This window comes from Physcomitrium patens, chromosome 5, assembly GCF_059467195.1.
Source record: "Physcomitrium patens ecotype Gransden chromosome 5, ASM5946719v1, whole genome shotgun sequence".
NCBI lineage: Eukaryota > Viridiplantae > Streptophyta > Bryopsida > Funariales > Funariaceae > Physcomitrium > Physcomitrium patens.
In genome coordinates, this window is record NC_143414.1 from 6,783,084 (window position 1) to 6,854,685 (window position 71,602).

General features: G+C 35.3%; 4 protein-coding genes and 2 long non-coding RNA genes across 12 annotated transcripts; 3 read left to right on the top strand and 3 right to left on the bottom strand.

The window, feature by feature from the left end:
* Positions 1-735: 735 nt before the first annotated feature.
* Positions 736-11,456, top strand: LOC112282553 (uncharacterized). Of its 4 annotated transcripts, none has more exons than XM_024520278.3 (25): positions 736-1,121; positions 1,532-2,127; positions 3,351-3,472; positions 3,709-3,803; positions 4,002-4,226; positions 4,416-4,485; positions 4,635-4,692; positions 5,092-5,264; positions 5,405-5,484; positions 5,605-5,802; positions 6,047-6,076; positions 6,197-6,295; positions 6,453-6,542; positions 6,721-6,796; positions 7,245-7,344; positions 7,559-7,628; positions 7,749-7,925; positions 8,145-8,184; positions 8,620-8,702; positions 9,027-9,110; positions 9,422-9,606; positions 9,784-9,922; positions 10,044-10,106; positions 10,468-10,569; positions 10,885-11,456. In XM_024520278.3, exons 2-25 carry the CDS (start codon positions 1,616-1,618, stop codon positions 10,993-10,995), a joined length of 2,982 nt encoding a protein of 993 aa, XP_024376046.1. In that variant the 5' UTR covers positions 736-1,121; positions 1,532-1,615; the 3' UTR covers positions 10,996-11,456. The 4 variants fall into 4 exon arrangements, 3 of the variants coding, with proteins under 3 accessions (XP_024376046.1, XP_024376045.1, XP_024376047.1); XM_024520277.3 differs by having other exon boundaries at positions 778-1,121; positions 6,044-6,076; XR_002969918.3 differs by having other exon boundaries at positions 783-1,121; positions 6,044-6,076; positions 10,440-10,569.
* A 1,707-nt stretch (positions 11,457-13,163) lies between these two features.
* On the top strand, positions 13,164-15,504 carry LOC112283013 (uncharacterized). The gene is made up of 2 exons (XM_024521309.3): positions 13,164-13,650; positions 14,326-15,504. The coding sequence occupies exons 1-2, from the start codon at positions 13,304-13,306 to the stop codon at positions 14,846-14,848; spliced, it is 870 nt and encodes a 289-aa protein (XP_024377077.1). The 5' UTR covers positions 13,164-13,303; the 3' UTR covers positions 14,849-15,504.
* A 6,914-nt stretch (positions 15,505-22,418) lies between these two features.
* LOC112282066 (insulin-degrading enzyme-like 1, peroxisomal) lies at positions 22,419-30,521 on the bottom strand. Of its 3 annotated transcripts, none has more exons than XM_024519239.3 (26): positions 30,085-30,521; positions 29,752-29,885; positions 29,348-29,423; positions 29,065-29,132; positions 28,738-28,829; positions 28,516-28,589; positions 28,170-28,213; positions 27,918-27,969; positions 27,652-27,774; positions 27,262-27,537; positions 27,024-27,113; positions 26,830-26,915; positions 26,611-26,697; positions 26,365-26,468; positions 26,134-26,236; positions 25,927-26,022; positions 25,513-25,702; positions 25,284-25,345; positions 25,040-25,144; positions 24,689-24,890; positions 24,296-24,504; positions 24,070-24,194; positions 23,839-23,890; positions 23,637-23,723; positions 23,323-23,445; positions 22,419-23,111 (listed from the first exon to the last, which is right to left on the bottom strand). In XM_024519239.3, the coding sequence occupies exons 2-26, from the start codon at positions 29,872-29,874 to the stop codon at positions 22,662-22,664; spliced, it is 3,099 nt and encodes a 1,032-aa protein (XP_024375007.1). In that variant the 5' UTR covers positions 29,875-29,885; positions 30,085-30,521; the 3' UTR covers positions 22,419-22,661. The 3 variants fall into 3 exon arrangements, with proteins under 3 accessions (XP_024375007.1, XP_024375008.1, XP_073390474.1); XM_024519240.3 differs by having other exon boundaries at positions 30,300-30,430; XM_073534373.2 differs by having other exon boundaries at positions 25,513-25,699; positions 30,085-30,415.
* Positions 30,522-35,245: 4,724 nt separating this feature from the next.
* LOC149989249 (uncharacterized) lies at positions 35,246-38,446 on the bottom strand. The gene is made up of 2 exons (XR_016502903.1): positions 36,535-38,446; positions 35,246-36,343 (listed from the first exon to the last, which is right to left on the bottom strand). It is a non-coding gene; the product is annotated as an uncharacterized LOC149989249 (long non-coding RNA).
* Positions 38,447-43,843: 5,397 nt separating this feature from the next.
* Positions 43,844-44,694, bottom strand: LOC149989250 (uncharacterized). Its single transcript, XR_016502904.1, has 2 exons — positions 44,558-44,694; positions 43,844-44,240 (listed from the first exon to the last, which is right to left on the bottom strand). It is a non-coding gene; the product is annotated as an uncharacterized LOC149989250 (long non-coding RNA).
* A 2,785-nt stretch (positions 44,695-47,479) lies between these two features.
* Positions 47,480-49,113, top strand: LOC112282218 (uncharacterized). Of its 2 annotated transcripts, none has more exons than XM_024519588.3 (4): positions 47,480-47,678; positions 47,856-48,014; positions 48,229-48,450; positions 48,612-49,113. In XM_024519588.3, the coding sequence occupies exons 1-4, from the start codon at positions 47,480-47,482 to the stop codon at positions 48,917-48,919; spliced, it is 888 nt and encodes a 295-aa protein (XP_024375356.1). In that variant the 3' UTR covers positions 48,920-49,113. The 2 variants fall into 2 exon arrangements, with proteins under 2 accessions (XP_024375356.1, XP_024375357.1); XM_024519589.3 differs by having other exon boundaries at positions 48,241-48,450.
* Positions 49,114-71,602: the final 22,489 nt, after the last annotated feature.

The window sequence follows — 71,602 nt, forward strand, 5'->3', positions numbered from 1 at the left end:
ATTTTTTTGCTATATGTTTTATAATAATAATATTTTAAGAAGACATCATGGGCATTTTTTTTCACCTTTAATTTCAACCATACTGTATAAATAACTTTTAGTATATACTCTCTTGTTGTATCAAATCTTTATAGAAAAAGATTTTTTTTCACAACTTAATAAATTTAAGTAGATTAAAAAATAGTTGGTGATTGTAATATTAATGAGTGTTAATTAAAATAAAAATAAACAAAATATAAAAATAAAGTATGTATTTTATTTAAGTTTTAGCAACTTGTTGATAATGTTGATAATAAACATTGGAATAATTTGTTTAACTAAGTTTAATTGTATTAAAATGAGAGAAGTAAAAATAAAAATGACAAAATTCAATTGAACAAAGAATAAAATAATTTATAATAAAGACAAAGTAAATTAATATTAATTTGCAAACTTGATATCATAATACAAAACATGAAACCAATATTATGTCACTATCTTAAAAACATATATTCATTAACTATGTTAACACTTAAATGTGAACATGAATTTTTACTTCATAAATTATATCAAATGTTCAAATCATGTGCGCCCAGAATTAGAACATGAAATATGGAAGTTCTAAATCAGTTCACCAAGTGGGTTATTCCCAAAGATTTGTTACAAGTTGTCGAGCAAACTTTGCAGGCGCCTGGAGAGTTCACTAGAGGGGGACTATAGGCGGCGCTAGGGTTTGAAGGAATGAGAGGATGTATGGAAACAAGTAGGAGGACTCCTTTGCTTCGATGGCTCTGTTACACCGCCCCGTTCCGCCCGGTCGGTGCCACCCTCCGATGCTTGCCTTCTTCCCAGGCGTCTACCGTCGCTTTGTTGCGGGATGAATCGTGAGTTCATCAGCTCTAGCAGCAGCAGCAGAAGGAGCACTCTCGTTGCGGGAAAATTCCATGAGCGCATAACGACAAATTATAGCGGAGAGGAAACGGACTCTGGGAATTAGGGGGGAAGACGTGACAACGAACATCGTAGGTTCTCAACAGGGGGACAGGGTTTCAGCAGTGTGTTCCCTCCTTCACCGCTCACACTTTCTCATTGCTGTGCCTTCGATTTCGGTGTTGCTGTTCTTGCTCAATCGGCAGCTCAAAGTAACGCCCTACATTTCTATGCCCGCTGTGCCGGATTTCGCTTCGCTTCTGTCGTTGCTTTGGATTTTGATCGGACTGACTTCTTTGCTGTAAAATATCGTAGTCTCTACTCATATATATATATATATATATATATATATATCGTAGTCTCTACTCATATATATATATATATATATAATTTTTTTTTATGTTTTATGTGTGTGTGTTTTTTATTTTTATTTTTATTTTAATTCGGTGTTTTTATCACTCCTGATGATTCGTTAAATGTGCGACTAAACGAGGAAATGTTACTGTATTAGAATGCTGAATTAATGTCTGTGTAGTGTTCGAATCGTTTATTAGAGCTGTTTTGAAGCTCTGGGATGAAGTATTGCTTGCTGTTTACTTACAAGACAGAGCTGGAGTTTTAGGGCTGAGATTGGAAATTCGGGCTTTGAGAAGATCAATTTCAAGTCGGTGGTATCGACTTAACGAGGTGTTAGAGTCATTGAGCCATGGGAGTTTTCACGTGCTCCTTGAAGCACCAGCGTCTCTCCCCTCGTCTGCTCTTCTACGTCCACCGCTGCCTATCCCTCTCCTCGCGCTTCTCCCGGAATTCCCTTTCTCCTCTACATTCGCTTCCTCCTCCTCCTCCTCCTCCTCCTCATTCTCGCTTCCCGCACTTGCCCTCCCATCCCTCCAATTTTCTTCTGCGCTATCATTCCCGGTTCCCTCATGTTCGCCTTGTCTCTACCCATTTTAATCCTGGCGACGCTGGTGCTGCTGATAACAACCACAACCATTTGGCATGCTCCGTTGTTGCTCCGTTGGCTGATTGCACTGCCGAGGATAACACCACCGACGAGCCTTCCACCTCATCGCCCTCTTCTCACAGGTGCCAAGTCGACAAGAATGTGGATTCCGCTTTCCAGTCACTCAGAACCAAGTTTACGGAGGCATTTCAGAAACGAGTTGTCGATTGGCAAGATATTCCTGGCTTTTTAGAGTCATTTCCTTATTATTTAAGGTACTGTTTTTTGTATTGTCACAGCTGAGTGTTCTCAATACTGAAGCTTATTATTGCATTTTGATTTGTTTTCTGCTGAAAACTTGGTTTTCTTGAACTTCAAGAGCTTAATCAGACTGTGCGCATGCTTTAAAAGAATTCGTACTACTAAAGTTGCTTATAATTTATTAGCACTTTCTTGAGGGACGTCAAGGGTTTGTGACAGAGTCCGCGCAAGTGGCCTTATAGCTAATAGTGCAGTTTGCGATTAGGTTTGGACCAGCGCAAGAGTCTGGTGTTTAATATTTTAAGGGTGTGTAATCCCAAGTTTAAAGAGAGGTTTTCTGTTATTATTGAAGATTGTATCTATTTGTTAAATCTAACGTATTAAGATTTACCTTAATTATTCAGCTGAATTGTAGTTCAAGTATGAGAATCATAGTGGACTAGGCTTAAATCATCCCTGGACTGTTCGTCAATCTACCTCGATCCTCGGCTGCATTACCATTAATGTTATCATTTAAGGGCAGACAATTTGCATGAGAGACGACTCCTGGAAAGTGCTGTTATAGCTTTACATGAGCACACGTATTGCACTTGTTTTTGGTTGTCTTTTAGAGGACATCATCATCAGGTGCGTAGTTACTGCTTTTCTAAGAACTCAGAATTTCGATGAGGAGGACCTAAATTGTGGAGGCAGCTAAACAATAGGGTTCAAACGTGGCTAAGGTGTTTCACGGGTGTGAGAGACTTCTGTATTTGTTTTTGCTGTGCTTAAAATTCTCAGGGTCGGGCTTGTAGAGGCAGAAGATTAGTTATTGCTTTTGAAATCGTGCTAGTTGGCTGAGTTTGTGATTGTGATTCATATAGAGCGCACATTTTGAAGCTGTTGACGATCATGTGAATGGAATTCGGAAAGATTGTTAGAGTCGCTCGAATTTTGGTTTCAGATTTTTTCGACGTCATTATTATTATTATTATTTATTATTATTATTTATTATTATTATTATTATTATTATTTAAGGGAATAAAAAGTAGCTATGTGCTGACCGATCTTGCACTATTGCAACAGTGAGTATTGTAAGACTAGACGTAGCTGCGAATTGCATTATTTTGCAATAATCTTTGATTTCCTCCGTTGCAAACTGTTACTCTTGTTGGAAGTCTTAATGTCCGTCAATCATCAGTTGTCTTGGCTGAGGGTGCGTATTTTGTGTGAATTCACTGGGAAACTTTACTGGCAGTGACGATACAAAAGATACCTTGGTGGATTGCGTGGCCTCTCATTTGTGGCAGCCCAAGTATGCTTCTTATGGATTGGGCCTGCCTGCCTCAAGCCGACGAATATGCCTTCGTGGACCAGCAGGTAGATGCTGCCGCCGTCTCATTGGAGTCTTCATTTTATTTTTTTACGAGCATAATTGTTACTTATTGTGGTTACATTAGGTTGTAACAAATGCACAAAATGCTGCTCTGATGTCTCTGATACTTTGCTGGAACAAATGTCCCGTAACTGCGTATAATTAATATGGAGTGTGTAGTATGACACTACCACTTGGGATGAGCTGCCTGATGGTCTATGACGTTGTTCAATTTCACTAGGGAGCGAATTGTACCAGGAGAAATTGGTGGAGGCAGTCGCCAAGCATCTGAAGGCTTCATTGCTTGTTCTGGACAGCACAGTCCTTTCTCCACATGTGAGCGATTGTCTTTCTCGTCTATCTTCAAATTGCAGTTCATGGTTGTTGCTCATGGTTTACTACACTAATGGATTCCCCATTATACGCGCTCTACTTTTTGTGAGTCAGACGACATTAGGAAGACTTTTTCTTTTTATGAGCCAAGCCCTCTTTAAGCTCTGGAGCGGGTTTGACTTTTGGTGATGCATGATGCAGGACTATGGGGATCAGGAGTTTTCTTCAGAATCAGACGAGGAATTTTCGGATTCGGAGGCTGAGCATGTTGAGGGATGGTCTGCCACTGATGGCAACACGCAAGATGTTTCTGAAGAACAAGATAATGAAAATGAGGGTTCCAGAAATAGGGAATTTAAGGTCGATGCTTTGTTGGAGTTTGCTGCTGATAGTGTAGAAGAGTATAAGCAAAAGCTTCTGTTGCAGGTAATATCATAGTACGGAGTTTTTTCTGAATGGTTGTGAAGCCCCAGGAAGAATCAAGATTTGATGCTGGCATGTACGACACCGGATTAGGGTGTAGTGTCTGTCGTTAATATAGAAATTGGATATTGGAGAATAGTAGATTTATGTTCTTGTATTTTAACTTAACTATATATATATTTTTTTTTATAGGAAAGAAAGGAACGGAGGGATGCTGGGCATGAAGATGATGGTCACGACTTCAGTTTTAGACTTAGGAAAGGTAAAACAACAAACGCCATCGATGAACTGCTTGTGTTGGATGGATACTTGTTATGTGTACTTTTACGTTTCTTGTTGTTCAGGCTTAGGATCAAATCTTGCCCCATTTATTTTCGTAGGCCATTTGACACTTTTTTGTGTTGTCGCAAGGTGATCGGGTTAAGTATGTTGGCAGCAGTGACAGGCTTGGCAAGATTGAGCAAGCAAGGTGAGGCCATTCAACTAACTCGAATACTTAGTTATCCTGCTATCACCCGCAAAATTTTGATTTTTACGTCGAACTAGTGTTTTAAGTATCATCCTTGTTGGTCAGTGCTATTCATGTTCTTTTTATCACTTTGTCATTTACGCATTAACTTGTCTTGTAAACCATGTCGAAGTCTCAATCTTTCATATACTTGCGGTAGTATTGGAGAATGTAGCCGAGCAAGGCGTAGGTAGGTATTGAGAGGAGCACTATGGTTTTTCGTTAAGTCCTGATGTAGTTGAAATCATATACTAATTCCCTCTGCATCGTATCCGTCAACATTTAGCAGTTTCTATCAGTTCACAAATCGTGCCCTTGCAAACTGAACTCCAGTTCTAATGGGTAATGTCCGCTGGGCAGGCAGGTGTTAAAGGTGGGTCAAAAAGGGCGCATAGTGTCGGTACCAAAGGGTCATACAGGTAAAGTAGGCGTGCAATTTGAATCTTCTGATCGAAGGAGCGAAGAGTCTTTGAAAACAAATAAGAAGCTTGAGGAGGTTCTCAGGGCCACTCCACTAGTCGACTGGTGTGATCGTAAGTACAACGTCAACGTTTAGTTTTTCTTCTTGCATCTCTAAAAATTATTTTATTGAGGGAATAATATCAGCTTCTAGTAGGTTCCTGCTGGTGATTAACTTGCTGGTGATGGTGTTATTGTGCCTACCGTTTTCTAGTGTCAGAACTTGAACCTGACGAGAGTCCTCAATCCGAGGAGATAGAGGATTGCCTTGCCTCAGTGGAGGCTCTTTGTGAGGTAATGCGTTCTTCTGCCTAGGTGGCTATCTTTTTAGATGCGGGTCACACAATTATTGGAGTTGGTGGAGTTTCCAGGATGCCAGTTGTGTTAATTCTATGTTTTTCGTGGGACCTGCAGTTGTCTCCATCCGCAAGACCACTTATTGTTTATTTCCCTGACCCTAAACAATGGTTTGAAAGGGCTGTACCTTCAAGCCAAAGAAAGGAGTTTCTTGAACGGGTCGAAGCAAAACTTGACCAACTTGAGGGTCCTATTGTACTCATTGCTAGTCGTATAAATGAAGAAGAGGTAGATTACGATGACAAAAACAGGCTGGTAAGTTTCTTCTTATGTTACTATAATTTTTGTAGACGTGCATGGAATTCTCGCAAGGACCATGCTAGAGACGAGAGTGTCCTGTGTGTGGCTTCTTTTTCTTTTTAAATTGACAATCTATTCGATTCTATTTTATAGAATCTATTGTAATTTTTTGAATAACCATGCTCTTTGTATTCCCAAGATTACGTACTAACCATATGAAATGCTATAAACATGATGTGGTTTATTATCATGTCAGAAGGCACATTTGGAAGGAATACGCGCCAGATTGGTATGACATCGATCCACTATCGTGTTCTCTCTGGTAGAATATTATATTATATAAGTCTTTTTGGATGCTGTAGTTTTGAGGTTACTCATACACAATATGATTGTGTGGTTGTTCTCATAGAATGTGAAGTCTCCAGCAACGAAATGGACCGTGGAGGAAGTAATTGCTATGGATATTTACGAGTTGTTTTTGAATACCATCAAGATATCTGCGCCTCAGGTAGCCATTTGACTTGGTAATCAAGGCGAGTAGGTTAGGTTGCCTTGAAGTTCATAATTTTGGACGTTCGAATTGTTGCTTTATGTTCTGATGTATATTAATTTGATTGATATATTATGAAATGGCATGAACTTATTTGTTGTTGACTAATGAACAGAACGAGCAACAGCTGCGAGACTGGAAAAAGCGATTGAACCACGACAAGGAACTTTGCAATGCTAAACGAAATATCCAGAAGTTGCACAAGGTACTTATTTATGTTGTGGTAGGTACTGCTTTAAGGTATTGGGTTATCCTATAATGAAAGTCCCTCGGTACATAAGCAAGCCTATACACCCGTGAAAGATTTCGTTCAAGCGTGCATACTTTTGCAGTGCTCTTACTGATTATCGCAATGCGTATTAACAACCTGATAATATTGTCAGGTTTTGGAGCTTCATAATATGGAGTGCCCTGAGCTCTCTAGCATCGACTCATTCGGCTTGAATCTTACCGATTCTAGTATGGGTCCTTCGTTACTTTTCTCTTCAATTCTCAGTCAGTCTCAATTGTCACTTTTCACGTTTCATCTGATGGTCGTGCATTTGTGGTCGTCCTATCGTGTTGAACTTGACTTTGAATAATTGCATTGATTGTTTGCCGCGTTATCTTGAATGGAGAAATTAATCTCTTAGTCCTTGTCCTAGTGCTCTGCATCTTTTTTTGGCGTTGCTTGTGTGGGCTTTAGTTCCTTAGATGTGTTTTTAATAAACATGAAGTGATCATCTTTATCAATATGCTTTCATATTGTCTATGTCCGCGATTTTGTTCTCACTCTCGGGTCGGGATGTCCAGTTTCGAGGATTTTTAAAAACTTCTCTAGGGCGGCATCTGCATATCCGTTTATTTGCAATATGGTTTCCATAGTTGAACCTAACAACACTGAGGGTTTTTTGATCTGTGTGTACAGAAGCGGAAAGGGTTGTTGGATGGGCAAGAAATCATCACCTAGGGCTTTGTCTCTTTGAACCATTGCTTGTTGATGGGAAGCTGATGATCCAAGCTACTAGGTTGTCTATTTTTCATGAGTCGATAAGAATGTTATTTGAATTATGTTTTTTTTTTTTTTTTTTTTTTTTTTTTTAATTTTTTTTAAAATTTTTTAGTTTGAGTCCTCTGCTGCTTCTCTGCTTGTTGTCAAGTTCAAAAACAATCGCTGCCTTGCAAGTTTTTTGTGCATCTACTTTTCTCATATCTAATTTGTGTAAGATTTTCATTCTACAGTGTGGAGCGGGCAATCACAAGATTACGTGAGCAAGAGAATAGAAATTCTGCTAATTTTGTGGACTACAAGGTTTGCCTTATTTAGTGGAAGCTTAGCAACTTGGTGTGGCTTGAGGCTTGTGTTTCTGTGGACTTAGTTAGTGACCAAGAAATTGCATTTGGATGCTGAAAAGGACTTGATGTAGTGCAGGCACTGGCAGAGGATGAATATGAAAAGGCTCTTCTGTCAGCCGTCATCCCTCCAGAGGAAGTGGGGGTAAAATTTGATGACGTTGGAGCGTTAGAGAATGTAAAGGATGCTTTGAGGGAGCTTGTGATGCTTCCCTTGCAGCGCCCTGAGCTCTTCTTGAAAGGCAACTTGACAAAGGTAATGGCGTCCGATCCCTTTGCATTTAAAGCTTTCTCATCTGTTCTGTTAGTTCTACGTGTAGCATGAAGTTGTGCATGACCTCCTGAAATATTATCAGTATTCTGACTTAGCTCGTGCTTTTTTTTTTACGATTTGATTTTAATTAATGTATCCTAGTGCGAAATTCATGTGCATAGTGAAATAGTGGCTTACAATTTATTTTATATCTTTGAACAGCCTTGCAAAGGAGTGTTGCTGTTTGGACCTCCTGGCACAGGTATCTTGACTCTGTCGACACTGTTCTGTTTTTCCACACATAAAGTGTTTGTAGTAGTTGTCAAGCATACAATGGTATGCAAGTATTTGCATCTGTACAATTTTCCTCCTAATGGAAATTTAAGAGGTCACTAGCAGAAGATTGTAATATTTTAGGAAGAGAAGATTGAGAGATTCGCTCATTTTTAAAATTTAAATATAGACACAACCCCAAATTGTGGCCTTGCGTTTCTGATCTAACAGTTATTGCTTATGTAGTATTATGACCATGAGCATTGTAGAATGAACTCGTGTAGTTTTTTGCTCATTATATTCTAATTTGCAACCAAGTTCTAGCTTAAGGAAGATAACTTAAGGCAACAAAAATTGTATCTGGGAAAGTTCCAAACCTGATCACGTAGTAATTACCTTGCACGTGTATATTTGTTTCTTTTAGGCAAAACTCTTCTTGCAAAAGCAGTGGCCACTGAGGCAGGCGCAAATTTCATTAACATTACTGGATCGACAATCACATCAAAGGTATGCTCGTGTTTTACAATTTTTTTTCTTGACGGCTTGTTCCCTCTGCATCATCACCTGTGTGCTTGGCCAAGCTGACGGCTCTACTTTCTTTTTAACAGTTATGCAATGATTCATTGAGATACCATTTCTTTGTTAATTACTCAGTATTTGTGCACAATTCTCAACCTTTGTGAAGGTCCCACTTCATGGCTACATAATAGTAATTTATATTGGCTGAACAACTTGGTGAGTACGCTGCAGCCACTTGTCTAGGAAACATCTTTTGATCTGTATGTATGCTAAAATCTCGTAATCTGAGTTTTTTTACTTTCTGTTACACAGTGGTTTGGAGACGCGGAGAAGTTGACTAAAGCATTGTTTTCACTAGCAAGGAAACTCTCTCCAGCGGTGATATTTGTGGACGAGGTCGATCTGTCTTTCTTGATGTTGTGTGTCGTACAACTGTTTGGGATGTGGAATTTATGACTTGTGAATAAATTATGTTGCTAAAGTATGATTCTTTCTAAAATTCGAGCTGGTTTCTTTGTTCAATTTAAGTTGTCTAATCTTGAATATCATTTATTGATTGTTTATTTTTATATATTTTTATCTTAGGTCGTAGATCTTATGTTTATTATATTTGACTCGCTCACCTTTTTCAAGGTTTTTCATAGTTGAAAGTGGTTGATAGTTATTCTGTTAATGAAATCTAGACATCTGACAAAAATCTCATCCAGGTGGATAGCTTGTTGGGTGCTCGTGGTGGGAGCTCTGAGCATGAAGCCACCCGGAAAACTCGCAATGAGTTTATGGCTGCCTGGGACGGATTGAAGTCCAAAGAGAGTGAGCGAGTACTTGTTCTTGCTGCCACAAACAGACCCTATGACCTTGATGATGCAGTCATTCGGAGGTTGCCGAGGAGGTATATTGAATATTTGGATGTATATGTGCAGGAACTTTGCGGGTAGCCAGATTCCAAATCTAGCGTTGTTTTCATGATACGATGGTTTTGGGTGTCATAGAAGAGTGTATTCTTTCTTACATTCTATATATAAAACGTTCTATAATATATAATGCTGGTGATTTTTGTTTTCGACAGGATACTCGTGGATTTACCCAACTATGAGAATCGAATAAAGATTCTGCATGTTATTCTCGCTCAGGAGGAATTAGCAGAGGGATTTAGCTTTGAGGAACTTGCTCGAATAACACATGGTTACTCTGGCAGTGATTTGAAAGTGAGTTTGTTATGAAAATAGCGGTTTACCTTGTATAGGTGCTAGATCTTTACTTTCATATATATATATATATATGATTTTCTTTAAATTTGGGAAGCTCATGTTTTCGTTATGGTTGCAGAACCTGGCGGTTGCTGCTGCTTACAGACCCATTCGTGAGTATTTGGAGAGTAATAAACAACAGGTTCGTCCTCTAAGTCACTAATTTGAGGTTTGGACGTCTTTTTAGATCTCTAACCCTTGGCAGGTCTTTTGTTTATTCCATTTGGCCGTATAATAAGTTGGGACGGTCTCTCCCTGATTTTTGGATCCTTCCAATGTATGCGTGAGCAGAAATTTCAACTCTATTTATAAACAACATTGTGTTGTTTGGAGTTTGGGCATCACACGTCCGAGGATTCTCTTGCATTTTTATGTTCTACATGTTAAGCAGCTGCTATTAGTAGTATTGTGCATCAAAATAGTTCATTGGATTTTTTCTGCTTAGTTAATCGCATATGTTTGATATCTTCTTCAGCTCTTCAACTGGAATGACTGCTTGGCAGATACTGGGATCCAGTGAAAGTGGAGGCACACTGTATCCAGAGGCGGTTAATACATCCTTACGTGCACTGCGGTTAGACGACTTCCAGGAGTCATTAAAACAGGTACATACTGAAAAGTGTTTGTCTATGAGACCTTGATCTATGATTAAAAACGATAGAATACATGAGGTTAGTGATGCTTTTCTTGATATGGACGTGTTTTTTTTTCCTCTGGTGTGTGTTGTCATACTTCACTCGATACAGAAGCATACTGAAATTTTGTTTGGTTTTGTACAAGGAATCTGGTTACGCATAAGAATGTCATGGATGTTGTTTAGGGGAATGCATTGATGTTAGATTTCGTCAATCATTATGCAGCTGTTGCTATCTATTACCTTTCATCATTCTCTGATGTTTTATGCTTGGGATCTCTTACAGATTGGGGCATCAATTTCATTCGATGCATCAAGTATGAATGAGCTGCGTCAATGGAATGACAAGTATGGAGAGGGTGGAAGCCGCAAAAAATCTAATTTTGGATTCTCTTAGTACATGAACTTAAGATGTCTAAATTTGATCGGTTCATCCCATCCAAGTTTCAGACTTGCATGGAGAGTTTAGGTAGCTAACGGATGTTGATTCCAGCCACGGCCGAATTTTTTTTAACTTGGCTGTGCATCAATTGTCCAAGTTCCATGGGAGCTTTCTGTGGTCACGACTGGGTAAAAACTTAAGGGGCTCTACGTGTGAACCGTGCATTCTTGTCGTGTAGGGGTGGACCATACTTCAAACTAAGAATGCACCGTCCAGAGGTCGACCCATCTTATGGTAGTACGTCGGATGCAGGATGAGACGGAACTTGGAAGCTCTAGTTCATAAGGAGATAGTGTACGCCATTCATTAATGTTGACAAAAGAGCTTTAGTACGATAGTGGATTAGAAATGTAAATGGATTCTTCCTTAAATGAATAGAGTGGGTGGTCTTTGAGACCATTCATAGATTCTTCATAGATCTACACCCCAATTTGGACTTAAGCAGAGTCTTTAACGGACAGGATATGAGCATCCAGAACGGTGCTGCTCATTGTTATTTTCATTATGATTTTTGCATACAAATCGATTTAGTTATGCCAATGGTTTATCGTCGAAGTTGGATATTGTGCAGGGGTGGTTTAAGTGTATTTACATGCAGTTGCTTACCATACAACCAATTTAATATGTCACTGCAGGTAAAAGTGTGATCTCCGGTAAAATATTTACAATCCTTCAACTTGGGAAAATGATTTTAATGGTTGTGATTTTAATATTTTAATTTATTTCTTTTTTCAATCTTCAAAACATTGGAAAGAAGTGAAGATTATGTTTGTAGAGGATGATGGTCTTGGTTCTCACCACAAATTATATTGATTTTTTATGTATTTATCTATTTTATTTTAATATAATAATTCAATAGGATAGGTTTCTACTACTTAGATTTGAAAAAAGTGACTTAAGTTTGTTGATATGTTGATTTATTTATATTTTATATATACTTTATTATGTATACTTTATTATATTTTTTCATCTTCTAATTTAGAACAATTAGAAGAGATATGGGTGATGTGATAACTGTAAAGTTGGTACAATTAATAGCTATATAAATAAAGTCTTATATTTTTAGAAAAATAAGAGATAGGAGGTGCTCCTATGATTAAAAGTATTTAGAAACCACTTCATGGAATGGGAAGTTTACAATGATACATAAAGAATTCTGTATGCAAAAGTTTTATATGGAGAAATAATTGAGTAGTTTATTACACAAGCAATAAAAAGCCATGGTTGTACTTTCCATGCAATATAACATTCTAGTAGTTAAAGAATATAATTAAAAATATTATTTAAAAATCTATGTTATGTTGTAGTTTTTTACATAAGTTAATTTTTAATAGATTTGACAAGAAATCATTAGTTTTTGGTAAATATGCAATGAATTTTTAAAGATTTTGGTACTTTTATATTTGGATTATAAATATATAAGAAAATTTGTCTAAAACAATATGATAAAGACTTGTACTTATAAAGACATGTTGTAGAGCCCACTTCATTGGATAAATATTAAAAGCAATGATTATCTCATCTTGCTCAAAAAACACTAGTAACTTTGAATATGATGAGAATAATTTATAGATTAAAGAAATACGGAAGAAAATTTTGATTAAAGTTTGGATAACTACAATTGAATTTAATGCAGATTTTTGTATGGGAAATATAAAAAAAAACTTAAACAAAAGTTTTGAAGCAAAAATCTTAGAGGTGAAGTTGTGTAACAATATAATCATGGAATATTATTGATAGTACTTAATAACACAAATAAAATATGATAATCATGAAAAATGTGGTTGGTTTTATTGGTTATAGATTTAATAATGGAGAAATGAATCTAGAAATCATTATTTTTATTATTATTTTTATGATGGTTAGGATGATGGTTCAATTTAATAAAAACTTGGGTCCATTTAATATTCCCCCATATACATATAATTTTATTTTTATTGTTATGTATATGTATATATATATATATATATATATATTAGAGGATTTTTATAATAGACACATTATTCTATTTGAAACGAAGCCGGAAAAGGAAAGAAAGGAGAGATGAAAGCGCGTTTTTGGATGGAAATATTCATTCATCTACACCTCCCCCTTCCGCCCTGCATTCCTTCCTTCGTCCCATCTACTCTTCTTCCCTTGACAGATTCTCCTCCTTCTACTCTGTCTTCTGCGCCATATTTTCCTTCCGCTGGATCCCGACTTTGCAAATGCAAATATTAGCAAACTTCTTCTTGCGAATCAGCGTACTTGTATTACGATCGAGATGGGGTCATTCAAGGGCCATGTGCTGCCCGGTTCCATGTTTTTGTTGGTAGGGTTGTGGCACACGTTGAACTCCATCACCAACTATGTCGAGAATCCCAAGGCATTTCGCGCCCGCGTGTGGCATCCGGTTCGTTGCTTCAGTGGCAAAACTCGCTGCCTAGAGCTGTACATTCTCCTGGTGGGTACCTTCACCGATATGTGCATCGAGTTTTTTTATTCTACTCATTTGAAGTTTACAGTCAATGGCGCCATCAACACCAATCATCTGAATGATTTCGAGCATGCCGCCATGCTTCTTATGTTTTTCCTCTTCGTCATCGTTGTCTTGATTAGTGAAAACACTAGGTATGTCACTCCGCCCTTCTCATTCCCGTCTTCACCATCGTTTTTGCGACGCCGGTTAGAAACTAACAGCTGTGGACACATCCCTAACAGGAGATTTAATTTTATCCCGATTGTGGTCTTGGTTAGCTACCTTTTGCATTTGAAGGTGATGCTTGAGGGTTGAGTATGTACAGGTTCCTCGGCTTTCTTGTTAGCTTACGTTCTCCGAAAATAGATCTACAGTTTGACACGAAACTAATTGTAGTGCACTGAGTACCTTGCAGGGTTTTATAGAATCTAAAAGTTTCCCTTTTGTCTGGATTTTCGTTTTATTGACACTATCTCATAGCGCAGTCGCTCTGATTAGTTGGTTCTCTCAGGAATAGTATCGCATGTCTCACAAGGTCTGTTTAGTGTATTGTTTTTAAATGAACGCGCGGATTTAAGATTATTTTAGGCTGTATTTCTTGACTTATGCGGTTGGCATATGAATAATTTGACCAACGCATTTCACAGAAATCATTGAACTAACTTAGGTTGTGAAGTAATTTAATCGTTTTGGGGTGGTTGAAATTCACAGCACGACGTACGATACTCTTAGCTGATATATTTTCAATTTTCTGAGTGTGTGTCTTGTTCTGTACTTCTATGTTGAAGAAAATGCATCAGTAATTAATTTAGGCTTGTTCCAAACAGGTGGTTGCCTCTTCCAGAAGGGTCGCTCTTTGTTGTTGCAGCTATGGCTTTTACAGCGGAGTTCCTTCTTTTCTATTTTCATTCCACAAACCACCATGGCTTGGAAGGCAGATACCATGAAATCCTGGTTCTGCTTATAGGTTTATGCATCGTATGTGCACTCCTATCAGCAGCGTACCCGGAGAATTTCGCCGCTGACATGCTCAGTGGAATTGCGCTTACTTTGCAAGGCGCCTGGTTCTACATGATTGCGTTCACTCTCTATGGTCCACTCATGCCAGATGGGTGTTCAGATGTAAGGGATGAGATTGTGTGTATTGGAGACTCGTTTGAAGTTAGAGGGGAAGCCGTAGCCCACATTCAGCTCGCGGCCCTAGTTCCTTGCCTTTGGGTTCTGATTCTAGTTGCTTATGGCTTGGCTGCCCATTTCTGGGGTCATCCTGATGTATTTCATCCCCCCAGCTCTGAGATAACTGATTTCAGATCTGGTCCCTTAGATTCTCCCATGTCCGCTGAGCATTGACTAACCTCAGGCATTCTCAGTTGCTTTATGTGGCTGAATAGCACTAAGTTACGAAGGGGGCCTTTCGAGTCAAATCTTCATCGACTTTTTCCTACCTTTGGACTGATACATTCACACCTATTTGCACAAACGGAATTCCCAATCCCAGAACAAAACTTGTTGAGTGTTGATGATGCAGGATGCAATCATCATTTATGTAAAGTTTCCATTTTATAGCTTATCAGATAGTGATTGGGATGAGTCGTCAATGAAGCCCCAGGTGAACCTCCTACGCTAGTAAAGCATTTCGGCTGTTTATTCCAATGAATCTTCAGTGGCATTCTTGTATACCAGAAGCATGAGTTCTCAACACCGTTGACAGGAAGAGCTTCCTGCGCCGAAGGCAGCATTGTTGAGGTTTCCCAGTTTCCCCAAGCTTCTGCGACCATGCAGGCAAAGTGGGCAACTTTGTGGCTACCGAACAGTTAAGTGATCAGTCAACTGTTTTATAGGCGCTGAGATATGCTGAGATTTATATAACTAGTAAACCAGTTTAGTAGCAATTCATAGTTTGATCTTTGAGCATTTTTCAAATTTTAGGTTTGCTAGATACACTGTCTGCCATGGTGTTTGCCATCGTCGAAATTCAACAGTTCTGAGCATTCATTCTGCCGGCATATCCTGGCGTCATTTGTAGGCAATTCCTTGGAATATTGTTTTTGTACATGGTTTTTGACACAAGTTGGGCCACAAACTTGAATTTGTGCTACATTTTATGGAACATCGAAAAAAGATTTTTATATAAATGAATTGTCAGCTGACGTGATAATTTATTGTAAATACAGAATATAATGTGGCTTCCCAAATGACATTTTTACATTGTAAATGGTCAAGAAAAGAAATCATTTTACAAAAAATGGGACTACAAACATAAAAGTGTTATTGGATTTTACATGCTTAACTATTTTAATATTCATTTTGCATATGTTACATTGTAATACGTGTGCAACACTTTATTTGTGACTTTTTATGTTTTGATACTTGAATTGCTTGAATGTTTTTTTGCATCATGGTTAGTTCAATTAAATTCAATGATTCTCAATGCAGCATAATATATTCAATCATTACCAACATTAAACAAAGATACATGATCACAAGGCATACAAAATACATTCAGAGCTTTGAAGAACTATTCTAATTTAAATGCCATAAGTAATTCCAATACCTATACAAAAAAACTTTTATATAGAGCTTTAAAAAATATAGGATCATCTCAATTAATTAAAGTAGGTCAAATTATACACCTATTGATTACAAAGTCAAATAAAAATATCTATGACATATTCTAGTCACATTGCTACTTGCACCAACAAGAATAGTATCATAACATGTAAGTATGCATAGAAACAAAGAGACAAGGAGCTTTCAACAAGCACAAGACAAGAAATTGTAGATGAAGCCAAGCCAAGCAAGCTTATGTGTGCTTGGCTCTAGTTATGCCAAGGATGAGAAGGTACATAATCATACTTGCTTGCTCTATTAAGAATCTCCTATATTTAATCTTTAATGTTTTTGTTATGATTTTTTTTTATATTAGTTGAATATAATTGTATTTGTAATTTTTTGTTTGAATAAAATGAAGATAACTTCACATGTTCTTAAGACTCATAATTTCCATTGAATATTGCATTATGATTTAGAACTACAAAGTTAGGAGATATTGATCAAGATTATGACAAAAATAAATTTGATATTATTTTTATTGGCCAACATAAGTGCTAGGTCTGTTGTTTTTAATTCCTATATTATTATTAAATAAGAACAAATTCATGTTTTAATGACAATGGACAAATACAAGATAATTGATAAAATTGAGGCTTTAACAAAAATAGAAATGAGATTTTTATAAGTCACATTAATCAATTGGTTGATAAACTATTAAAATTAATAAGATACATTACTACAAGAAGAAACAAAGACATAGTTCAATTGGTTTGAAGTCCAAATTTTGATACTTTAGACGTAAATAGGTCTAAAATCTAGTAGGTCAAAAATTTATTTTTTAACTTTACTTTTATTTGGAAAAAGCTTGTTGATTACTTTAAGTCATTTTTAGATTTTTAGATCTTTTGTTAAATATTGATCTATAAGTACTAATTCCAAATAATTTCTTTTATATTAAAGTTGACAAATTGTAAGAATTTACTTTGAAACAAATTCAATACTAACTACAAGCTTTAGCCAAAATATATATAGTTTAACTTTAGAAGAAGATTTCGAAGACTTAATATGGATTAAAAAATAAAAAATTATATTAATTTAGAAAGTAGTTTATATTTATAATTAGTTCAAAGATACATTATTTTATTGTATAAAAATTAGCTTAGGAATGCATGAAATATTTGGCTATAGAAAGGTATGATCTTACCTTCAAGTTGGATTTACAAGCCAAAAAAATTATGCATAAGATATTTAGAATCACCTTGGCAATCTTTAAAAACCTCAAAAAATCTTATTATACTATATTCAACCTCAAATAAATCTTAAATAATCCTAAAAGAAAATCCTACTTGAACCTTAAAGAAATCAAAAGAAATCTTAAAGATTTAAAAATAAATAAAAAAAAACTTAAAAAATAACAAAAAATCCTAAAAAACCCTAAAATAATATTCAAGAAATTCTAAATAAATATTAATAGAATGGTAATTAAACCTTAATTAAAATCTAATAGAATCCTAAAAAATCTTTAAAATCCTAATCAAACTTCAACTAAATTGTAACATATCCTAGTCAAATCCTAAATAAATACTACAATACATTTTAAACTTTAGTAAATATTATCTTAACTATTGATCTTTATTTAAAAAATTCAATTTACTAGTTGAAATTAATCACATAAAGTTTGAAAATGATCTAAAATACAAATTAGGAGAAAATGTTCTTAATTTGCTTAAATATCAGTCATCTTTCTTCTCCAACTTCAAAGTTAAACTTCAAGTCTCAACATCTTTTTGTTAAATTTTTAACTTTATTTAAAAATTTGGAATAATATAAAAAATTAATCAATTATTGAAACAAATAGAAATGATTTCTATTCAAGTTTCAAATTCTTCAAAAACTAAAAAACCTTTAGTGATCTTCAAAACCTAGTTTTTTGAGATCTCAACTCACTTGGACCTCACTTACATTTGATTTGACCTTTTAGTTGAGCTCAAATTCACAATACACATTGAGAAAAAATATGTTCTTAAATCTACTAAATTTCACCCATAGATTTGGTAAAAAATCCATAAAATTTACCAAAGCAAAATATATATTTTTATTTAATACAAAATAAAGTTATTCAAATCAACCTTGATTTTGCAAAGCTCCTACAAACTCAATATGCACTAAAATCCTTCAAAATCAATTCTCATAGAAACTCTATTAAGTTTTTTCTTAAAAGCCATATTTCAATCAACAAAAGAAATTCCCATTTGTTGTAAGTATGTGGTTTTGTATCTCAAGATCTGATTTTGACTATAGTTCATAATTGGTCCTCCATGGATATTAATCTAAGATTAATCTAATTAATTTTTTCTAATTTCTATTCTTTATTTCTATCTAAAGATGCTTGTAATACTATATATGCTAATTTACATTATTTTGCCTTATTTATGGCTCTACAAAGTAAGTAAAAATCTTTTTTGTAAAAAGATAATTAGTACTAATTAATTTTACTACCTCCTTAACTATTATCTATGCTTTTAAGATAATTTGCTATTATGTTTTGAAATAAGCTTTATATAATATAATATTTTTTTCTCTCTCTTTCACCTAATAGCCATAGTAAAACAAAGCAATGTTTGTGGCCTTTTAAATTCGAGTGCAAAGATATTTCCAATGACAATCAAGCATATATTTAATTTTGTAATGTATACAAAGTCACAACCAAATCTATCCATGTTTATTACAAACATATGATATCATTTGTAATGAAATCTAAAATTACACCAATTGAGACATATTTACTAAGTAATGTAAAAACAATTAATTATAAAAATTTGAAGATGTACATTTTGGATGCTATACTTTTTCTTTTTAATATTCACAATACAAGAAATACCAGGTTGATACTTATAGTTTATTCTTTGCATGGTATCAGCAACCTGCACTTCATAAAACTGCCAGTCATAAAGCTTCTACAATGTAAAATAACTATGGTGGTGACTAATAGAGCCCTTTGTAAATAATTACACTTGTGTGGTTATTATTTTATTTTTTGCCAATACAAAATTATAATTATCACCAAAAAAATCCTCATCTTGCTACTAATTTTAAACAATTACATTCACTAGTTCATCACAGAAAGAGCATAACAATAATAATAAGAATTCATTTAATTGAATTTTGGAATAGTCTGAATGCTCTGTCACACATCCCCCGAAACCTGCGATGAACACCATTGTTACACATTTTACAATATTTGATGTTCTCGGGTGTCCGCAGATTGGTGCATCACTAGAGAGGATTGAATATTTCAAAGCAGATTTTGTGATGCTTTTGTAGAGGACTGTTCCGAATACATTTTCAAGGCATTCTGTGCGGCTAATCAGTGATTTGAAACTTTGTAATCACTCAAACGAAATATACGAGCAGGAACATGCTCACTCAGAGTAATATCGAAGCGGTTGTTGATTCCTCCGGATGAGATAGTGAAAGCTTCTAATTGCATCAAAGCACAGCTTGACATTGGAGCACAAGAATAGACCTTTCTGAATTGATATCGATGTTGACCATTGTCAATCAATGGTGTATACCATCTCTGCATTGAGAGTGAGATCAATCACGTGACAAATAACCCCAACTTGAACTAGTTGAAACTTCAGTAAGGTGAACAACTTGATGACCGCACCACACATTTATTTTCCAAAAATTCCACTATGGAACTGCATTTAAGTTGTGAAATAAAGTAAGGGTTACATCGGCATTATACCTCGAACGCAGAACCACGTTTCGTTCAAGTGTAGTCTCAGATTAGCATTTTTTCTTCACCACTGCTGATAGTCTCAACTGCTCTAATGACTGAAGATCAGTGAGATGGGCATAAACACTTCCGGTCTCTTGATCATCTCGAAACCTGATGGATACATGCGAGGCAATGAAAGATACCATAATACGAACTCCATGCTTTTACAGAAATAGAAATTTGGAATTAGTAAATAATTATCGAAAAACTTGGTGGCGAAAAACTATATTCAATGATTAAAGCTACAGCTAAAAATCATGCTGAACAAATATCAAGGTGCCATCCCTATGGCATAGTAACCTCAAACTGCTTTAGCAACATGGTGATCAGCAACTGAGAAGAAAAAGTTTTCCTTCCTCCACCTCATACTCCCCTTGGCCGTCAATTGCAACCTGTACCTGCAATATCAAAACGAACCTCAAGACAACAAATAAAAGGCGGATCTTTTTAGTCAAAGAATTTGGAATTTCATTAGTTTCAAAAAGCTATGGCACAGCAGTACAAGCTATGGCACAGTAGTTTCTGTATTGCTCGAGTGTTAGCATCTTGAAGTTTGAAAAGGTAGGCCCAGTACCCACGGTGCGGTTGAAAAAGTTGAGTGGCCTTCTTGTTTTTTCGTGGGTGCAGACTGACTGTCGTATAGAGCAGAGCGTCACCTGAATGATGTCTGTCATTGATCTACTTCGGAACATTTGGGAACGCCACAATAAGCCCCTCAAAACTCTGCTCCTTTCAGTTGAATTTATATGGGCGTTGCCACGTGACATGTGACTTGTAATGTTATTCCTCAAAGAAATATAAATCTGAATGAATCAACATTATTTGAGCAGGGAGATGGTCGTTGTTCATTCAGACACCGATTTCCACGATGATATCACGGGTTCCCTTGGAATGGTACTTTCACCCTCGTAGTGCTCGTTAAGAAAGTTCGTTTGTTCCATGAATCCTTTGCTTACCTAACAAATAGTGAATGCTATGTGTCTACCGATCTAATCATCTTCACCAGAATGATTAGTAAATTTTGTAAATCTAATGTTTGATGTATTGCCGACAGTATGTACGAGAGGAACTCAATGTAGGGGATGCAGTGTCTTGTAACGATCTCCTGAAGTACGCATCCTTGCGAGCAGAGCCTGATTACAGGAATGATCGAGTTAGCTTTGGTTGGTGACGGTGAATAAGTGGATGTTGTTTAACTTTTTTATAAGCCGACTGCAGTACGTTTGACTGACGAGAAAGGTATCTGGATCGACACATTAATGCGGATGGTGCTTACGTTCAGTGAGTTGGAAAAAAAAGCCAGGGAAGGCTATGGAACTTGTTGCTAAGGAAGTTAAGTCAATGACACAAGCTCAAATCTTGGATTTTCAAAAAGCTGGGGAAGGCTCTTTTGCTGGTCACAGATGGATTGCAAGACATGAAGGTGAAAATTTACGGGCGTTTTTTAAACAATTCATCAAGTTGCATGATAGAGGCATTGACCCACCTCAAGGTTTGAATATGTTTTGATCTATTGTTTCAGCAATGCGTTATGCGTTACAGTTTAAGCCAACAGTAATTTTGTCTTTGGGCGTCAACTATCAAGAACTATTCTCAGGCTGTATCTGGATTGGTTGTTCGTTCAGGTCATCAATGACTTCAAATCACCTGACGGTGCTACTCAAGCAGATATTAATGCAGCTGGGGATGGTATGTCTCTAATGAACAATTGCTGCTGATATTTGAAGTTGACCTTTAAGTTCACAAATTGAGATTCATCATATTCCAATATAACAAGGTTGGCATTAATCTTTGCTCTAATTTTACATTTATATGTAAATTTTCAGGCGAAGTGTTGGTGGTGCTTGATTTGAGATCAGATGAGACTCTTCTCGAAGCATGTTTTTCTTGGGAAGTAAGTTCCCATCACGTGTGATCCCCTACAAAAATTGTGCATACATATATAGTTGTCTTTCGTTTGTTGTAGTGTCAAGCAGGTTGACTTCTTATTACGTTAATACTTGCAGATTGTGAACAGAACCCAAAACTCTAAAAAGTTTGATAGTACCAAGAATTCTCTCTCGATCCTTTTGGCATTGTTCCCTGCTCACGAAAATCTTACACCACAGGTAGGCAAGACGTTGTACATGTCAACAATGTAGATCTCTCTAAAACTTGCCATAACATTTCATGTAACTGAATCGTTCTGGAAAGAGCGCCTCGGATATGAATTACTAACATGCTGCAGGCCCAGAGCAGAACTGACAGTTGTAATGCGGCAGGATCAAGGGAGGTCAAACTGGGAAAGTGCAGGTATAAGTGAGCAGGACGAGAAGTTGTTTGCAGACGATGACTATGAATTGGGCCTGGACGACTTGAGTTACAGCGCTACATTAATTATCGTGTCAGACAGCACCCATTTACAATTATGTTTGAGTACAAAAAATGTTATGTTTGCATTTAAATATTGGGAGAGGATCTCACCAACTCTGTAGGGTCAAATTTGTGAGTTCATCGATTTACATTTTCCATGAGGTGACCAGAGAATGATCAACTAGACAGCAAGAAAGTGCAAGAATCAAACGAATGGGTTGAACACGAGAATCAGTGTGAATATATGATACACTCTCGAAGTATGATTTAAAAAATTATGTTACAAGGTAAAAAAATGTTGCTTGCCATGGAGGGTAGACTCTAGTACCGTTTATGGCAGATCTGCACATGTGCCCGCAGCCGGGCGATTTGCTGAAGTTATCTAAAAAAGAATGAATGTACAGCTTAACTCATAATTCTCCATCACACATTGTCACTGGCTTTACTGGAGCACATTGTCACTAGCTGGTTTGTTCAGAGAGCGACCTTGGGAGAGCAGTAAAAGGATTGCGACCTTTTGAATACTTGTACATTGTCAATGCGAATGGGCGTCCTTCCGCTCTGATCACTATGACCATTCAAAGTACTGGAAATGTGTTGTAAATTGTCAGGCTTCAAGGGGAATTCGATTACTTCCTGCCCTGTGGGAAGATGTTTGCATGAGTCTGCGTCCGCCATCGTTGTTACCGGAGCAGTTCCATTACTTGTGAGATGATGGCCATTGCTTGTACCGTGGCCATTACTTACACCATTGCCGTAGCTTGCGGGAACTGTTACCTCGCCTTTCGCTATGGCAAGTTGCCGATGATGTTGGTTGCCAAACACATGCACGCTCAGCTTTTTGCGTTCGGAGCCGTTACATCGAATCTTTTGGTTGAAGAAGGCAATCAGATCTTCCTTCTTCAACTCTTTCAGGGCCTGAACCTGATTTGAGCAAAGTGCAGGAACAGAGAATATTCTCATGATAGTCATATTGCGCTGATAAATATATTTGGGCTAGTATCTCATATATTGGCCTAAATATGCTAACTACGCTACCAAATTGAGTGTTATCGTGTGGCATGGGAAAGTATAAAATAGGAACTTTGAAATCGAAGTTACATAAAATTTAGAACATTAAACCAATGATCAGTACCTCCATGTCACTTCTGTCGAATTGTAGCGATCCTCCGTTGATTTCCCTCCAGTAAAAATCACTTTCTTCCCATAGGTTTTTGTACTTTTCCATCTTCACATCCAGTAAAACTGCTGCATGATTCTGCACAACCATATGAAGGGTAAACAAACAGCATCTTGATCCTTAAGAAATGCCGGATAGATATAAGTTAGTGTTGTGAAACACGAAAAGGCCAGACTAACATAAAGATCAAAGACCATTAAGAGCATCATATATTTACTCCGCTTTGTTGTATTCAAATTAAGAACCGTAGAGCGGCATGCGCAAGTTACCTTGAAATCCTCATCAGTCATCTTCTGGAGTTCCCTTTCGAACATAAGAAAAAAAGCTTCTGTCCTTTGATCCAGATGTGTAGGATCCTAACCGCGGCAAAAACAAACAAAGAAATCCTTGATATCAGATAAGTCTGAGCAAATCCGTAATGGATGAATCTTCGGAATTGAAGTCAAAGTCGAGGTCATCTTATGAGCTCACCTTTATCGTGGACTGAATTGTAATTTGCACCCCTCGAATGTTCTCATAATGTCTGAAAATTGAAAGTGGTATTGACCTTATTAGAAAAATGATTAACGTGAATGCTGGTTTTTCTATTTCATCCAGCAAGCAGCATTCACAAGCTCTGAAAACCAGAGTAGAAGGCACAAGTTTTGATTCACATGGCTGATCTGCCTTCTAACTGATTAAAATTTTACAACTCGTACGTACTTCTCATAAAGATCTACGAAATAGCCAAGTTGCTCCACTGTTCGAAGTTGGTTGAAGTGTTGCTCTTTGGCCGTCATGGTGAAAAGCTCAAGCAACACATTCGACCTAGAGCAGTCTCTTTCAGCCTGTGGAAAATATTATCTCATTTAGTTCCGAATACAGGCATATGGAAAATTTTCGCAAGCAAGGCAAACTTAATGCGTTGATTCAATGTGTCCAAGTGTACCTGGAAGAAGATGCCAACAGCGGAATTCTCGTCGTCTGGGTTAAATCCTGCAGTCGGGTATAGCCATTCTGTGCCAGCCTCCAAGCACATGATCCTTCTCTCAGGCATTTGGGAGAACGAAGGTGCTCGAATGCTTACCAATGGCCCCTTTGAGAGTGTCTCCTCTACATGCTGCATGAGGGTTGTGGCCTCGCTTCGTGTGACATTACCTACACCGAAGACATTGATGAACTTCAGGTTCTTCAAAAAATAGGAGGAATTTTTAAAAAATATAATGGATGTCTTACACACATCAGCAATAGTTCAAAAGCTTCAGCACTAATCTAAAAATAAACATTTGCTCCGCTCAATTATCAAACTAATTTTATAGTGGCATCTGTGTGAGAAATAAACCTCCGACGAGAGCCTCAACAAACATTCGAGAGAGAAGTCGAGGAAAGAATACTGTGAAAGCCTGGGCGTCAATTGACGGAAGCACATCCAGACATTCAGTTAAATGCCATGCCCCATGGGACAGGATATGATTGATTTCGTAGTGTGCCTGCCCATGAGGTTGCATGAACCGCATGTTTGCGTAGTTCCTCACCACCTTCTCCTGCAGGAAATTAAGGGAAAATCACTGCTGTGTTAGGAAGAGATCTCTCCAACCAATGTACAAGTGAAATCTGATTTGTACACCATCCCAATTTGCATTCGTGAATTTAAAAACTTTCCCACTCAAAGTAAATGGCAAATATATCTTACTTTCACAAATGCAAAACGATCCTCCTTCATCTGGAAATTCACTATTTTTTCCACAAGCTTCTCCGTCAAAGACATCAACTTATCATGGTAGCCTTCAACCACAACCTGAACACCGCAGTAAGGTTTTAGTGAAAACTTGTAACTGAAGAAGTTAAGGTTTCAGAACAAATTTATTGCAGTAGAATTTTTCTGACATATTATAAGGTATCATCACAGTGAGAACTAGGTGATGAAGAGGATGTACCTCGAGTCCATCTTTACTGGCGTGAACACTGTAATGGAGCCCAGCTAAACCAGTGTAATAGGCTGCAGATGCAGGCAACGACCGATGACATCAGCAAGCAACTTAAAAACGTGATGTGTGGCTGCAAAATTGAATTCAGAACGACACATAATACATTCTTAAAATCTCGTCTATTTGAGGCGGTTGAAACAATGTGAACAAAACAAGCATGAACATATTGTGCACTTACCATACTCAGCCATTTCGTCAGCCAGAAGCCAGGTAAAGATATACGTAAGTATCGTGGCCTCTGGAGAATTATTTGATTCGGGGCAATTAAAACTTAAGTACACGTAGGCCTTGGGGGTTTTGAATTCGGTTCCACGCTTGTACCACAACTTCGAAAAACTTGACTTCCGTATAACGATTGGGTGTCCCTTCTGAAGTGAAAAAAAAGAGTCAGTAACTAGGTGCTACATTTGAAATACAATACAAGTTCTGAAATAGCTAATATACACTGTTTATGAAAGACACAAGGGTTTCGGTCCATAGACCTGAAAAAATTATCGTGTACTATAGCATGGGTACTATCCGCGTTTCGATGCAAGTACAATCGTACGCATAGGAGTAAGGTATCAAACATGAAACTCAAAAATACCCTTACCTCTTCTTCTGGAACCTTAATGCTGAAATCAGTGGGCAGGAAAATATTTGGTGATGGAAGGTGTAGCCTTGCATCTACGTGAGACTCTCCCCATCGCTGTAAACGCATCAGAATAATTAAAAAGTGATTTGAAATCGCTGTAGAGGACAAGAATCTGAATCACACTGCAAGGAAAAGAAGGCAAACATTAATTGGGTCGGTGGGTACCTTGATAACAAGGTCGTCAATCTTTTCAACACTGAAGGGTGTGCCATACCAAGGCTCAACGTCGGTGGCTTCCATCTCGTAAGCCTTTGAAGAGCAGAAAATCCTGTATAGTAAAAAATAAAAAATGAAAAAAATACTTCAAATGTGTACAATGCTAGCTTCAAGTAGTGCATCATCATTTCAAGTAAGAGCAGAATAAGGAAGGTCATGCTAAGTCTTATGGTATCAGACCTGACTTTCTGAGGCTGCAGCTGATGTGCAAGTGCAGAGATTGCTGATAAATCATAGTCTGAGAACAACGCGTCTGTTGCTAGCCAGTCTTCTACTGGGTAATTCTGCACACTCAGTGTCCAGACTTCCAATGTCAGCCAAATCCAAGGGACTTCAATGAAGCATAAGGAGACATTAGATTTCCTGTTTTCTTATTGAAGTTCAGTCGAACTGAGTACTTCCCAAGAGCTCAGGTGGTAAGAGTACCTGCATGGAGTCGGAGAGGCCAACAACATACTCGATAGGATCTGCTTTGTCTTTAAAATTGAACCATGTTGAATTCATTACACGTTTCTGAACCCACACCAAATTCCAAGAGACAAGTAGCTCAGAGGAGATGAAGAAATTGGTTGTATACATTTGAGCAGAAGCATGACTATGTAGGATGCTGTAAGGAGCAACTATATTCACGAGATAAAATAATACCTCATCGAATATCCAGGCCACGATTCCCTGCTGCTGCAAGAGTTTGATGTACTGAAACAAAAAGTTCAGGACTTCTTGTACGTTTTCTGTACAGCCGCGGTATACGTTAGTGTTCTCTACAATGGTTTCTAAACTGACAAAAGAATAGATTACTTTTCATCAACTCCCTCTGAATGGATAGTGTCTATACATACCTTGACCTGCATTAGTAAGCTCCATGTAGATGCTGAAGAAAGCGTAGTCCAAGGTTCCATCTTCACTTGCAGATAAACTATTGGCCCAGCCTGCAAGGAAACAGGTTGTTTTACATTTTAATTCCTTGACGCAAAACAGACAAAAATAATTGGAATAGATATCAACTTGCCTTAAAATCAACAAATCCGGCTCATATTGAAATCATAAACTACTAACTTGAGGATCAAGGATGCTTACCCAGTTTTTTGAGGAGTGCGATTAATGACCCTTGGGCTTCACTCTCAAGAAAGTGTTGGACGTACTGTGATGCACCCTTCTTATACTGCCTTATGCTGGGTATAACCGGCCATGTGACCGCCAATACATTTTGATCCCTCACTGGAAAGCTCTTTACCATTATCTTCAAATGCTCTGGAAGACATGGCTGACCAGGGAATCTAGGAGCTTCTATGTTGTTGTTTTTAATTTGAGAGAATTTTTTTCGCACTATATTCTCAAGCTTAGTCACCGGTTCTGCGAAACATGTAGAATAAAACTGGATTATACGCCTACATCATTGGGGGTTTTCCTCACGGGAAGAGCTTAAAACTGGTTAAAGAGCAGAATAAAATGTCATAAAGGAATTACCTTTTCCATAAACTGTGAGACACATCAGTCCAGCAGAGTACTGTTTGTTGTAGAAGCGGAGCAGTTCTTCTCGAATATCTATACCTCTTGCATTTGGTCTCGTATGGAGAGTTATCTTGTTACCTGCAATCATGCAACAAGGCCCAGTGAGCCCCACGTTTACTTGACTGAGCACGTATAGCACTGTGATTACCTTCCCATTGCACTGAAGTTGCTGTGATATCAGGTGGTAATGTTAGAGGAAGCTTCAGTTGATGACAAGTTACCTGTTTCGTACTTGTGATAAGGATGATCCTTGGAACTGAAATGCTTTTGAAGCTGCAAATATATTAATATGAGCAGATAGTTCAGGTTCCTCGTTCATACATTAAAAAAACTCTAACAATAGAATTGAGTGGCAATGTATGGATAGTAGCTGTTATTGTTCTAAACATTTACATGGTTTATTAATTTATTAATTTTTTGACAAAAACACTTTATTGGTGAAATATTTTCTTAGTTTGTGAGCTCATTCTAACCTGACATAGACGCCATGAATCTGATAAGAGGTTCTTGCTGTTCTCTGAAAAGAATCGATATCCATTGGCCTACACATCAGTACGGTGGCAGGCGAGACTGCAAAGTATCTACTTGGACTGGTAAACAAGTGAGGATTAACTTTCTTAAGTTATAAACTCTAAGAATTCAAAGCATGTAAAATAATGTATCAAGGAAACAAAACGGCGTTATAATTAAAGAGGCGAGTAAAGTAACTGAGTAATTTATTTGCCTCATCCTTCAAACTGAGATAGGAACAAGTAGTCTTGCAACTCCAGACATTCAAAGGAAGCATTAAGGCACATAGAAATCAGGGAAAGTTTGTACCAGAGTCAACAGCATGAATCTCCCTTGAGGTTGCCTCCGGAGAAAGCAGCGGACATATAAAGAACTGAGCAAACCTAATTGAACACCAATTCACAAATGTAGGTTACATGAGAGTTAAAATTATCAATTAAGCTACGCATTCTGATTGAATAACAAGAAAAATTATCCTCTTACACAAAAATGACGAACTCACAGGCAATTAATTCTGCACTCAATAATCACCTGTCTAATGCTTCCTCCAAATGACCGGCATTGACATCGAAATGGTAATTGGTATGCTGATGCCCGGTGTAAGCATTGGCATACCCTCCATGCTGCAGGAACAAGCATCATGCACGATAATTCAGTAAGGTCGTACACATCTAGCATCAGACACCGGCAATTAGAGAATTTCTCAAAAGCTAACATTCTGATCTTTCAAATATGCAACTCCTGCCCGCTCTGGTCGAAAATTCACTCAGTTCCGCCACTAATCTTAACTTACAAAGTGCTTTCGCATTAAGTTTCAACAACAAAGGTCCAAAATACGACAGTAGCGCAAGGTTTTACCTCGCTGAGAAACTTTTTGTACATCCCCTCCTTGGGATACTTCACGCTTGCATAAAACAGCATGTGCTCTGCAGCCACCAGAGCGTGGTCATTTACATTATGATCTTTTCCAGCTCAAGCAAGCATCCTACTAGCCTACACTAACACCGCTAACGAGCCACTTGCCACGTACAAAACGAGTGACTGAATCCATGGTGTAAAAGCAAGGACTGGAGCTGAGATTGGGAGCTTCAGGTCGTGCATTGAGCAGTTCAAAACCTCCCCGGACAGATATGACGCATACCTAGAAAGTGAGCCAAGCCCTGTAATCCCTCCGGATCACTATATGACCCCACATGTATATCCATGGCTGCAGCTGCCTGCAAGGTCCGCACAGAAGGTCGCAATTAACCCAACCATCAATACATACTAGTGCCTCACAGACATTGGCCACAACACCTTTCAACTAATTAAAGGCTCAAACGTCTTCCCACACAAGCCAAGATGTGAGATGCATTACAATTAGCAATTATTGCGACCATGCAGTGAGAATATCTTTAAAAGTGAAGCAAACCTACAATTTGTAACGGTACTAGTTCCTAAAGGCCAGGAACGAAAAAGATACTTCTCGTCCTCGACTTGGTACGACTTAAACAACAAAAAGAAGAAGAAAGAGCATTGAGACATTAACCAAGAGACTAAACAAACCTTATCTGTGTCTGGATCACTGACGAGCAAAACCTGAAGCCCATTGGAAAGAACCACTTGTTTGTATGTGCGGTCGTCATTGCGGGGCTTCAAAATTGTTCTGTTGTCGCCGCCACTCACCATTTCACTTCCCACTGTAAGACGCAATCCGAATTCAAAGGCAGCTTTAAGTAAACACAGTGGCAATGAGAAGCTGCAAAGCTACGCACAACTTCTGACGACGAAATGTATCAAAAAAGCTGGACAGATGGATACGAAATTGGCCGAAGTGGCCGATAAAAGAGACGTCAACGTAGAAGCTGCAAGCTCTCAGAGAAGGAGACGGCTGCTTACAGGGAGTTTGTAAGGATAAGACCCACCAATTGAATCTCCAATTAAGACATTCCTCCTAGGAACCAATTCAGAGTCTGACCACTAGAACTGCAACTACAATAGAGGCTTCAAGGACAGCTATCGTGACGTTTCCTGTTCCGAACACACTCAATCGAACACTTTCAGCTACCCCTGGAGTGTCTCACAGCGTGGACACGAAGCAAAACAATTATTACCAAGTCCTCGCAATTGCGGCTCTTCAAGAAGACGTCCCTTCGATTGACATTTTACATAGTCCAAACACCGTTCTGATTGTGCTAGTCCTCCGACTACAGAGTTGGACAGCCAGGGGGATCGGACTGGGAGTGCTGCTTAAGCCTCACCTTCAACACTTAAGCTGGCACATCGCACCAAGTGCGTCTACCTGGCAGTGTCGAACTTCCTAAAATTTAGGGCTAGACGCAATAAAAACGAGGTGGGGGCCGGTCAGATAGTGTCTGAAACAGGTCTAAGACTCAATCCTACAGGTGTGATTGCCTTCCATGGTAGACCACCATGAAGAAAAAAAAAAATTCAGATGAGGGCTGAAAGCGCGAGATCAAGTCAACTCTTGCATTAAACAGCATGTGCCCTGCATGGTCGCCCCCGCGCACGCAACCGGAGCGAATGAGTTACACGGAATGGGCATAATGCAATCTGACGGGCTCAGCAGCAACAAGCCGGGTATGGATAACAGATTTGATACGCGCTCCACGCAGATTCTTCGCAGCTGATGACCGCTTACATATCAGCAGCATATCAGCAGCAGGGTGAACAGGAAATCACAAAATGGGCATGAAAATTAATAACGAACGGTCTCGTTCGCGGCGCAGGTAACGACTCCGGCCTGCCTGTGTGTGTCGACGTTGCCAATCTCCCGTGCCCCTGTCCAATGGCAGCTGCCAAAACCTTGATGCTGTCTCCGCATGCAGAATAATATCGTCATCGACCGGCGCAGTGCCTCAGATTCACCTCTCACGAATTCCCCTGTAGACTCTCCGCTCGTTCATCCACTTCATTCATTCCTTCACTTGTCTCCCTTCCTTCCTTCCTTCCTGCCTTTCCGTCCGCGTCTCCCCCTCTCCTCTCTCTCTCTCTCTCTCTCTCACTCTTTCTCACTCTCTCCCGCTCTATAACTTTTCTCCCTTTCCGCCCTATGTTCCAAATCCGGCTCTCTCGGGAAACATGATACGACCTAAATGTCGCTCGCCATTCCCACTCATCACAAAATTATAAAGCCGTCGTCGTCACCCCCCTAAGCATCGAGATTTTTATAATTTTCTTTATCATAGTGGCGTCAAAAGCTCCAGAAGGTCCCATGCTTTGACAATGTGAGCTTTCCGACAATATCGGGAAAGGTACTGGCAAGGACTCTGTGAACTGACACCCGGGATGCTTTATTTATTGCGGAAAACTACTGAAAATTAGCTTTGAGCACCTAGTAAGTAGAAGGCGCATCAGAAAAGGCCAGATCCAGCAGCAGGGAATGCCATGTGCAGTTACTCCCCCCACAATCTTCCAAAGCCTGACATGGGTATAAAGGTACAACCATTTACAGCTCCAAAATTCTAAATCCAAGCTCTTCAAGGGGATCTCCGAAGCAGCCTTTGGTGGACCTTCGACTTAACTATGAAAAGTATTTGACTGCTTGGGCCCACACTGGCGGCAAGTCGGTGCTTTTAACTTTTGTATGGGTTCTTGGTTGCCGCAGTGTGATCTTTCTCCTGTGCGCGGCTTCTTTTTACAGCCTGTGTCAATCCCTCTTCCCAAAGCAGTCCTCCTCACCGCATCGAAGTGTAAAATATTTTACTGTGGCGTAGTTCTCAGCCTGGAGATGTAACGAAGAAGCTATCAGGGGGTTGCTTGGGTGATAAGTAATACACAGTAGGATGCACAGTAGCATGTCAACGGGAGATGGAGGCAGGATTTCCGACGACGATGTAACGCGTTTGTTGTATTGGATGGTTACCTGTTTGAATTTTCCCGAGAATTCTCGAGACCCAGACGGAGGGCATGACACACGACCAGATCATGAGGAGCTACCAGTACAGCATGAGTTACATGCAGGCTGCTGTTGTTTGTTTTCAAGGTTGTGTTGACACTTCACTAACCTTGACAAATTCTCAGCATCCCTCTCTCCTTCCGCCCTCCCTGGTGAAACCTCCCTTTCATCTTCACCACAACAGCAACATTATTGAATTGTACAAACTCGCTCACCACGGCACTGTGACTTATCTCACCACGAAAACTGAAACTGCTTAGAGCTGAAGATTCCCACCTCCTTTGGCCCCCTCTGACCTGCACTGACGTATCCTTGGGTTGACTAGGTGCAAGGTGAGCACTGTGGAAACAGCAGCTTTTTAACTAATGTATTGCGGTACATAAGCAGCTGTATACACCGCCGATGGAATCAGATGTCCCTCTGCGTCAAACATTGTTGTCCCTGTGCCCTAGAGTCCAGCTATCGCTGTGCTACCCTAGGACACCCGAATGCTGCTTTGTTCGTTGCAGACATTTATCGAAAACTTACTTTCACAGTCATTCAAAGGGTAGAATAAACTGTTACGACCTGAGCACTTTCAATTCGAGATATCTCGAATGTGAAGGGAGGCGCATTGATAGCGCTTTAACAGTAATAGTGTAGAGAATTTTAGAATGCCCAGTGTAGCTCACTCTTCGATTCACATGTGCGTGGTGAAAGGTAACTGATTAGATTACCCAGCTTTGGGTGGCAGTGGCACTCTGGGGTTTTGGGTAAAGGACGTCTACGACTGATCCTCATCAGTCTGAGATTCATAGCCCAGAGAGGTACAAACTTCGATGGATGCAGAGTCACGGAAAGGGCACTTCACCGTCAAAGAAATAGAGGGACGAGATTACTCCAACATTGGTTGGTGGGGCAATAGAGACAATAATCAGGAGCCAAATGATGCGCCAATCTCTTCACTTGCTATCTTTAAGCCGACTTTTCTATGGCTCTCCAATATTAGAGGCGACATGACTCCCCACAAGGAACAGCAAAACACAAACTGCTTATGTCCGTTTTGGCTCCAGCACGAAAGTATCGAAATTAGCACAGAGTATTCACACAGCCACAATTCATAAAATATTTTCACACTGGAGCTCAGAGAAATAACAGAATGAAAGAATTCAATGCTTAGCTATGTGTTCAAATTCTAGCTATGCATTCCATAATTGCATAACTTGAGATTGAAGTCATTTCAGTGGCCAGTCTCACTTGAGGTTTTTTTTTTAAGTGCTTGCTCCTGAATCTCTGCATCATTGTCGGAAACTGGCTTGTGAATGGAGCTGGGTCCTGGCAAAACGTTGATAAATTAACCTTGAGAACAAACACCGAGGTCGTTGAAAGATATCACAGATGGTGTGCAAAATCGGAGCTTGTCACGAAATTCATTGCGTTGATTGGTAGAGATGTATGTTGTGGGACCACAGTATGACTGCTTCACTTCGACTTCCAGTCTGGCATAAGATGACCTTCACAGTTATGCTGACTGATATATCAGTACACCTGACTTGTTTCAATCCCAAGCAGATTTGTTATTGAATACTAGCATCATAGCATCAATCAGTTGATGGCACTACTAGAGAGCCCACACTTCGAGTTCAGGCAACAAATGATGTCTGGGTTATGGTGACAAATCAAAGGAACTCAGGAGCTCAGCAAGACCTTGTCATCGTAGGTAGTAAAGGAAAACAGAGCAAATTAATTACCAGATCAATCTGAGAGTTTGGTGAAGATTAATCTGGTGTGTGTGTGTGTGGCTCTTCAAGGTTCACGCTCAGTCAAACAATGGAATTCGGTTTCCGAGGATGAGACTTACCCATCCTGCCAAATTGCGGGCTTGAGAGTGTAAGTTCAGTAGCGCGGCTCTTGCGCCTTTCAGATTGTTGAGTCTAGATTTGAAGAGTTGATAGTCTGTGGGGCATGTATGGGGGGCTTAAAGCCTGGAATCTCGCCGTGGAAATGAAAGTAGGGGCTGAGTAATTTGTGGAGAAGTATGTTGCACAAGTCCGTTTTGGGTTCAGTGTAAAGTGAAGTGCTAGCTTGACTTTGCATTGCAACAAGGGAAGCAAGCCCTGTACGTATCCAGAATCTGCTGCTTTTTCAAAGGCTGCGAATTCTCCCACGCCATCACTGGATCGAATTCCAAGAATGCGGATAATGATGGGAGCCAAAAAATTAGGCGCCATCAATGGGGTCGACATGGCAATCTCCTGACCATCCCTGTGTTTCTTGTCAAATTCTAAGCAGAGGATGTCCCTTAGGAGACCTTGTGAGCACACTTCACTGATCTCTCCACTAGATTGCTTCGGTAGAAGCAGTCAAGAATGGGTCAGTGAATTGGTGAAAGGCCGGTTCCGGTGTGATGCCGGGGGAGTTCTTGCGAATGCGCGTCTGATTCCCTTTGGTTCCGATCTGGCGCTACTTCCAGGGTAAAGGAAAAGGTCGTCCTCTATTTTAATCACTGGAAGCGCACTCCTCTCTTGGAATCTTTTACAGTATCGAAAACCCCGACTCGGTCACTGTGTCGGTAGCTATACATTTCACCAAGTGGCCCCTTATCTCCTGTACATGGTAGCACCAGCCGCCGCGACACAGATGTAAAACAGCTTCCCCGAATTCTTGAACAGAGATAATCAAAACAAATCTTCAAGGACGACATCAGCTCCCTTGAAGAATGGAGGCAGCCAATGCGCGAGGAGCAACAAGACCGGCAGACGAAGTCCCACTGTTGCTCAGTCCTTGGTCGATGATAATGCGGGCTTGTCCTTACATGGAAAGTTCCGGAAACTGCAAATGAGGGGACAGTCATTTCGAATTTCAAAGATAGGCTCCGAAGTTGGGCCCCCTACTGCGCTATTTTGAGCACTGAAACGTCTACCACCAAAATTTGAGCCTAAATCTTAGGCTGGCGGTGGCAGTGTGACACAACCTAAACTCCAGTTGGTGTTACTGTATCAAGTTTCATGTGCTGTGAAGTTGATGTAACGCACACCAGAAGACACTCATGTCTACATGCACCAGACCAGGAGAGAGCATTGCATGAACAAATAGCAATACTGACTGCGAAATGTGACTAACTTCATCGATTGAAGCACCGGTAAAAAAATCGGCGTACTCTTGTCACCCAAACGAACGTTACAAAATTCTTGATTGAAGACAATGTTTTGAAAATTGAGCTCAAAAATCCAAGGTCACAGTGGTGTTCATCACATCAAGGATATCAGGAAATAAATGTTCAAGTTGTAAAAAGAAAAAGGTGATTTCTCGCTCACCACGCTACTTTCTTACAAAGCATCCAGCTTCTCCCAGTCGTCGTCCTCACCATCAGGTAACAAAGCTGAGAATAATAAAGGACCTGGAGATGAATCTTATTCACTTGATGTTCCTGTTTGACTGACCAGTCTAACAGATATGAAAAGCTAATGAACCGATTACATTACCTGTCTCAACAACGCCAATTACATGTTTCAAAGAACTCTTCTGTGTCGTGCTTCTTTCTGCAGGCCCGCTGCTCAAAACAGAACTATCACATTTACATGCGTCCTCAGGATTCTGAAAAATTCAAATAGGGAAAACTATGGTTTATCAAGCTTCAGCCTGATGACTAGCTCCTACTTGATCATCCCAAGCATCCTCAACTCATCTTTATAAAGTATTCTTTTGATCCTGCTGTTCATGAGATCTATGTTCCCAAAAGCTCCACCGCAAGTGGAGGAACTTGTCTTCACTGGTAGTTGGAGCTGGAGCGGCTCGAGCAGTATCCGCAAAGCTGGCTAATACATTTACTTCACTCAGCGACAAATACACTAACTGGCAAAACGTAATACGAAAGAGCTCACATATGAATCTCGCGGGAGATCAGGGACCCCAACTACACGACTAGACTCTATGATCACTTATGGGTTAAATGAAAGAGCAAAGACTGGTCCAGTCACGCCAAAGCAAGCGTCTTTGGCATGGATGATATTACCGACAGTTTGGATTTGACATGGACAGAAGCAAATACTAGAGGCTCCTGACCAACTAAATTCATTATCATCCCCTATCATTTAGCCATTTGATACACCCCCTCCCCTCTCCACACCAGCCATCCAAATGCTACACGAAACTCCACGAAGCACTGCATTATCACCGACACCTTCGTTTGGAATAGTCGCCGTGCAGGACGAAGAGTCTCCAAAATGACAGCGATGGGTTGCTTCGTGGACTACAAGACTGCACATACAATGATGTATTAATGATGTATTAATGCACACAATATATTTGACGTGCGCATTTAAACAGCAACTAAAATACAAAGTTCATAAGTCTAATTACTAATGATTAACTCAATCTTTGTAAATAATTCAATGATGCAACAAAGAAGGACAATCAATCTTTAGCCAAACATAACTGAAGATAGCTACCTTAAGATAGCTACTTGACTACACTGCATTTTCTGGACCTCGAAAGTGTTGTCTGATACTTTACGGGATTGCAATTCAAAAGATACTTCCATTTTGAATCTGCATGCGAAGATAAAATACTCTAAACCTGGTAATTGAGCTCCAAAAAGCGGTAAGGGTTTAGAGATTCGGCCACATGCGCAAGTCAGCTCTGCAAATATAGTTTCCGTGCAAAGTGGACAATGCCCTAATTTGCAAAGCTCTTGACAAGTATGTTGTTTGCATCGCACCCTTTGGCCTGAAGCTACCATTCACAGGTGAAGATCGCGACTTTCCAAGCCATCCAGTTGTGCCGGCGCACTTTTGTTTGAGGTCTCATTACATCTAAGACGTCCACATCCCCACGTTCTTCCCACACTTCCTATTGCAGAAGGATAAGCCTCCATTATCTCATTCGACGGTTCTTACACTTCTCGGTCTTACGATTTAGCCCTCTTCTTGACCCAAGGAAATACGACGAGGGGGAAGAGGAGAGGAACGGTGCGAATAGAAATATGTTTGTTGATATGATAATCTAACACAGGACTCCTCACTTGTCCACAATACCAATAATATCAAAGCTCATTGACAGCGAACATTTTGGTTCTGCATTGCTGGTCGCAGAGAGAAGAAAACATCAGGTAGGTTTAGCCCCCGCACCCATTTCTTGTCCAAGGCATATGAAAGATGGAGTAACAGCTCGTGTGTGACCAAATATGTGCATTCCTCCCACACCGTTGTATCAAATCATCCACTCAACTTTTCCACATGGTGAGCCCCTCTTCAATATCTTGCTCTTGACTACGAAGAAACAAAGCTCGTTGAGGGAAGGGAAAAAATTAAGATGAAAATCCAAATTGGAACAGACATATAAAAAAACAAACAATGAAGCACTATAATTCAGTGCTCCTTGCTGGAGCAGACACATCTGAAACCCTAAACCTGGGGAGGCACCTACAACTTTGCACGAAACGGCTGGTAACACACGCAGCGAACACACGCCACAACCACTTTCCAAAGACCAAAAAAAAAAAAAAAAAAAAAAAAAAAGGCTCCTCCAAGGAATGTACCAAAACGCTCTCCCAGCATAGCAAAGAAGGAATCATAGACACCATGACGCACACTACAAAAAAACAATCAACAAACGATACTTGCACATATAAATCCTTGCAACGCCTCACAGAACTCGGAGCCTTGCACAGAATGTCCACCCAAGGCAGGGCGAACTTCCAACTTAGAGCCGTAATGGCAACTGATGCAAAGAGAACATCTTTCCTTGAAGACATCCTTGAAGCCAACCTCCAAAAACTTCCACCTCCACCTGCTGCGAGGTAAGCTGCTGTAAACCTGTGCACACAGGTGGGGCATAGCCATGGGAGCGTCGGCAGCAGCTTGCTAGTGAAGACAGTCGGTAATGCAAGTGAAACCTCCCTCAGGCCTCACAATTCTTATGGAAAACATGCACAACATTCACATTCACTTTCACAGGAACTCCCACAATCTGAGCCATGCTTGCCAAACGCTGATTCTGCAACACATACGAGTTGCAGCAATGCAGGTTGTAGAAGTCTAAGGAAAACACACATTGAGTTGAGTATTATTTCATTCCAAGTGTTGTGTTCTTTTACCGTTGTAATTTCTTCCTCCTTTCTGCTTCAGTTTGCTGTAAAAATGTTTTGGTGAGTTTCAAAAAGATTTGTAGAGTCATGTCAATGTTGTTGTTGGAGATTGTTGGGGAGTGGATCATGAATTTGTTACAATTTTGTGACTGTGAAGTTTTTTTTTTTTTTTTTTTTTTTTATCACATTTTGTGATTTGGAGATAGTTTTTCTTTTTGTTGCAATTTCTGTTACATGTAGGCAACCAACAATTTAGGAGGTGTTGATTTGAGGTTTGGAGAAGCATTTGTTGCTCAAAACAGTTTATGAGAGGCTCTGTGCTTGCATGGAAGTCTGAAAGATTGATTAAAATGGTGAGAGAGTCGTTGGTGTTCATTAATACTTGATTGAATAAATTGAAAATTTTCACAAAAAATGAATTAGTCCTTCAATTTGGAAGGTGTAAAACATTCACATGTGCAAGTTTATCAAGTAAAATAAACTTGATTGATCTATAAATAAATAAAGTAAATAAATGAATGTATGAAAAGTTGTATCCTTCATCATTATACTGGTTTTGATGATTTTTTTTGCTTAATGCGTGTGTGTGGGTATATATATATATATATATATATATACACATACATATACACATAGAACTTAACAAAAGTTAAGTTATAAAAAATTAAGTCTTTATTATGTATTTTTAGTACCATGAAGAAATTTGAAATATTTTGCAACTCAAAACTCAATGTAGAGTATTAATTGGCAAGATTGTAAGATATTTGAACTACACGGAATATTGTTTAAAACTTGATGAAAATTAATGATGGTTGGTGATGGTGCACGAAAAACACTTTTTTAACTGTGCATAAATTTAGAATAAAGATATATACGAAATATTCGAAATATTTTGTATATATTCTCCAAAAGCTCTTTAGAGTTAGATTAACTTTGAGGATTAAAAAAGAAGCATTGACTAGTTTTGTAAATATTTACTTTAAAATATCATATATTAATTCTTGGATTATTTACAATCTCAATCTTGAAATAAAAAGAATAGTGATTGAATTGTCAGTATATATATATATATATATAGATAGATATCCTCTTTACCCATTATTTACTTTTTGTAAATTTTTGCTTTTCATAATTTAAGATTTTCCACACTATGTATATATATGTGTGTGTGTGTATATATATATATATATATATATATATATGTTACGATTTTCCATGGTATTTTAGTCATTTAATAAAGTTTTTAGGATCCAATTTTTTCACAATTATGTTTGATTTTTTTTCTAAGAAAAAAACAAAATGCATTCAATCTACCTCATTTTATTTTTTAATCTTTTAGTTTTTCTTTTAAGATTATCCTTTCAAATTATAATTTGTGCTTACATTGGTGATAAACCCTTTGTTTTTAAAGGCAATTTTTTTTCAATTTCAAACATATTTTTCAAAACAAGTCAATAGTCAATCAAATAAATGAAAAGAGAAGTATTGTTCTTTACAACAAAATAATAGATTGAAGAAACAAGTAATCTCACTTTTACTCATAGGATTGCAAATTTACCACACATTTAAATATGAAAGTTTATATATTTGCTTGATATATCAATAAAATAACTTTATATAACTTTATATAACTTTTTAATATAATAGATTTAACTTTTGTATTGAATTGTTTTTAATCCTATTTTATATATTTAAAAGACTTGAAAAAACATGAAATATGATTCTTAGATAGGCACACACTTTGACTAAATCTAATATCATCTTATTTTGGCACAAATTTAAAATATGGATACTACCATTAGGTGATTAAATATTGGATCATATCAACAAGTTGAAGACATTTGTGGACCTATTCACATGCTTGGAAAATCCACTTAAAAAAGAAAGACATGATGATAATGTTTTTAAATTTATCATTTTCTTTACATAATTATTTGACCTCTACTTTGAAGATGATGCCATAATCAAACTTACAATAATTATACAAAAAGCAAGCTTGATGCTTGAGATACCCAAGAAAAATATGAGGAACATATTGTACTTATCTACAAAGAATAATAACTCTCTCTATGTTACAACTTCTTTTGTTCATCATTTTTTTTTTTTTTTTTTTTTTTTTTTTTTCATGTTCTTTTAATAACTCATTTTGTTGGGGCTCAAAATTCAATAAATCTTAGCAACTCAATTGATAAAGTCTTTTAAGATAATATTTCTAAGATATGCTTTTTTTTATTTTTGTATTTATATTAAAAGCTCTCTTATGAATTGATGAATAAGTATGTCTTGATATTATAATGTATTTTTCTAAACTATTTGAAAATATATAGATAGATAGATAGATAGATAGAGAATTATTGTAACCTGTTACAAATGCGGCAACTTTTTTGTAATTTAAACTACATTTAAAATTTCTTTGCAAATAATGTGGCTGATTTTGTATTTGAAAATTTGATTATTGCTTAAAATTGCCACTCAACAACATTTTTTTAAAAACTTTCTTTAAAGCTTGTCAACTTCTTTGACTTGTCCTGTAGTGCCCCAGTATAGAAATCTTGCCACCAGGTGACATTTTACTTTATTTTATTTTTACCTTTATTTGTTGCAAAATTTTGGCAATTTTATAAGCCTTGTAACATCTTTGCATTCATATATCCACAATAATCTTTGATATGTATCCAAATTCAATTCATATATTCTATGCTTACTTAATTGTTATAGGATTTGGATCTTAAATTAGATGTTTTGCTAAACAAATATTTAAAGTTTTTTGTTGTCATTTCTAAATTGTGGTCTTTTCAAATTTTCTATTATTGAAGTTTGCTACCATTCTAACATGTGATCTATGAGTTAGATCTTCAGACAATTGTTTAGTCATTTAATATTGAAATGGTCATTTATTTTAAGATTTTTATTTTTTTATTTTTATTTTTATCAAGAATAATTCAAGTACTTGGCATATTTATTATTATATGGTTTTTTTGCAGGAAAGAAGCAATAATTATATTTTAAACTAAGAGTTGTTGTAACAAACCAAAAAAGACTTTGAAACATAAATTAAATGATTAAATGATTTTAAATGCAATTCTAATATTGTGATTGTTTATTGTTAATTTAGAAATAGTTGTTTTGCATGTGTATCACATTAGGTTTTGGGATGTTAGAGATTTTGTAGATTATACATATATATATTTTTTATAAAATTAATAGATACTGTATTCATTTCATGGATTGTACATTTACAAATCATATATCTAATTATACATATTACTTGTAAAAACACACAATTATCTTGAGTGGCCTCTGTTAAAATATTGCATATTTATGTATTTACTTTACTTGATAAATAACAAATTAACATGATTTTAATTTGTCACTATTGATTGTACCTGAATCTCTTATTTGACTTGCACATTATGTTTCTTGAGGAATAATTTTGTCTTAATACTGAATTTTATATAAAAACATTGTGAAAAAAAATCTAAATCTGTTTTCTTAATTTCATTAAAATAAAAATGATCAAATTGCATTTGTGTGCATGATTTAAATAATCAACTACACATTTTGATTATTTATAATTGACTTTGCCAAGATGTTACAAGGTTGAATTGTAATCATTGACCTCTTTAAACACAGAAAACAACAACAACAAGTTTTGAAGAAATGCAGCTTCCGAATGTTGGTCCAGTTGATTAGGATTTTATGCACATAAGCTCTGTACACACATTTTTAGGTCATTTGTGATTAAGATTTAGTGTTTAGGGTTTACGACTTACTGTTTAGTGTTTAGGATTTATGGGTTTATGGGTTTCTATTATAGTTGTGGATGTGGGTTGTTCGAGAACCCAGGTGTGCTCACATGGTTCTTCTCTGCTGCTGAGTCTTAGTTAGGGTTTGTTATTTGCAGCTTGTGTGTCCAGTGCTTTAGTTTAAGTGGGCCTTTCGTCAGGTCAGTTTCATTCTGGTTGAATATGAAGGTAAACTGATGTGTAGAATTATCAATTCTGAATCTAGTATTACCGCCGAAGCTTATACATTCTTTGAACCCCATTTCCTTTGGAAGAATTCAAACCAAGTCTGGAAGGTTTCCCATCTTTGCAGTTGAAGATCATTTGACCATAGCAACGAGCATGTGTGGATCTGAACATTACCTTCTCCTGTTATAGCATGATGAGGACACCTTCTATTGGAGGTCCTTCCTTTTTTACAGATGGTGAAACCTTTCAAGGTCATGCATGTTTTATTTATTTATTTATTTATTTTTATTCTATTGATTTGTTGAGTTTTCGATGTTGCACTGCAGTTTCGATGTATTTTAATTTGGTGCACTCCTGCTCGGCGTCATTTCGTTACCTCGGTTGTCTTTGAGTGTAAAATCAGCATTCATTTGACCACAATCAGGGACTCAAGTTTTAGGTTCTGCAACTATGCTAACTCTTTTCACATCTCTGTTTAAGGAAATCCTCTTGTCTGCTGCAGCTTTGATCATCGACGAAAGAGAGCTCTTGTACTACTACTGCTGTTTTCACAATTATAAATTGTAGCAAGTTCTTTTATCATATCCAACACCATGGTTGGTTGGCCAGTGTCGGGAATTTTCACATTTTGATGGTGACCAGGAGCACCTTCGGGTCATTTACAATACGAAATCTACACTGAAAGTATATGTGAAGGTATCGCTGTAATAGCTTATTTTGGGTGAGTTTGTTTCTGGTTCAACATCAACGACGTATCTTTTTACATTGTTTGAAAAGCACATTAATTGGGGATATGTGTTGGATAAAACCACTTGGAAGTGATTCACAAATGTCCCACGTCTCGATCAAGTCGAGATTTCTCTTAATTCTCCTCAACTGAATTGGGTCAGTGGTCATGAAATTATGTTGTGGAGGAAGATCGCGCCTCGTTTTACTTGAATTCCTCTGTTTATTATTTTAGTTCAATAATTTGCATTTATTTATTTATTTTTTAAACAAAATTACGTTCATATTTTACTAGTTTGTTTGTTTGTTTCTTTTTTTGCTTTTTTTTCCTTAGACAGGTTTAGTTAAGTAACCATGTTTCAAACTTACTAACATACTTCTGTTTACCTCTAAATGATTTATTTTAGACTGCTTAGCAAGCACAGTTTAAATAATGTCAGTTTATGAGATCTTTTGTACCCTTTGGGCGTGCTGAAGGTGGTTGTGAGTCTGCCACATCCCAACCCTAGTATATCGTGCTGGGATGTGTGAAACACAACTGGCATTGTGTTTAGTAAGCTTTCATTGGTCTTTTGTTCGTTTCTTCCATCAAAGTGTCAAACAATGTTATCTGTTTTGATAGCGTAGTGGATAGTCTAACGAGGCCCACGCGTTCAAGAATCAATCACCGCTTAAGCTATTTCTTTGGTGGTACTGATACATCTGAATCAAAGAGTTTTCTATCTTGTGTAATCATTGTCGATTCCCGAACAGATTGTAAAACTGGTATTCTCATGCACATGGCGATCTACTAGTCATGCTCATGTTTGTTTGAAGACAACAGAGTTTGCATATTTGCATGTGGAAATTGAACAAGTTCAGGAGGGATATGTCCAGCCAGATGACTGATTTCAAAGTGGTGAAGGCAGCCGAAACGGCCATTATTTTAATGAAAGTCATTGGAACTGAACTTTAGCATCCTTAGCAACACAATTTCATAATCATAGATTTATTTGTGTGTACCCACTTGAGCTTTACATAGCTGCCTTGACTTCTTAACTTTTTGTCGTCGTGAATCAACAACTCTCCGGATGAAATTGGTAGCAAGCTACTTAGTTCCCTGACAAAGCCAGTAATAGCAACTGGCTACGCTCGGTTTTTGAGTAAGCTGCTGAATCAATTCGCATTGTGGCGCCAGAGGTCAATTGCTTTCTGGTGATCTAGGTCAAATGATAATCCTACATACCGTCAGTTCTTTGAGCAGGTTTTCGACTGCAGAATGTTTGGATGTCATCTAAACCTTAACTTCATTACCGCTCCAGGATATTACGGTGGTAGTCTTCCCATGGAATGGCAAGTTGCAGGAAGCTGCTCCCTTTGCTCTGTCCAGCTGCATTTCACCAAGTCACAACAATGTCTTTATCTATTTTCCAAACGATTTAGCAACGTCGTCTCGTTCGAAGAGATCAATTCTTTGGAGATTATCCTCGTGACTGGGTCCTCCAGGATGCGGATTATGAACCAAAGCCCCACCAGTACCACCAAATGCCACTCCCCTGAGACAGGTAGCGAGAAGGGACCAAAGCCATTGGATTCTGCCGCTTCCGATGGTAATCAATCAGGATTTGCCGAGTGAAGAGTTAGTTCTTTCGATGTTCAGTTTCTAAGGTTCATTCTCCTTCGCAAATCATGTCAACGACATCTTACCTTCGTACCTGACCGCTCGGAGATGGATGTGTGCATTTGCCAAGCTACCGCTTACAGGAAACTGGACCGCAGTGGAGTGACGTTCGTGGTCCACTCCCATAGAGACCTCGTACTAAGGACCCTGCCGATTGTCGTCGCCCAGAATTGATTTCAGCTTCGAATCATTGTTCGCCTTCTCCAACGCTTTCCTGCTCAATCCATTTCCCTAGTACTTTGCAGATTAGAGTTAGTGTAAACACAAACATTGGAATTCGGCTATGTAACGGGAACCGTTTCTAAATGAAGGCAGGAATGCTAACTTGCTGAGTTGGAATCTCGGTATTGACGTTAATACTGAGGGCACCCTCGTCGAGTGGGACCTACGAGTCAATGCTTGCAGAATTTAGAGTTTTTCCCTTGGCATCATTGCTCCACAATACTTCAACCCTAACAGCAATTTTGTTTTCCGAAACCGCTTTTGCAGATCACAACTTGCCATGATCTCTTGGTGCCCGAAATCCATATTCATAGAGCCTTCTTCTATCCAGACCTGCCTTGGATGTAGTCCTCAATAGTCGCAGATGGTTAACTCGTTCTGAAATATTGATAAGAATTCGCACATACGTAGTCTCTAAATCTCTGATATCAAGCAGTTGGAAGAACACCACATACATGGCCGAATCCCTCACACTATGGAGAAGGCTCTGCCGTTGGAGCCTGCTGGAAATCAATTCACCTCTTGGCTGCAACATGGAAACCATGAGCGGCGTGGCTGCTCCCTTTGCCGCAGGTTTTGCAGGTGAAATCATTTGCGTAAGATGTCTTCCACAACCTCGCAAAGTAATGATTATCAATTGGGTGCTCGATCACCCGCCCGATTCGTCGGGACAGTTCAGCAACCACGCGAATCCAACAAAGAATCTTATTAGGGTTTCATAGGGTTTTGGATGCTGCTCTTGCTTTTATTCAGCGACGATTTTGTGCAAGCCGCTTGATTCTCGGACGCAGAAAAGTCTCCAGAAGCCCTCAAGAGGCTAAATAGTCTGTACCACCAATGGAAAGACACCCAACAGGTTGTTGTGTTGCTGCTCGTCTGAATGGGCCTTGAAACTTAGGTCAGGATGGGTTTGGAGCTGGGTTTCAGAATATTATCGCATGAGGTTCATTGCACGGTCGCGATTGAAACCATGAGTAGACCAGAGGCTGTACTGGATGGGGTTCCGACCAAAAGCAACTGAAGTGAGGACTCAAGCAGGACTGACAAGACTGGGTGGAACCTGGAACTTGGAGGTCCAGATCGCTATCATTCCAGGACGGTAAACTTGGATGTGTAGCCTTGAGCTGAAGGAGATTGATTACCAAAACAGCTGAGGGTTGCATCATCATCAATGCAGAGGTTGCTGGAGGTAATAACCTGGTTAATCGCAACAACACAAACGACCAGCAAGTGTGTTGAAGGAACGATTATCTACATAACTACGATTACACGCGTGTCTAAGGTAATTGAATCATTTTTTCCTAGCTGGTCGTGGGGGGACCTCGAACTGGTGCCAGCGTCACGCCCAGGAAACACCATTACTTAGATCTCCAGGCTTGCAATAGCTGAGTTCCAGGGCTCGCAACACAGTACAAATATATTATGATGTACACCTGAAGACCAAGTTTTGGTGGTGCATGAGGACGCCGCAGAGACTGCCATGTCGTGAGCCTAGGAATTATGGGCAATGATTTTACGTCAGTATTGTGAGGTACATAATTGAGACTCAGGTCTGGGCTGGGCTGGGCCTGGGCTGGCCAAGGCAGTAAAGAAGGTGGTGGAAGCTCTGCATTCTTCATTATGCCGAGTCCTGACGTCAGTTTCGCCTTTCCCACCTTGATCTCCGGTTGTTGTGGTTGTGGGTGTTGCTGATGCCTGTGCGGAAGTTGATCTGCAGCTTGCTCATGCAACCGCAGTTATAAGCAGCAGCAGCAGCAGCAGCTTCTTGGCGAAGCTGGAAGCTGTCGCGCTCACTTTCTCGGGTGAAGTCATCATAGTCCGCAGCAGGAGGGTGAGGGTTATATAACGTTCCCCCAAGCTCGTGACCAGTGTCGGAAAATTTTCCAAATCCCAATTAGGAGGTTATGCAGGAAAAAACAGACTGATATATTACATCTCTACCTCACCATTGCAGAGCCTCCGATTGCAAGAAGCGTAGTGGCTTCCCATGTTCTTTTAGTCTTCTTCCAGGGGGAGCTGCTGCTGTTAGTAACGGTTGTGCAAATAGAGATGGTCAGCTGGCTGTCGCTCTAACTTCCTGAACAGCATTCGACATGGGATCAAGAGGTTTCTCAAGAGGTTTTGATGGCGCGTGCTCATGCAGCAGTGTCGTGCAGGGATCAAGCTCTGCTTGAAAGACCGCAGTGGTTAAGGTTCTCACTTTCATGGTGTAGAGCAGATTGGAAGAAGAAGCTGGAAAATTCCCTAGTCGTTAGCAGCTAATTCAGCATTGTGGTTTGCAACAATTCAGCGTTTTGGGAACAGTTAGAACAAGGGAATCTGCATTTGAGCGAGCCAGCCGAAGTCTCGTGAACTTTTGTGACAGTTTCAGAAGCTGCAGATTGTGGTGGTCGTGGTGGCCGGATAGGTTGTGGCGCTATTATTTGCTAAAGAGATTGCCTTGGTTTTAACCTCAGCGGTGCTGAACACAGACAGCCTCTAGTATGTGAAGGAAGTTGAGGAGCCCGCTGCATACGAAACCATTGCCCCAAATTTTCTAGCCTTTGTTTTCAGATCGGAGAAACGGGTTAATTGAACAAGCTTCACAGATATGTAGATGAATACCTGCTTGAGGTAGTCCAAGTACATAAAAATGATATGAAGCAGGTGTATGCTGCAGGTGTTACACCGGTTGAGTATGACCTGATTTAATAGAATTTTTATGTTAACGAAGAAATTGGCGCAGGATGCCATTTTGGGCTTCTCCGGCGCACTTGCACTTCTCTGCCCAGTGTGGGACTCGGGAAGATGACACTTTGTCACCTTCAGCACCGAGCAATGGGACTTTCCGGTTATGGAGGTGGCGAATCTCCGCTCTCATGGCCATATGCACTGTGCTTCTGCTTGTGACCACGATCTCTGCATTTTCACACAGCTTGCCCGCAGGTGGGTGTCTGCATTCTACTACTGTCGGATCTCATTGAGACCAATGTACTCATGCAGGACTTGTTGAATATCTGTTTTAAAAGATTGTATGACGTTGCTGATGATCAGAGATGGAATGTTCTATATCTCAAGTTTACTGGAAGTCGACCAATCTACTTGAAACTTGCATTTATGCAGGTTTCGAGACCAGCGTGGAACTTGATCCTTCTAATGAGGAGAATGAGGAGAATGAAAGCGTCCGCATTGTTTGGATTCCTGCATCTATTGACTTTCCAAGGAAACGACAAGAGTTCCTGAGGAGGATTAAGTCCGTGGACCAACAATTCAAAGAGCGTGGTAAGCACAAGAGACAGATACCTATGGGAACAGTACATCTTCTGACTTACAATGATTTCTTTGTTGCCCTAGAAATGATTCTCACAAGCTTGAGTCCAATCACGGGAGCTAGCTAATTTGAACTGGATCTCACGAAATGCTATTGAAAGCTTCACACAGTGATTAGTTCGAAAAAGAGATTCACGATTCAGTGCTTGATGCGGAGCTGATTCAGTGCTTTATACAGGGTTGACAAGGATGTACACGCTGCGTTCAGTGTTTAACTTAAAGCTAGAAGCTGAATCTTCTTCTTCTTCGTCTTCGTCTTCACCTACTTCTTCCTCCACTGCTTCGTCATCAGCATCTTCTCAACAATCAGCAACGTTGTGGCCGTCCAACAAGCCACGCAGGCGACGCGGACCAGGCGCATTCTCCGATCGTCAGATTTTAGTCGCCAGTAAGTGACTGAAGACTTCTTGATTGTCCTTCAGCTGGCTAATATAGACTGTCCAACGTAGTCTTCAAGCCTAGAGTAGCTTACAGAAAGAATGCCATCATACGGGCTCTAAGAAAATTGACCATAAGATGTCGGACATGTATGACTATCTGCCTGTGCAGGACCAGCGTGCACGAACAAGGACATCAGCATATTCCAGAGCCCCGATGGCTCTTCCGGCATACCTCGCTACGCTGTGCAGATAATGAACAACTGCATGTCGGACTGCCCTCCGTCAGATATTCATGTGTTCTGCGGCTGGTTTGCGTCCGCACTGCTGGTGAACCCCAACAGCTTCAAGCGCGTCAGCTACAACGACTGTATCGTGAATGGGGGCAAGCCCCTCCGGCGCGGCGAGACTCTACGCTTCACGTATGCCAATTCCTTCATGTATCCTCTCAGACTCAAGTCTGCCAGTTTCTGCAAATGAATCCCCTCTCATTTCCCCCAACAGTTTTTTTCATAAATTGGCCTCACGAGAGTATCTGTACAACGTCGTCCGACAATCTCTTGAGATTAGGCTGCTCCATTTTGGAACTCGTAGAAATTACGAATTAGTCTATGACCCGTGAACTCTTACACTTTCACAGTTTTGACAACTTCATTCCATGTATTTCAGCTTTACACGAGTGTGTTATGAGATGTATGCAGCCGTGTTACCTGGCCCCTACAGCAACGTCCCAAAAACTTGTGGGAGAACACTGTTTTCCAACTACCTCGACACACAATCATTCGAGTCCTGTACAAGGTTCTAGTACTTCCATGTCGTAGTTAAACTCATGCATCTCTCACAACTACTCTCTAGAACCACCTCGACGGAATACCAGGGTCTTCAATCCTTGAGGTAGTAAACCCATGGCTGTGTCCAGGGTCCACATGTTTACACTCACCTTCCAATACTGTACTCGAGGCATCCAGATACGACTGTGATACGAAACTTGGGCGACGCTGCAAATTTCATACCTCAAAACAGAGATAGATGTCCAGAGGGATTGAGCAAGGGTGAAACCCAGATGTCCAAGTCAGGGTACAGTCGCAACCACTTTGAAGACGAGCCTGTCTTCAATGGCGTGCCGCAACATTAGGCAGCGTAAAGAGGGAAAATCTATGTCCTTGGACAAAGTACTCTTTGCAACTGTACCACCCTCCGCTGCAAATTCGTCTCTTACTAGCCCACCAGTCCAATCATCAGCCCTTGTCTGTCTCCATTACCCTCTAACCTTCCTAAAAAAGTGCGCACACACATACACACAGCTCTTGTCAGTTTCGCTTAGTTTATTCTTCGATATACATACATACACACATACATACATATACACAAACTTGTATGTATGTATTTCCTTTCTTTTCTGTGTTCTAATCTGAGGACCCTGGTAGACAAAGCCAACAAACCATCTTGACAGAAGAGAGAAAAGAGAGGCCAAACCGGATAGCTCGCTACAAGTTTTGAACTGGGTTTGAAGAGGAATCCAACAGCCGTACTAGAATAAAAGCATTTTCAATCATGGCAAGGGGATGGAGTACAGTCAGCTTTACTTGCAGCAAATTGAAGGTTGGTGTAATAGTGCATTCATGTTGGTTCGGAGCCATGATGATCCTAATCCTAGTCTGCAGAAAAGAATGAGTCGCAGGCTTTGTGGTTGATTAGGAATGTTCACAGATTGTTGAGCCTGCTTTGCTTGCTTGCTTGCTTTCTTGCCTTACTGCCTGCCTGCCTGCCTGACTGACCATTTGTGAGGATCAGTATCTACACAACTACTCAAGTTGCTGCTACTTTTTGTTGTTATTGTTGATGCTGGGGTGTATTCTTCTGGAGGACTTGAGCAAACGGGTCTTCGTATCATCTCTCACTCCTGGTCTGTGTTGAGTTTAACAAGACAAGGAAACATGGGTTTCATTGGATTCTGTCAGCTTATAGAAGTCATCACCCCTGCAGTATGTGTGTGTGTGCATGTATATTCATATATATATATATATATATATATTGCATCACTACCAAAGGAATAGTTGATTTGCACCACCGACTTGAAAGCCTGAGTATGTTCACAGTGGGCATGCCTAGAGACAAAGCCAGAGTAAAATACTTTTTTAATTTAGTAATTTTCTTTCTCGTTTTCTTTATTTATTTAAAATGTGTTTTGGACTTTTTTGGACTTCAAAACCTTTAGTGGCAGAACGTTTTGACTCTATTCAATTTTACAACTTGATTTGGCACAAAGTATCAAAACATGTAATTTTTTTTTTTAGCTTTTTGTTTTCTTGTTTAATTAATAATTTTTTAATCTTGAAGTTAGTATTAATAAGTAAAGATTAATATGCTATTCAACTTTTTTGATTTTTTTGAATGTCTTGTTTATATTGTGTCTTGCAATTCTCTTCAAAATAAAAACTTGGTTAATGTTTCAATATAATATTAAGTTTTAAAGTAATATGAGTTTTAATGCCATTGTATGCAATTCAACTTAGATTTAAGACCCTAAGATCCAATTACTCCAATTTTCAATCTCACCTCACTTAATAATATTACTACAATATTATTTATCACCTATGCTAATAATACAACTTTATATTATAAGTTTGAAGTTATTTATAGTGTAGTAGTAGCAAAGTAAAAATATTCTCTTAATATTAATAATCAAAATTCATAAAACTTTATGTAATTCCAGTTATTTATTCAACTTCCAAAGGCACAAAATTTATTAGAAATACAACTCCATTAATTGCATAATTATTCTATAATTTAAAACTTATAATAACCAATTTTAATATTTATATAAGTATAAATTTAATTAACTACTAATATTTATAATAAAATATAATTTTTTGATATATATATATATATATATATATATATATATATGTGTATGTGTATGTGTGTATATGTGTGTGTATTTCTATGTGTATGGGCCATCATATATTTGCACATGCAAATGTCTCTTGGTCAATTTTGAAGAATTAAAAAATAATCATTATATATATATATATATATATATATATATTTTAGAAATTTAATTAAAATAAACGATTTTATATATATTATAATTATTTTTTAATGGTCAATTAAAAGAAATTTTTTTCAATGCATAAAATAAAGGTATTGCTAATGTTACTACAATTTTTCTTATTGCCACTACAACTTGCCATCTACTACATGCTATTACAAGTTTTGCTAATGCCACCACAAGCTATACTACACTTATGTTAGATACCTCAATGCACTTTATGGAATATTGCTAATGCACAATACAATGGATAGAGTCTACAATTTTTATGAATTTTTATTTTAGTAATCAATAAAATATATTGTAGTAATAATATAAGTTAAAGTAGGTTGTGGAGGCATTACTAAATTTTTTTATAGCATAGAATAGATAACACATTGTAGTAGTATTAATAACATCCTAAAAAAGTAATTAACATCATTTTGGTTCTGTTCACATAAAATAATTAATAAAATATATATTAAAAATTAATTTTAGTTTAATATATATATATATATATATATATATAATAAAATAACTAAATATATAACAATTCCGATAGATTTTTAAAAATAAATAGAAATAATTATAATATATAATATAAAATTCAAGTAATATTATTAAAATTAGTTTGAAAGTAAATTATAGTTTTAAATTAAATGACTTCTTCTCTTGCAATAATAAAATTGATAAAAAGTTCAAAATTACTTTTTATTTGATGTCATTCTTTTGAAAGTTTCAATAGAATTTTAAAATGAATTAAATGATTATAAAAAAATATATTTTTTTAATTAATTTAAATTAAATATTAGTATAAGTTGACTAATAAATATAAATAAATAAATCCACATCAATTTGATGGAAATTTGAATGTTTTATTATTTAAAATCTCCTATATATATAAAAGTTATTTTATAATATATATATATTCATATGTTTTATTTTTATTTTTATTTTAAAAAAATTTTAGATTATAAATATTTTGTTTTTATTTTATGTAACAAAATAATATTTATATTATTTAATAAAGTAAAGAAGCATCAATAGTTTAAATGTTAAAAAATCTATTACCTTATGCCATTTGTCTCTTTAAAGTTACTTATCTTAATAAACAATACAAATTAGTTTGATATTTTTTTAATAAAATAAGATAGTTTAAAATCACATTGTCAATAAATTAAAGTATTCATGTATAAGATTAGCAAAAAGATCACAACTAGTTACATTTTTGCATCATGGTTGTAAACACTCACATTCTAATCCTCTTCATATTTATAACTATTAATTAATTACTAATTTCTAATAGTAGATCCAAATAAGGTATGTTCTTTTGATTTATAAATAGATAAAATATCATGGATACATATATTTACTTTCATAATTATCTAGATAATATAAATAGACATACGTAGGTAAAAGTAGATGGATTTGATAATATCTTATAAAAAAAGCTTCTTATAAGCTTGATAGACATAAGCTCACCTATATACATATTAACAAGTGATTGATAGATTGAACACTTGTCCAATAAGTTAGCCACATGTCACATGTATTGATAGCTTATGATACAAGCTAACCATGTGGCACATATATAAATCACTTGCATTATAAGTCAAGACATATGTCTCACAAATCAGACATGTGTTAGAGGTTCTATAGAACTTTGCCACATAGCTCTTAGTTAGGTAGTATACATGGAGACAAGAATAAAGCCTTCTTTACTCTCTTCAACTCCTTTCTTGCTTTTAGTCTAGTTTGAAGGGTTTCTACTTTTTCTAATTTTTTGGTAATAGCTATTCTAATTTTTTATTTGAATATACATATTTCTTTATTTTCACTTTGTTATCTTTCTTTTAGAAAAGACTTACTTGATTACTCGCATTTATTGAATTCTTGTCTTTGAAAAATTGGCAAGATTATAGTCACAATATTAGAGTTTTTTCTTTTCTTCATAAAGAATAGATTATTCTTTTTTTTTAATAAGACATAAGCATATTAGAAGTTGAAGATTATTCTTATTTAAATTGATATTATTTTGAGCATTTTTTTTATTCTTAATTCTTCTCTTTTACTTGTCTTGAGTAATATTTGATGTCTTCTTTTTTTTGGTATTATCATAATAGAGCTTACAATAATGAAAAATACAATTGTACAAATGTAAGATCAATTGACGGAGTTGATGCTTACAATTCATTATTTCAATTTACCATTATATGGAGCAACAAGATTGGCAAAAAGTGAAGATATAGAAATCATTGGAGTTCCTTTAACATCTACACCAAATCATGTTACTCCTTTTATAGTAGTACAACATTCAAATATTTTCATGGAGAAAGAATTTACTTTAAGAAAACAGTGGGCTTTAGCTCCTACTAATTACCATGTTTTCTTATAAATTTTAAAACATATATAATACTCAATAAAACAAAAATATTTTATAAATTTCTTTATATTTCATATTTTTTATAAGTTCCTTTATTAAAACTTTACAAAACAAAAACATAAAAGAGCAAAAACCTCTTTTGAAAGTCTTTATATTTCTCTCCTAAGAAAGTTGCTATTCTTTTAAAATTCTAAATACTATTCCATTTTTAAAGCCTAAACTCTAAACCCTACTCTCAATCCTAAATCCTAAATCTTAAATCCTATTTCCAATCCTAAATCCTAAATCCTATTTCCAATCCTAAACCCTATTTTTAAATTTTAAATCTTAAATATTTATTTTATTTGAAATTTATATATTTAAAAGAAAAAAAAATTGATTTGAGGATTCTAGAAAATTGATTCCATATCACTTTAGCCACCACCAACTTGTGGCTTCTTTGTTTTTAGGAGAAGCTATTTACTAATTTATCAAAAAGATAAATATATAGAAGGCATAGATGTCACATATTATGCTACTATTAAAAGAGATTCTTTGCTCTTATCCATAAGTAAAAAATGCCCTTATCACCCAACATAATCTTCAAATTTAAGCATTGTAGAGCCAATCCTCTAGATATCTTCAATAAATAAATTGAAGAATTTTAGCAAATATATATATTTTTTTCACTCATATGCTACCATTGAATTTCAAACTCAAGACCTCCTAGGTGCTATCCAAGTATCTTATAATCCATCTACCTCTACAAGTCCCAAACTACCAATTGATATCCAAAGCCTCAATTCTTCTTCCTATAAGCTTATTGCTATATATATATTTTTTTAATTTTTAAATATTTATTTTTCATAAATTATAATTTTTTTCTATAAAATTTTTTATACCTATTTATAGACCTATTAAGAACATGTCTATTAAATTTTTTATATTAAATAGATATTCTAGTAATTAAATATCTTAAATCCTATTTTTTTACAAACTGAGTTTTTTTTTCTAATAACTATAAATTATTTTATTAATAAGATTTACTCACTTACATATATATACATATATATATAGATACACATACACATATATATATATATATATATATATATATATATATATACATAAATATATATACATATATATATATATATATATATATATATACACACACACACACACACACATATATATATATACACACACACACACATATATATATATACACACACACACACATATATATATATATATATATATATATATATATATATACACACACACATATATATATATATATATATATATATATACACACACAAAAATATATATATATATATATATATATATATATATATATTATTTTTAATATTTTTTTATTAATCTTTATTCTAATCTAAAATTTAATTAATTAATTATTTCTAATTTTTAATTATTTTAAAAAAATATTTTATTTAATAAAAAATATAAATTAAAAAATAATATATTTCATAGTTCTTATTTAGTTTTTATATATTGTGCAAAAATACAGCACAACATCCTTCTCCTCTAATCTTGTATATTCTCTGGTATGTGCCACTAATCCTCTTTACTTTCTTTAGATTTTGTCAATATTGCCTTGAATTCTTTATCTTTTTGATCTTCTTTTTTTTGTTATAAAAAGAAAATATAAACTTTTTTATTGAATCTTATATTTCTTTGCTTAAAAACCTTCACTTTCTTGCCTAGCACTAGATTTTTGATAATGATTCCATCGAACTCTTCTAAAGAATAAGTGACATTGTTATGGACTACAATTACTATATATAGTCCAAATCATTTCTTTGAATTTTTTTTATTGTTTTAAATTGATAAATCAAGCTACTATCATAAATTAAAATCTAACCTTTAATTTCTATGAATTTAGATCTTAACTAGTATATCTTATTATTATTTTTTTATTCTTTTATTGAGATATTTTTATCTTTTTTTATTGTTGCTTCCAAATCTTTTGATAGTCTCTTTAATTTTTGAGTTTGAAATTCCAATAGGCTTTCTCTATCAATTCCATCTTTTTATAATAAAAAAGTCTATGTAAGATAAGATTCTTTAGATGATATTATTGATTTTTGCCCTAGCATCAACTTAATGGGTATATAACCAATTATCATATTGTGAGTAGTCCTATCAGCCTACAAAGAAAATAGAAGCAATTTTGGCTATTTCTTTAATTTTTCTTTATAAGCTTTCATTAATGCATTAATGATAAGAAGATGACTTCTTTTACATCTACCATTGACCTTTGGATTATAAAAAATAGTCACATCTACCATTGACTTTTGAATTATAAAAAATAGTCAATTTTAATTCAATTCTATACCTTTTGAAGAATTTTCTTGCCTTTAATGCATCTAATTTTTTTTATTTGCTTTCATCCTTCCAATGCTTTTGTACCAATTAAAGATATATTTTAATATAAATTGATATATTCCTTCTATAGACTTGGTTCTTGAAGGCCTTCTTTCAATAAAATTTGATAGTTTTTTTCTTGCCAAAATCAAATATTTCATGCTTTTAAGTCTAAATGGCAGTCCTACCAAATCAATTATCCATTGAAAAAGTATAAAAGGCAGATAGGTAGGTTGAAGCCTATTTCTATACTTAATCTTGGATTGTATTTGGCAATCTTTGCAAGACCTTATAAATTCCTCTACATCTTTGAATAATCCTTTCTACCAATATCTTTCTTTGATTTTGGTATAAGTAGTCTAAACTCTTCTATGTCCAACTCAAAGTATGTCATGAAACATCTCTAAAACCTTGTTTTTAATTATGAAGTCTCTTGCCACTTGAAATAGAAATTTATCACTTTTTTTTGGTTTCTTCTACAAAAATCTGTCTTTAAAAAGATAGTCATAAGATTGATGTCAAATATTCTCAAAAGATTTATCTATCCAACCTTCTTATTTCTTCATTGTGTCCAAATAAATTCCAATATCTTTAAGCCTTCCTTCATATAGATCATCTTAGAAGATTTGAATCCTATCTTTGTAATTTATTTCTTTGATAGCAAATGAATATCCATAGATTTTTTTTATCTCCATCTTTTTTATTTTTACAAGCCATCATCTCCTCTTTACTAATATATCTAGTTTTAGACAACATATCTTCTACCAAATTATCTTTGTCAATAATGTGGTCTAAAATTAGATTTCATGTTTGGATTTAAGCTATCCATCTCAACATAGTGTCATAGACATACATATTTATTCTAATCATTATCTATATGATTAGATTATAGCTAGTAAAAATAAATAAATTTCATAATATCTTCTAAAAAAGTTTCTTAAAAGCTTTATAGATGCGATTTTGACTTTACACATATTTGTAGTTGATTAATAGGTTAGAAACTTGGTCAAAAAATTAACCACATATCATACATGTTGGTAGCTTGTAGAACAAGAAAATTATATAATTCACATATAAAAAACTTACCTTATAAATTAAAATATATATTTTACAAAGTCAACATATATTGAAGGTCCTATATAACATCACCACATAGCTCTTAGTTAGATAGTATATATAGAGGCAAGAGTGAAGCCTTCTTCACTCTTATCAATGTCTTTTTAATCTTTAATCTTCTTTTAAGATTTTTTAGTCTTCTTAGCAATAGCCATTTCAGTTTCAATATTATATTAATTTTGAGTGAATATCTATTCTTTTGAATTATATAAGAGTATATTGAGTTTTTGGTTCTTTGAGATTCATGTCTTTAACATATAGAAATATTTTAACTAGAACAATTACTTATCATGCAAAGTCGAGGCAGACAATCCATTTCAAAAACCACATTAGTTTTAATCAAATAATTCTTCTTGGCCTTTAAAGCCATAAGTATTCTTCAAAGTTTATACTTAACTTGTTAATATGCCCTTTGTCTATCCATAAAAATTTTGGTTCTAAATCTTATAACAAATCTCCTTTCTTTTTGATTATTTTGTTTAATAATCTATCTAATTGCTATTGGACTAGTGTCTACCATTACTACTATCAACCTTTTATATTAAAAATCCACTTTTCTAAAGACAAGTGGTGAAATTAAAACCTTCTTCAAATTTTTCATAGCTTTTTCATATTCTTTCTTTTAAATATATATATATATATATATATATATATATATATTTTTATCCTTTTTCAATAACTTATATAGTAGTTTTAAAATATGGACAAAATGAGGCACCTAAATATAATAAAACACACATGTACCCAAAAATCTTTTAACTTTAATAATACTATTGTATACTTATTAGATAAAATAGGAAACCAAATCCAAATAAACCACACTTAATAGCATTAATTTTATTCAAGTTTGATTTTCTATTATATTTTCTATACATATATCTTGCCACTAGAATTTTTTGAATTCCAAATTTTGATTTTTTTAAAGATAATATCAAATGTGTTAATTGAAGCTTCTTTAATATTTGAGCTCCATATTCAATATATTTTTTAATAAATATTTTGCAATCATTTGCATCAATGGCTTCATCTCTTTCTTTATACTTGTAATATTTCATTGGTATATTATTCAAAAATGAAATAGATTTTTCTAGCATAAATTATTTTAATATTTAATTTATTGTATTTTATATATAATCCACCAAATTGGTTGAATCTTGAGATAAGATACATATCTTCATCAAATTCAAAGGAGTTTTTATAATTGTAAGGTCCATATTTTTCTCTACTAATTAGAATTGATTATACCTTGAATATAAGTCTCTAATAGAATAGATAGCATGAACAAAAAATTATTTTGCTACTTCATTTACGATCAGTTCAAATCTCATATTTTCAATAGTTATCTTATTTGCTAATTGCATATCTTGAATGAATCTCAATGCTCCTAATTTCTTAAGCATTGTAAATTATTTATTTGAATAGAAAACAATTGAAGGTTCTAAAATTTCCATCTTCACCTTTTTTTTTAATAATTCTATCAATTTAAAAAGTAAAACTCTTGATACTAGAATTAGATTCAAATTCTATAAAATATGTGGTACTATAAAAATTACTATTGGTACAATAACACTAGGATCTACACAACCTATTTCATTAAAAATCAAAGAAAATATCTTATTATGCCTAATTATTTTTTTTTGAAACATCTTCTTTTTTTGGTTTTGTTAAAAATTCATCTCTTCCAATCTTTAATTTAGTCAATGACTTCTTAGTGAATTGATACTCAATCCTTTGCTTTTCTTTTAATCTTGGCTCTTTGAGTGCTTACTTGATATACTCCATAGTATTGAGTGGTAATTGAGTAACTACTTACTTCATCTTTTAGCCACTACTTTATATTTTATTTGAATTATAGCCTCATATTTTAAACCATAGTTAGTACCATCTTCCATACTTTCTATTACCTCCTTCAATTCTTTATAAGCTTCTCTTTAATACAAATTTATCCATACTTCTTCTTCTATGTTCTTTGCTATGCTTTTTAAAACCAACATTAAATTGTCTTCTAAACTTACTTCTATTATTCTATCTATAGCCTTTTCACTTGAAATCAAATCCATATTTTTAAAATTTTTCTTTTGTTTCTTCAAGATTAAAGTAAAAATTACCTCAAATTATTAAAAATTGATATTCAAAGAAAACTAGTTGTCAACCTACATCAAAATTAGATCCTAAGGCATAAAACCACATACCTATGATGACTTTGGGATTCTTTTACAATTGAAAAGTAAAATTTAAGAAAAGACTTGAAGAGAGATTTTTGAATATTGGTTTCATTTCATTTGGACTAATATTGAGATTTTGAAATTTTTTCAAAATTAATGATTTAGATTTTAAAAAATAAACATGTATTACAAATTTGAAAATTTCTTGAGTTTTGTAACATGTATATGGGTGAAAATTGGATAGTTTGTTTTTTTACTTGATATAAATATGCATAAAAAATTTGAGGTCTATCAAGCAATTAGATTAAAGTATATGAGGGTTTTTGTGGATTATGGTCTTACAAATTTGAGATTTAATGTTAGTGAGTAATTTCGAGTTTTAGAAATATTTGCTAATTAAATTAAAGCAAAATTTGGTGAGATCAATTAAGACTCAAATATCTACACACAATCCAATTTTTGGAGAAGTTGAACAATTTAAGAAGGATAAATTGGTGTTGAAAGATCAACATTCAAATCGGAGAAGAAAAGCAAGCAACAACTGAGAGGTTTTGGAAGCTTTGCTTACTATTGGTATGTGCAATCTTCTTCAAAGTTTTTATACTTATTGCTTATTTAATTTTTTTAAGGTATGAAAATTTTGAATCAAAATTAATAGTTTAATTATTAATTATTGAATTTTTAATTTGCTATAGAATTATTAAGATTTGTTTAAGATTTAAAAATTGATTAAAGATTAATTATGATTGATTTAGAATCTAAGATTTAATTATGATTTGATTAGGATTTAGGATTTGTGTAGTGTTTGATTAGCGTTTGGGATTTTTTTTTTATTTGATTAATATTTGACTAAAATTTATTAAGGTTTGACTAGGATTTGGTTAAGATTTGAGTAAGATTTGATTAAGATTTGATTAAGATTTTTTTAGGATTTTTCTTAAATTTGATTGAGATTTTATTAGGATTTATTAGAATTAATTTATAATTTATAATTTTATTAGGATTTCATTAGGATTTGACCTAAAATTTGGATTATTCAAAGTTATTAAGATTTCAAATAAGATTAAATTAAGTTTTGATTAGGATTTATTTAGGATTTATTTAATTTACTTGATTTTAAATATTTCTTTATAGTTTTTTCAAAATTTTATATATTTAAAAGATTATTTTTATTTCTTTAAATATTTATTTTTATATTTCATTAAGATTTTTTGATTATTTTTTTTGAGATTAATTTAGAATTTCTTTGTATTTCTTTTGTAACTTCTTTTAAATTTATTTTGGATTTATTAAAGTTTGATTAGGATTATTAAAGATTACTTAAAGTTTATTTAAGATTCTATTAGACTTGATAGAATTATTGTTGTATTTCTACTTATCATCTATAGCTAGGTGCTTATTGCATTTTTAAGCAAGAAAACATATAATATGACACTATAAGAAAATTTATTGCCACCATTCCATTACAACTACAAATCTTAGCATAATAAGAACCATCATTCAAAATTCTAGTTTCCATTCTTATTTTACACAAAATATTTTTGCTCTATATCTACATCTCTACTCTTTGTCTATATTTTGTGAAAAATTTAATTTTGGCATCTAAAATTCAATTTTGGTAATATTAGATCAACCTTATATCATTGCTATAAGAATTTAACTATAAAATTTAATTATATTTTAAGTATAATGATCATAAAGGAGAAAGAGCGAGCTATTCAATTTCTTATTGAACTAGAATAACTATGGAGATATAAGTGAAGCTTAGAAATTTAAATGATCTAATGTTGGCTTTGGTTAATGATGAGTCAAAAATTAATATCATGTCATAGATGGTATATAAAAAGTATAAGTAGCTAATTAATATGAATCACAAATAGATAATTAAAGTAGCAAATAACAAATTGGGAGATCTTTTTGGAGCTTGTTTGGCATCTAAAATTTTCTCTTCTAAAATAGTCTTTATATTAATAGATTTTTCAATATTAGATTAAAATTTATAGGCGGGATTTTTACCTTTGGCCTTCTTTGATGTATCTTTCTTATTTTCTTTCTTCTTATTCATATTAGAAAGTTTAGTAAAGTTTTCTTATTGAATAGTTCTACTTATTTTTTCTTCAATTGCAATACCATATAGATCAAAAATTTTAGGTTTATTATGGATAGAAAAATATAATTTTTAAATAAATTGGATTTTTCATAGTTTGGATTTTTTCTAAAATATAACTAAGAATATTTTCAACAAAGTAAAAAGTTAAAATTTTAATGCAACCAAATTTGTATTTGTAGGTATATGAGTTTTCTTGCATGTTAGAAAAGAAGGATTATCTTGTGTAATTTATGCCACACTTGTTTTTGATGGTGAAAAGACTTCAAGTGGCATTCTAAACTAATATCAAGATTTTTTAAGATATTTTTGAAAAAAAAAATATAGATACTTTTCCAAAATATCATTCCTATGACTATTCAATTGACCTTTAAGAAGGAATTCAATTACAATTTGAACCAATATATAGTTTATTAAAAAATAAATTGATTGAATTCAAAGAATATATTAAAAGAAACTTCACCAAGAATTTTATATATCATTTCAAATTTTTAGCAAGAACTTTGATCTTATTTGTAAAGAAAATAGATAAATTATTATGGATATATATTGATTATTAAAGAGTCAATAAGATCACCATTAAGAATATGTATCTTCTATTTTTGATATTTAGACTTTTTAATCAATTAAATCAAGTAAAGTTTTATTCAAAAATAAATCTATGAAGAGCATATAATCTAGTACACATCAAAAAAAGAGATGAATAGAAGATTTATTTTAAATCAAGTATGGAAATTTTGAATAAAATGTCATACCTTTTAGACTCACAATGGCATTAATAGCTTTTTAACATGTAATAAATGATATTTTTTAAAATTTTTTAGACAATTTTATTTTTTGTTATTTAGATAACATATAGATTATCTAAAAGGTGCTTTTAGTCTAGTGACTATGTATACGGATCATAAGAATCTTGAACATTTTAGAGCTTTTTTTTGTCAAGATTTGAATTCAAGTTTTTTTATCAGCCGAAAAATAATAAGGTTTGTTAAATACTTTTATTACATGATTTTATCTTGTATCAAAAAAAAAATATGGCTTTTGATTAATAATAGATAATTTTTTAAAAACTAAAGCAATTTCATCTTTGAATAATGAAATCAATATTAATTATTAATTTAATTATTTTTAAGTAAATTTACTCAAATATATCTTTTGGTCTTCTTATTTATGGTATTAAAGAAAATTCTTCAAAATCTCATGATACCTCTAAGTTTGAATTTAAAAATAATCTATTCTATTTTAAAAAGTACTTATATATTTTAAAAAATGAAGTATAATTATATATTTTTAAGTTCATCATAACTTTCTAATAATAGAATATTTTGAATATAATAAGATTTTAGAATTAATATCTAGAGATTTTTGATAGCCTCAAATATGAAAGATAATTAAAAAATTTATACAATCATGTGATGTTTGCTCAAGATCAAAAATTCTTTATTATTGACTTTACAAACTTTTTCAGCCATTATCTATTCTTGAACAATTATGGTCTTTTATTTCTATAGATCCTATCATGGATCTTTCAATCTCAAGTTTTTATAACTTTATATTTGTGATAGTAGATCATTTCACCAAGATGGCATATTTTGTACCATATACAAAATCTATCACATGTAAAGAAACAACTAAGTTTTTTTTTGACAATATTTATTGCTATTATAGATTGCCTAAAGATATTATATTAAATATGGAGATTTAATTTATAACAAGATTTTAAAGATAGATATAAAACTATCTTTGGCTTTTTATCTTCAAATTAATGAACAAACAAAGTACATAAATGATATTTTAAAATAATATTTTAGATGAACTATCAATAACTAATAAGATGATTAGATAATTTTTTTGCCATTAATAGAATTTTTTTATAATAAAATAATATATTCTTCTATTCAACAAATATCTTTCTTTGCCAATTATGATTATTATCAACAACTTGATGCTTTTGACTTCTTAAAAGTTGTTAATCCTATTTTGAAAGATTTAGCAAATTATTTATTTAAGTTACATACAATAATAAAGGCACAATTAAAAGAAGGTCAAGAACAACAAAAAACCAATAGAGATGCCTTTCACAAGAAATAATTTCAATTCTATGTTGGTGACAAGATATAATTACTTCATTACATTATCAAGACTAGCTGCTCTTGTAATAAGTTGGATTACTGTAGACTTAGATAATTTTCTATATATAAATAAACTAATCTTTTTGCTTATTGATTATATCTATTTAAGTTTATGAAGATCCATTCTATATTCTATATATCTCTTTTGAGTCATATAAGTTAGTGAATAACTCGAAAAGAAGATAAATGCTACTTCTTATAAAACTAGACAATAACCAATAGTACAAGATTGAAGAAGTCTTAAACTCAAGGGGATACCAAAGTAGGTTGGAATATCTTGTTCATTGGTGTAGATTACATATGATATTAGTAAATGCACATGGAAGCTTATCAAAAAACTTGCAAATGAAGTAAAGAAAATTAATGCTTTTCATTAATAATCTCCATCAAAATCAAGCTGAAGAATAATAAATCTTTGCTATAAAAGAAATGTGATTGAAGAAAGATTGCATTCTATCTTCTATTTTTGTTTGTAGTCTCTATATATTTGTGCCATTAAAAAGATGGAGAACAAATAACTAGCAAATTTAATTTAAGAGCTATTGTTTATTGACTTATTGGGCAAGACTTTGTAATTATCATAGCCTTCATGATAATATAACAAAAATGAAGATCTTCAAGAATGAAATCTTGTCCCTTGAATAGATGGCAAGATACAACACATTTGGTATCACGACTTTTGAAGAGACTTCTAATGTTTGGTGATTTTATTAGAAGTAAAAATGACTTTTGATGGAATTATAAATGTTTTATTCAAAAGAAGTTATGAAAAACTAAACAATAATCAAATAATATGGTAGTCTTTCCATCTTAGAATGAAATATTATCAATGGATGAAAAGACTTATTAATTATCTTTGAAGGAAATAAAGTTTAAAATATGTCGCAAATATAATTCATACATCTTGGATTTCTTCAACATGTCATCGTCACTCTTTGTGGAATTCATTCCTAGAAGCAAGGATAATATTGCAAATATAAATATTTACTCCCATAGTAATGTAAATAATATGAATAAATAGAAGTAAGCAAAAATAGATTAATTTGATAATATCTTGTAGATAAGCTTTTTGAAGCTTCATAAATATAGTTTTATCTTTAAGTATATTAATAAGTGATTAATAGATTAAATATTTGATCAATAAATTAGTCACATATCACATGTATTAATAACTTGTGGTACAAGCTAATCATATAGTATACATATGAAAAACTTACTTTGTAAGTCAAGATACATATCTTGCAAATTGGACACATGTTTGAGGTCCTATTGAACGTTGGTACGTAGATCTTAATTAGATAATATATATAGAGATAAGAGTGAAGCTTTTTTCACTCTTTTCAATTTCTTTCTTGCTTCTAGTCTAATTTTAAGGATCTCTAATTTTTCTAGTCTTTTGGCAATAGCCTTTTTTATTTTTTTATTTTTTTTTATTTTTTTTTGAATATACATATTTTTTAATTTCCATTTTTTCATCTTTCTTTAAAAAAAGTCTCACTTATTTACTTACATTCATAAAGTTCTTGTCTTTGACAAAAAATAACAACATAAAAGAAAAAAGAAAAAATAATAATAATGAATTGGTTACAATCATGAATACAATATTTTGAAATAAAATCCTTAAGCACCAGTTTTGATTGAAATTGATCAATCAATTTTTATAATTAGTAGTATAAAATAAACTTGAAAAAGAGACCAAAAGAGACAAAGAAGATTTCAAAGCTAAGCTACATAAGTCTTGCAAAACGTGGTTATACACAAGCTTCTATCTTTATCCTAAATTGTAATCCTTAATCCTAATTTCTAAAACCCTAAATCCTAATCCTTGACTATAACTAGAGTCGTGAGTGGTGCAACTGTGGGACTCATGGTTGAGCTGAGCTGTGCATGTCCCATACCCATCTCACTCACATATAATACTTCCCTATGTAAAATCATCCATACTGAACAACAAACAGAAACAACAACGGCACTGAACAATTTGAGGGATGCAAGGAGTGGTGAGAGATGCTGCTGCTGTTGTTGTGAAGAGGAGGATCAGTATGAAGGTCTCGTCTTGTCTGACACTTCACTCCTCACTGTCATAATTCAAGGATCGTAACTGTGTGTATGGGAGAGAGAGAGAGAGAGAGAGAGAGACTGATTGCTGTTTGTCATGTTGTAGGTTTTGTTGCATTTGTGGAGGAAAATCAAATCCAGAGGGGCTCGGGGTGGGAGTTAGATACGTGGTGGTCAACCTGTCGCGTCGGTGCGTGAAGCGAGGGATCAGTGGAACAAAGGGAGAAAATTTCACCACGTGAGAGTGCGACAGAAGAGCTACCCAAGTTGATGGCCCTATGTATCATCCATCGCAGCAGGACAGGGCTGCTGTGCCGCAGAGACGATTGTGACTGATGTCGTGGAGGTTTTCATATGTTGAGCTCATGCTCTTGACGAAATGGGGTCGAGGTGGATGTCATGTCATTCTCTCTCAGATTCACAGGGTCTGCCTGGTGTTGAATCAGAATGGAACAGGTCACCTTCCCCTTCCTGTGTGTCATCAATTCCGCTTTGATTGGGAGGGGAATGCATGGAGCTATGTGTAGCCGAACCTTCCCTGACTTTCATCATCTCCTCGCCTCTGCACCGTTGACTGCACTTGGGTCTACCGATTACCTTCAGTGCTCTTTTCTTTCTGCTTGTTGCTATAGCATGTCCTGTTTTGTTAGACTTTTCTTTTCATTTCTTTCCCCCTTTTTTTCTTTTTCAATTTGACTTTTCGTTGTAATCAAATGTGAATCACTAACAGAACACAAACCAGCGCAGATATGGGGAGATGTCAGGTCCTTGATATTGTCGACTGTGGGGAGTTCTTGTGTGTGTCCGATCATCCTTGCCTTGAACAATGGAACACAACCTCCGTAGCAAGCTACACAAACGAAGCGTTATCTGAACTGTAGGATGACCCACTGAAATGTTTTACTGATCTCTGATTTTGACACTTACAACGAAGCCAACCTCTGCTGTGAAGCATACAACATGTTGAACTGTGGTATTCTGATTTATTCATCCAGCAGTCTAAGTTAAGCACAGTAAAATATTTGGGATACTTTTTACGTGTGACTTTTTAAAATACTTTTTCTCTGCAGCAATGTCAAAAGCAAAGCAGAAGTGTTCGGGGCGATTGTCAACCGTGTCATCAAAGTCCTTGACCCAAGATGGAGATCCTACGTCGATGTGTTGCAATTCTACTCAGCTTGAGCTAAATGAAGGTCTCAGAATTACTCGAGATTGGTACTTCCTCTGGAAACTCGTTGCGAAGAGTATATTTCTACAATCAGCTCTAATGTCGAAACTTCATCAAAGAAAAACTTGGAGATTATTTAATTCCAAACTCCATGATATAATGGAAGAAGAGTGCATTCTGTCTGTCATGGTAAAGAATTCCCACCACGGCAACGCACCCAAAAACTTGCAATTCAAATCGAGACATTGAAATTTCGACAGAAGCATTCTCTTCGAAGTTTGAACACTAAGGTTGTGATTCTGGCAGGTAAAAGTTGCGTTCAAAATTACAACCATGAGGTTGAATTAGAAATTTAATTCTAGTTTCAACAAACTTACCCAGTGATCCCTCTTCATGATATCAGCGGCAGTCACTAAATCAACTTCACCCATGACAGACATGACAGACAGTCACTAAATCAACTTCACAAAATACCCTGAATTCGTGATGTGATCAAGGATCCTTTTCTCGAAGCTCCGCCATGAAATTGTTTCAGATCCAATGAGCAGACATGCTCACACTCCAGGCGTCACATCCAGGCCTCTTTGTGCATATTGCTACATGGGTTCTTCATTGCATTGTAGAGGCAGAGCAAATTTGATATCCATGTATATGAAAAGTCACATGATGCTCCGGTGACCATCACCACGGTCGTAAGAATGCCGTGAAATAAATTTGCAATAGCAAAATGAGAGTGTTTATTGGATTGTAATATAGGTAAAAATCAAGTAGCAACTTCCAAATGTGTAGAAGATAACTAAGAGTTTTATCTCTAGGTATGTATATTAAGAAATATGCAACTATTTGAATCACTATAAGCTTATTATGATAACTTAAGTTCACTTTTTAGAATTTTGTATGTTGTATTTAAATTAGATATAGTTATCAAATTCTAATCTATAATAGGCTTGTGTATATTATTTCAACACTCCCTATCATATATAATATGTTGTTCTTAAGATGTTACAAATTAGATTAAAATCAATTGTAAATGTGATTGAACTGCTCAATATATTTTGTACAAGCATGTACCATAGGATTTGTGATCAACTTAATTTATTTTTAGTTATCATTGTAAATTGTGGTTGAATTAGTATCGGAAATCTTCATATTTTTTTTAGTAATATTCTCTATTAAATTGCATCTCTTATTGCTTCAAATAAGACTCTATACTTTGCATCAATTATTGACATTGCCACAATTGATTGAAGCTTGGAACTCCTATTGATTAGTGAGCTATTTATTTTATATACTGTACTAGAAGTTGACTTCTTTATGTCAACATCACAAGGCCAATCTATATTTGCATAAATTATATATTGTCTTTTATTTGACGCTAGATAGACTAGTCTATAATTTTGGGTTGTTTTTGGATATCAAAGCATATACATATCAGATTATAGGTGTGCTACAAAAGAAGCCATTATAAATCTATTAAGCATACTAATAGAATAATTGATGTCCAGACAATCAACATTAGAAAGGAACAACAAGCTACCCACAAGAATTTTATATAATTTTGTATCAACAACTACAACTTCCAAAAATAGTCATATTTTTTTTTTTTTTTAACATAGATGTTGGACTAGGATTATAATATATCATTTTAAATCTCTCCAATATCAAGTCAATACAATTTCTTTCATATATCCAAATTCCATATAAAATTTTGAAGAATTTTGTAGTAAGATATACTTGAATTGGACTCAATTCAATGATTTCATATTCTAAAACAAATATATATTTAATTTTTGAAATCTCATCTTAATTGTCTCTTATTAGAATTATGTCATCTACATAGAATAGAATATTACAATATCTTCTATTTTTAATAAAATAATATAAGTTAGAATTTATTATAGATTTTTTAAGACCTTGAGAAATCAAATATTTTTAAAATCTTCCATACTAAGCTCATAAAGTCTACAAAGAATCATGCAAACTTGTCCAATATTTAAAAAGCTTAGAGTTATGATTATACACACTTCTCCTTCAATGATATTCTTTAAAAATATAGTTACTACATTGCATTGTTTTAATTTCCAAGCTCTTGGAATTCCTACATCAATCACAAATTTAATTGTATTCCATCAAATAATAAGAAAAAAAAATCTCAAAGAAATCTTCTCAGTCTATTCATTGACAATCTTTAGCTATAAGCTAACTTTTAACATTTCTAAGTTCTTAGACAATCCAATTCGTTTTTTAAAAATCCATATAGCATTAATTGGAGTCTTTTTAGAAAATAGATCAAAAAATATCCATATTTGATTCTTGTATATAGTACTTACTTCTTTGTCAATAGCTTTATTTTATGCTTGGATTGCATAGGATCTATAATATTAGCTTGAATTATATGTAGTAAAAATATTTTTTTGCTAAAATAAGTGATAAAAAAAGAAGGGACCTAATTTTTTATTGTATCTTAGGAGACCATATTCAATTGCATTTTTTAACTAGACTTATATGGATTTTAAAGAAGAATTATTCAAAAATAAATAAATAAATAAATAAAAAGAAAAAAAAATTACAGCATTGTAATTTTTTATTAAAATGACTTTTGGATTTTTTTTTTTTTTTTTTTTTTTTTTTTTTTTCTTTTATTGTAGCTTTGTAGATTAATCTTATTTTTTAAACTCAACATCTAGTTATCTTTCAGCTTCATTGATGGTTTTTTGAAACGTCCACTTCTTCTTAGAATTTTTTTTAAAAAAATTTATCTTGTAGTGTTTGTATCAAGGACAAGAACATGATAAAAATAAATAAACAAGTGAAACTTCTCTCAAAGAAAGATGAAAAAATAGAAATAACTTGATATGTATATTAAGAAAGAAATTGGAATGGCTATTGCCAAAAGCCAACAAAACTAGAGACCCTGGAAACTAGACTAGAAGCAAGAAAGGAGTTAACAAGAGTGAAGAAGGCTTCGCTCTTGTCTCTATATATACTATCTAATTAGAGGCTACGTTGTCGTGTTGTAACACGAGTATACCGTGAAAATATAAAGAAAGAGGACTTTTATTAATATTCAGTTACCTTGAATATTGGGAGCAATGACCGATTCCAGTGCCAATATTCAGGGGCCAGTTCAGACACCCCGTCACAGTCGGTCAGGGCTTACTTACCAGTAACAAAATATTCCATTCGAGTCCAATAGTGGGAGTCAACAGAATCAAAAAGACTAAATCGATGACTGAGCGAGCTTGACGCGAAGGACCAATTTGACCCAATTACGGGAACATCCAAGTCTTATTACAGGCCTCTTAGCCAATATGAGACCTGATTTGGTCGGGCGACTCAATGTGGTCCCGATTACGGGGGTTTCGATTCCGTTTCAGGCTGTCCTGTTCTCTGTGCCATTTCAGGGAACGTTGTTTTCGGAAAAAGAACCTTTTAAAAGGCAAAAAATGGAAGAGAAAGCTTTGACGGCAAAGCCAATTCCAGATCCAAGACGGAAGATTAAAGAAATTCAGAGGCTAGGGTTTGAAAGGAGGAGAGAATCAGGGTTTTAAGGGTGGAGAGAGCTAGCTTCATGCGGGAGAAAAGACAGAGAATTGGGGTATTTTTTCTTCATAGTGTTTTAAGAAGACTGAGGTAATCGTTGTTGAAAGTCAATGTTGTACTGGTGAATCAGTATTTTAATGAAGTGGGTGTGATTACTCTCGACTGTTTTGTGAAATTAAAGTTACGTCTGTGATTGAAGAATTAAAAGGGTGTCTATAGGATTGAGTATGCGGAGTGAATGAAATTTTTTGAATTAATCTAACAAGACAGTCAGTGGATATAAGGTCATGAGTATAAAGCGGTATCGGAGATTAGTAGATTGGGTTGTTCGGGATTCTCTGTAACGTCTAGAGACCTACCGACTAGAACAAAAAGGATTTTGGCGAGCAGTCGAAGGACATCCATATAGATTTATGGTATATTCTTGTAATCGTTTATATTTCAATAGTCAAAAATTGATAGACTGCTTGAATATTAGCAAATCTCCATACTACCTCCTACAGCTAGACGCCTGATGCGTTCTCAAGCAAGATATTACGTAATACAACAACGTGGCAATGTTCTATAGGACCTCCAATAAGTATTGATTTTATAGGACACATGCCTTGACTTACAAGGCAATTTTTTCTATGTAGGAGCCCCATAATTAGCTTCGTCTTCAAGCTAACAACATATGTGACACATGGCCAACTTGTTGACTACGTTTCTAATCTAAAAATTCAATTAAAGACACCTATGAAGTCAAAGCAGTGTCTATGAAGCTTCTAGGAAGCTTTCATATCAAATACTATAGAATTAACTTATTTTTACTTACTTTTATTTACTTCTACCTATTTATATATGTAATTACTGGCTTATATGAGTATGTCCGTGACATTACCTCCTTCTTCTAGGGATGAGTTCCACAAAGAGCGGTCATCATATGTTGAAGAAATCTATGATGCGATGAATTATATTCACCACATACTCTCATCTTTGTTTTCTTCGAAGATGATTGATAGGGCCTCTCAAACATCGGTAGAGTCCCATACCAGGGTAGAAAGACCACCCAGTTATTTGATCATTGTTGAGGCCTTCATAACTTCCTTCG

What these genes read in the sequence shown, in the direction of transcription:
- LOC112282553 (XM_024520277.3), top strand. Translation starts at nt 1,616, where the DNA reads ATGGGAGTTTTCACGTGCTCCTTGAAGCACCAGCGTCTCTCCCCTCGT. An exon ending in CTTGAATCTTACCGATTCTA is followed by an intron (nt 6,797 to 7,244) that starts GTATGGGTCCTT and finishes CTGTGTGTACAG; the next exon opens with AAGCGGAAAGGGTTGTTGGA. An exon ending in GTTTGGACCTCCTGGCACAG is followed by an intron (nt 8,185 to 8,619) that starts GTATCTTGACTC and finishes TGTTTCTTTTAG; the next exon opens with GCAAAACTCTTCTTGCAAAA.
- LOC112283013 (XM_024521309.3), top strand. Translation starts at nt 13,304, where the DNA reads ATGGGGTCATTCAAGGGCCATGTGCTGCCCGGTTCCATGTTTTTGTTG. An exon ending in TTGATTAGTGAAAACACTAG is followed by an intron (nt 13,651 to 14,325) that starts GTATGTCACTCC and finishes TGTTCCAAACAG; the next exon opens with GTGGTTGCCTCTTCCAGAAG.
- LOC112282066 (XM_024519239.3), bottom strand. Translation starts at nt 29,874, where the DNA reads ATGGTGAGTGGCGGCGACAACAGAACAATTTTGAAGCCCCGCAATGAC. An exon ending in ACAAAAAGTTTCTCAGCGAG is followed by an intron (nt 28,830 to 29,064) that starts GTAAAACCTTGC and finishes TTGTTCCTGCAG; the next exon opens with CATGGAGGGTATGCCAATGC. An exon ending in TTAAGGTTCCAGAAGAAGAG is followed by an intron (nt 25,703 to 25,926) that starts GTAAGGGTATTT and finishes TTTTCACTTCAG; the next exon opens with AAGGGACACCCAATCGTTAT.
- LOC112282218 (XM_024519588.3), top strand. Translation starts at nt 47,480, where the DNA reads ATGCCATTTTGGGCTTCTCCGGCGCACTTGCACTTCTCTGCCCAGTGT. An exon ending in TTCACACAGCTTGCCCGCAG is followed by an intron (nt 47,679 to 47,855) that starts GTGGGTGTCTGC and finishes GCATTTATGCAG; the next exon opens with GTTTCGAGACCAGCGTGGAA. An exon ending in TCGTCAGATTTTAGTCGCCA is followed by an intron (nt 48,451 to 48,611) that starts GTAAGTGACTGA and finishes CTGCCTGTGCAG; the next exon opens with GACCAGCGTGCACGAACAAG.